Here is a 72,089-nt window from a genome sequence, read left to right as displayed (position 1 = left end):
GTCCTCGAGGCAACTGTCACAAAGCCAGAGCAATCCTTGCCTGGTTGTGTCCATTGCGGCCCTTGGTCGCAGTGGCATCTGGTTGGCCCTCTGCCTTTGCTCTGCTACCTGTGTGGGAAGGCCGTCTCCACTCTGGCCTTAGGCAGCAATCTGCGTCTCTTCCAGATGCAGTCACCGAGCACCTCCTGAGGTCCCAACACAACAACTTCCTGATTCTGTATAACAACAAAAATTTTCCTTATGTCAATCGGTCACATAAACCTTACTTACGACCCTCTGTTTCTTCCAGTCTGTTTGCTTCTAGGGTGACTACTTCACCTTCACTGTCAAACCTCGAAGTGATTTCAGTCACTTTTATCCCTGTGTTCCATGGTGATATATTTATACATTTATGTAGATAAATTGCAGTCTTTTTTTTTTTTTTTTTTTTTTTTTGAGACAGAGCCTCACTTTGTTGCCCGGGCTAGAGTGAGTGCCGTGGCGTCAGCCTAGCTCACAGCAACCTCAGACTCCTGGGCTCAAGCCATCCTTCTGCCTCAGCCCCCTGAGTAGCTGGGACTACAGGCATGTGCCACCATGCCTGGCTAATTTTTTCTATATATATATTTTTAGTTGTCCAGATAATTTCTTTCTATTTTTAGTAGAGACGGGGTCTCGCTCAGGCTGGTCTCAAACTCCTGACCTCGAGCGATCCACCCGCCTCGGTGTTCCAGAGGGCTAGGATTACAGGCGTGAGCCTCCGCACCCAGCCAAATTGCGGTCTTATAAGACATTAAAATATTCCCTGAAAAGACTTAGCTGTGACTATGTGCTGATTCCAGAGGTACTGTTGAGCACTAGCTGTGGCCAGGTAGATGGGTGACACGTCAGTGAAGCATTTTCAGACCCTGACCTCCACTCTGTCTTCTGAGTTCCTGCTGAAGTCACTGGAGGAAGGGTCTGAATCTAGAGCTAGAGACAGTGGCTTGGAACCTGCCAAGTCGAGAGGAAAGGCAACTGCATCCAACTTGCCCACCATACACTTGCTATTATTGTCCAAAGTTAGGTGTGCTAATTTCTAAATTGTATACAGGAGCTGATGAATTTTGATTATCAGAGAATTTCCAGCAGTGTTTCCACCCAAGACATGCAGAAAGAATAGTCCAACATGTTGGGTTTGCCAATACAAGATAGATAGATAGACAGATGGATAGATAGAAAGTTATACTGTGATAGCTTCTGATAAGATCCACTCGTTTTACATACCGGCCACATTTATCCTGAAAATCCGGTGCTTATCACAGTAAAACTTTACAAGAACTGAATTACCAATAACACTTAACAAAGATGAGTCTCAAGGATGCTAATAGATGTTTCAGGTATGAAGAGAGAAGATTGGTACTTTGTCTATGCTGTGAACAGGTTTGAAGCACAGCAGTTTAATCATCTTTGGAAACAAAAGGTTAGAAACTGATCAATAAAAAGCCCTTAACAAACGTTTTTTATGATTTACTTAATATTTTAGATTGAATCCAGCCATGTGGTTTGTCCATAGGGCTGCAGTAAAGTTCCTCATCCTAGGAGAGGCAATTATAAATGCTTCCGAAGTCTTCACCTCTTGACCTTCTAGATAGCTTTTTTTCTAGCTTCATTTTATGAGTTGTGCTTAGAGAGTGGATGTTTTCCCAGTATTTTCTGAAGAGCCCCCATCACATCCTTGTTCCTCAGACTGTAGATGAGGGGGTTGAGCATGGGCGTGAGGACAGTGCAAAATACAGAAACTGCCTGCTCCTGCTCAGCGCTGTGGGACGAGCCAGGCGTCATATACATATAAACACATGGTCCAAGATAAAGGCTCACCACGGTGAGATGAGAGGAGCAGGTGGCCAGGGCTTTGTTTCTGCCTTGGGGAGACTTCATATGAAGGACAGTGAGGAGAATGAGGCTGTAGGAGGACATGATAAGTACAAAGGGGATGAGGATGAATGCAATGCCCATCACAAAGACCACAAGCTCGTAGGTGGACGTGTCTTTGCATGAGATCTTCATGATTGCTGGCATCTCACAGAAGAAATGGTGGATTTTCCTGGAGCCACAGATAGGAAGATTCATGGTATAGAGTGTGTGGGCTGTAGAAGCTAAAATGCCCCCCATCCAGGATGTTATCGCCATTTTCAGACAGACGTCCTGGTTCATGACGACTGCGTATCTCAGGGGGTTGCAGACAGCTACGTAATGGTCATAGGCCATGAGCGTCAAGAGGATGCATTCAGCACCCCCAAGAGTAAAGAAGAAAAATATCTGTGTTCCACAGTCGAGACGTGTAATGTTCCTCTTTCCAGAGAAAAAGTTGATGGCCATCTTGGGAACAGTGCTGCTGGATGAGGGCCAGGTCTACGACCGAAAGCTGGCTGAGCAGGAAGTACATTGGAGTGTGGAGCCTCACGTCCACCCATATCAGCAGGAGCAGGATGACATTCCCCGTGACGGCAGCGACGTAGACCAGGATGATAACACAGACCAGGATGCTGACATGCTTCATACCGGGGAAGAGTCCGAGGAGAATAAAATCTGTTGTTAATGTCTCATTTCCTCCCTCCATGGCTGTGACTCATCTGGTGGAACCAAAAGAAGAAGGCAAACAGAACAAAAGTCGAATGAAATTTTATAAGACCTCTTGACATATGTTTTATTGGTCAGCTACTGCTTCAATGCTGTGATGTAAACTATGACTCTCCAGATTTCAGTATTTATAACAATAAACCTGTATTTTCTTGCTCCTACATCTGTAGGTCAGGAGAGGCATTTTGCTCTACGTGAATGGTCATGTACAGACATACTCCTCCACCTGTCTCACATTTTGGCAACTGCTCTTCTCCTGGAGGATGGTAAAAGCCAAAAAGGGGCAGGCAGAACTGTATGATTTTTCCAAAGGCCTGAGCTTTGGATCGACTCTGTGACTTTCAGTCACATTCCACTGACTACGGAAAGTCACGTGTTGAAGCCAAAGGTCATTGTAGCAGGGAACTAAACTCCATCCACAGGGAATCATAACAGAGATGAGAAGTGAAGAAAAAACTGAAAGCAATTGGGCAATTAATTAATGCTTTTCAAAACTGCTACTGTGGCTCTCCTCAATGTTCTGGTGTAGATTCTGGGTTTTCAGATAGTTTATAAGTCAATTGTTAGTCTTCTGTTTAATGTGGTCTAGTAAACCTAACACTGGAGACCCGTCAGCCAAATGTGGTGGTGTTTGCCTATGGTCTCAGCTACTCAGGAGGCTGAGGAGGTGGGGGGAATCACTTAATACCGGGAGTTGGAGGCTGCAGTGAGCTGTGGTCTTGCCACTGTACCCCAGTCTGGGTGACAGAGCAAGACTTTACCTCTGAATGATGATGATGATGATGATAGGGACCTATTTGTTCCTGTGATCTCAAACATATTTCACTATGGAAAATGACTTGAGATTACATATAGCCATTGAATCTATCCACAGCCAAACATACATTAGGTAAATATATAAATTCTTTTCCTTGTGCTCCTGTACCTGTGGATCTGATTATCTATATCCATGGACGAAGCTCTAGATGGGTGTGAAATACAGTAAAATGATGAATTCCTGCAGCCGAATGGAATGGGGGAGGTCATTTTCTATAAGAGGGCACATCAGCCAAGGAAGGAAATGATGTAGTTAGTATTGTGCTTTCCTTTATCTTTTTTTATTTTTTATTTTTTTGAGACAGAGTCTCACTTTGTTGCCCGGGCTAGAGTGAGTGCCGTGGCATCAGCCTAGCTCACAGCAACCTCAGACTCCTGGGCTTAAGCGATCCTACTGCCTCAGCCTCCCGAGTAGCTGGGACTACAGGCATGAGCCACCATGCCCGGCTAATTTTTTTTTTGTATATATATTTTTTAGTTGTCCAGATAATTTCTTTCTATTTTTAGTAGAGACGGGGTCTCACTCTTGCTCAGGCTGGTCTCGAACTCCTGACCTCGAGCGATCCACCCGCCTCGGCCTCCCAGAGCTAGGATTACAGGCGTGAGCCACCGCGCCCAGCCTGTGCTTTCCTTTAGATTTACTCATAGCACCCTGATATAAACCACACCAGCACAAAATCGGAAATAATTACTAAATCAAATTTCATAAACTGTAAGTGAGAAATTAGATTGTTGCCATGTTGAAGTGGAAAGAAAGCCCTACCCTCAAGACTATGGCAGTAGAAATGAAGAAGATTCTACTGTACACATCCTGGAATAGGTATTTAAAAACTAAGCCTGGAATGTATTTTTTGTGACCATGCAACCAATTATGCAGATGGCACTTATGCAATTGAGAAAACACGTAAAGCCACAACAAGCCCGTAGGGTAAGAAATGCAGTTGAGGGTTGGGGAGAGGGCAGATTCCCAAAGGAAAACTCTAATCAGCACACGAGGATCCAGGAAGACTGTGCACTGCCCCAGCCAGACCTGACTAGTGGAGGTTGCTGGTGGCGACAGTGATGGCTGTACATGCCTACTGAAAATGTGCAAGTGCACTGAGAACGTTCTGTTAATTCTGCTCTGTAGATATTTATTAGGTTCATTCACTTCAGGGACCCAGTCACTGTGTCTTCCTAGAGCTGACTGTTGCATTTTCAGGGAGAGGGGATGAAAACCTCTTGGGGTCAAGGAGGTCGAAGTTGAAGAAAGAGCCAGATCCAGGAGGTAATTTAACTTAGGAAAAATGTTTTTAATGTTAGCCCATATTCTTAAAGTTGCACCCAGTTATTTGAACTAAATATTGACCTCTGACCTCTCAAGTTGCTACAAAGGGCTCTTTATGGGGAAGACTACCCTGCAGAGGGGAAAGCAGCAGATGGGATTCCTGAAAGCCAGGCCAGCCTCTCCCCGACGTTACCTGCGTCTGTGCTACACACGGGTTTACATCACCAGGCCACGCTGCTCCAGGCAGTGATGTTCCCGACTACTTTCTGAAGAGGGCTTGGTGCTGGGAGAGTTGGACGTTCTGATTGCTACATGCAGGCATTATTTTTTGAATTAATATCAACAATTATAAGTACACATGACAATAGCAAGTGACCCAGAGGATTCTTGTGGCAAACAGACGCCCACAGGGGAGGTGAGTCCCTAGGCATCTATTAATTGGCTTGTTTACCTCCATTGCACTGGATTCTGCCCAAACAAGACTCGATGGGGAAAACGACACTGTTTATCCAGGACTTTATTTTCCTGGGTTGCCTAAAGATGTCTCATATTTTGGTCCCTCTTGGGATATCATTTTCTTGTATTGCTTTTCTGATTTCTCAACAAGCTATGACACTCACTGAACTTACAGGAAGATGGGAAAATTCACTTCCAGTAGCAGCCACATGTGGAACAGATTTTTTTCTCTTGCATGATCAAACAGTATTACCCCTAAGAACAAATGTAGGTATTCACCATCATGCAAGATTTATGACTATCTTGTTTCTCCAGCAATGTTTTGATGGTTTTGCACAAGTAAAATATAAACATATTACAGGTAAAAAGTTTTTAAAAATACACAAATACAAGGAGTAATTATTAAGAGTCTTATTGTCCAACCCATCTCCACCCCTTTCTGTGGAAGTAACAATGGTAGCAAATAGGTATATATCTTTCCAATCTTTTGCTATTCAATATACACATGCACGACTTTCTCTATGTTTTATTTTTAGTTTTTAAAAATAAACTGTTTTAAGAAACAAAAACAAAACAAAAAAGAATAAAGCAAAATAAACTTTATTCTGAAATAATTTTTGATGTACAGAAAAGAAACAAGGATAATACTGAGAATTCCCATATAGCAGCTCCCCTTGATGTTAATCATAGCAAATTTTTTAAAACTAAGAAATTACCATTGGTATGTTACTATTAGCTAAACTCCAGACTTTATTTGGAGTTCTCCAATTTTTCCACTAATGCTTTTTTATTGTTGTTCCAGGATCAAACACAGGATACTTTGTTTTATTTAGTCTTTATGTTTTCTTAGTCTCTTCTGGTTTACGACAGGTTCTCAATCTTTCTTACTTTGATTAATGACCTTAACAGTTTTGAAGAGTATCTGTCAGATGTTTTGTACAATGTCCTACAATCTGGGTTTCCCTGAGGTTTTGCAATGACTAGACTGATATGATCTGTTTCAGGAAAGATTACCACATAGATGATATTGTTTCATATGAGGGAGCACATGCTAGCAACATAAGTTATCAGTGGTATTGTTAACCTTTATCACTTAGTTAAGGTACTGTTGGTAAGGACTTTTTTATTTTAAAATTATTGTTATATCCTTTTCATACTCTGTTCTTTGAAAGAGAATTCTAAGTCCAGTCTGCACTCACGGGGTTAAGGATTTAATCTCTACCTTCAAGAGTGTTTGCATATGTTATTAGAAATTCTTCTGTAAGAAAATTTTGTCATTGTTTCCTCCATTTATTTGATAAAACATTTATTTTTGTCAATACGGATTAATTTATATATATTTTAATTTATACATAATATTTGCTTTTTAAAATCTTTTTTGCTATTAGTTTGTTATTTATTTTTATTCCAGAATATTACGGGGGCACAAATGTTTAGGTTACACATACTGCCTTTGCCCCACCTGAGTCAGAGCTACAAGTGTGCCCATCCCCCAGACAGTGCTCACCGCATCCTTTAGGTGTGAATATACCATCCCCTCCCCCCATCTGCCCGACACCTGATGAATGTTACTATCATATATGCACATAAGTGTTGATCAATTAGTACCAATTTGATGGGGAGTACATGTGGTGCTTGTGTTTCCATTCTTGTGATACTTCACTTAGTAGAATGGGCTCCAGCTCCATCCAGGATAATACAAGAGGTGCTAGATCACCATTGTGTTTTGTGCCTGAGTAGAACTCCATGGCCTGTGACATCCTCCTCTCTGAGCAGTGGCGGCCACTCTGCCCAAGGCAGGCTGGGCCGGGTGTGCTCCCCACCCCCCGGGGCAGCTCAGCCACTCGGCCTCCCCGGACCCCAGGCAGGCTCGGTCTGTCTCCCCCACGGGACGAGAGCCCTGTGTCCCGCTGCAGGCCCGAGGCTTCCAGGTGGGGCGAGGGGAAAAGTCCTTTCCCCTTTCCCTGGCCCCTGGAACGCCCCTGATTCGGTCTGTGCCGATCTTGCCCTTCCATCCTCCTCTCCCTCACTGTTCAGCTCCTGCTCGTGGTGTCCTGGACTCCACTGGCCTCAGACCCCGTGGTCCACTCCCGGTGGGCTCCCACCCTCCACTCTCCCGGGGCCAAACCTCAGCTCCTCTACCAGGAAGGTCTGAGCCTTGACCCGAGTCGGGCCTCTTGCCAGGAATGGAGTTGAAGAGTAAAGTTTCTGTTAGGTTTCTCTTGGCTTGTTTGTGTCTGTGAGCAGAAGACAACTGAGCCCAGAAATAAGTCTGTATGTATATGATCAAATGATCTTCCACAAGGTTGCCATGATCATCACCCAACGGGGAAAAGAGAATCCTCTCAACAAATGGTGTTGAAAAACTAGATATCTACATGGAAGAAGCAGAGTTGGACTCTTCCATTGGACTATATATAAAAATATTTTAAATGCATTAAATATATAAGAAATGTGACTAACAAAACTCTTAGAATAAAATTTAGGAAAAAAGATCATGACATTAGTCTTGGAATTATTTTCTTAGATATGATATCAGATGCATAAGTGAGAAAGAATAGAAAAATGGAACTACATCAAATTTCAACATTTCTGCACACAGAAAGAATGAATTAGTGAAGTGAAAACATCACATATTAAGTGGGTAAATATATCTGAAAATCATATTTGATAGGAGCTAATATCCAAAATATATAAACAACTTTTGAAACTCAAAAAGAAAAAAAATGAACTTGACTAAAAAATGAACAAAGGATTGAACTGTCAATTCTCCAGAGAATATGCAAATAGCCAGCAACCATTTAAAAAGATGTTCAAAATTACCAATTTATAGAGAAATGGAAAGCAAGATCACGATAAGATAACACCTTACACTCATTAGAATGGCCACTATATTAAAAAAATCTGTTGAGGATGTGGAGAAATCAGAACCCTTGTGAACTGTTCAAGAGTAAAAAATGATGCAGTCACTATGAAATATAGTATGGAGCTTCATCAAAAAATTAAAAATAGAATTCTATGATCAACAATCCCACTTTAAAGTATATATCCAAAGTATTCAACACAGGAGCTAGAAGTGAGATTTGCATATCCATGCATATTGCAGGATTACTCACAAAACCCAAAAGGTAGATGTCCCTCAGATGAGGAACAATGAAATATAATGTGACATATTCATACAATGAAGTAAATTCAGTCTTAAAAAAGTAAATCTTGTCACATTCCATTATATGATAAGGATGAACCTTGAGGATATTATGTTAACTGAAATAAGCCATGAACAAAGTGACAGACTGTATATGCTTCCACATACATAAGATTTCTTAAGTAGTCAGACTCACAGCAAAAGCAAACACACTGGTGTTTATCAAGGGCTGGAGAGGGGGTAAAACGGGCAGTTGTTCCTTAGTGAGCATTGAGTATTTGGGCAGGACCTGTTTTCCTCAGGGAACCTAAAGAGTTGTGGGTTGGCGGGTTTCCCCAAGGTCTAATGCTCCACACTTTTCTACATCCAATTCCTCATTCTCTTTGGCTTTTAGATGCACACATGTGTACATGGAAGTTTTATGTTGTGTCTACATGTGTGTGTAAGTCTATACATGTGTTTCTATTGTTTGTACATAGTACCAAATTAAAGATAAATGAGTACTCCTAAGTTAAATAAATAAATATCTTTAAAGTTCACGTGATTTGAGTAAATCCTTTGGTAAACATAACTTTTTAGTATTGTTGGTTTAGTATAAACTATGTTAACTGACTTATCAGAAAAATGTGTGTATTTATTAATAACTTTAAGGTGACTGCTTTTATGATACTTGCCTAAAATTCACTAATATAAAAATGGTTAATACAAAATTTAACTTGAGGTAATTGATAGATTAGTCTAATGGCTCCTGAGATTTTCCAAATACAGTTATTAAGAATCAATAAATAAAATAGATGTAAATGGGATTAAAGTTTATACATGAACTTATAATAATATTATGTTTTATAATATGTTTACTTAAAAAGGTTTCTCAGATATTTTGGTAACTATATTCTTAGACTTCTGCTGAACTAAATAATGGATATTCATTAAATACATAGGTTTTTCCAAATAAGATACAATGCTAAAATACTAATTACTAAATATGAGTTTAAGCTTACATACTTTTGGGTTTTTATTTCAGAAGAACAAAAGATGTTTGAATCTGTTAGTAAATATATCCTGTTCCACATTGAAAAGTTGTTCCATTAGTAGCCTACATTCTAAAAGTTATAAAAATGTATGTTCATAAAATATTAGTATGCAACTGATAGTTAAAGTTCCTTACATCTTAGATTTTCACCATAAAGGACTAAGTCTTAAAATTGTGACTAACGTGGTGACTAAAACTAGTGATAAGAAGAGAAAAATATTCTATATACAGTGTATATAAAGTAAATGTGTTTTCTGGTGAAAAGTTATAAAAAAAGAAACAGGATATAATTTTCCTAGTTTAGAGGTTATTTAAAGGTTGCATTACATTAAAGATGGAAAAATTAGATAGAAAAACTGAATGGATATAGAAAGTTGGAAAAAGAAAGATAATGGAAAAAATAGCAAGAGATTATAAAATATTTATAGAAATCTTACCATGTGTGGTCAAAGATGATTGAGATTGGATAGATCTGTTTAAGGCTTTACTAAAATTTTGTTTAGTAATACAATACAAGAGTAAAATTTGGTTTTATCTTTCAAATAAAATTTTCTTGAATTAATAAGAAGTAATAGATGACTTTGGTTCACTTTTTGAATAAACTATAAAAAAAAATTTCTTTGTCAATGGCATCCTTAACCATGACCATTTTAAGTCTTGTTCTAGTCCTTCTTGGGGAGTTCCTTCTGAGCTTCACAGAAACCAAGAAACCCCTTCTGCTGGTCAAATAATTCAATCTGTTTGTAATATATGACTGATTTTTCAGCATTTCTGCTGTGCATACCACCCTCAGTCTTCTGACCGGTGGAAAGCACAAATAGGGTAGTAAATAATCAACTGGCAACATTTACAGAAACTTCTAACTTTCCCAGCCTATGGCTCTTCCCTAGATTAACCTAAATTGTTACTCCAACACAGGCATGCACCAAGGAAAGATTTAAAAAAGTAAAATGAACTTGGGGAAAAAAAAAAAAAAAACAAAAAACCCCACCTGTTTACCAAAACATCACCTCTAGCATTACCAGTATTAGAGCCACTACCTGCCCAATGACACATGTTCACGGCCACGGTCTCCTGCCCATGCAAAGGTAGCATAATCACTTATTCTCTAATTAGAGACTCAAATCAATGGCCACGGGAGGGTTCAAGTGTCTCTCACTTTTAACCAGTGAAATTGACCTCCCTGTGAGGAGGCAGGGATAGAATAATGAGACAAGAAGACCCTATGGAGCTCAAATTTATTAATCCAAATAAATCATGGACTAACCTAACATCCAAGGAATGATACTTAAAACCTCTGGATTAAAAATTTCGGTTGGGGTGACCTCAGAGTACAACACAACCTCCGAATGATTTTAGCCTAGACTTCGCCAGTCAAAGCAAAATATCATTTATTGACCCAAATAATTTTGATCAACGGAACAAGTTACCCTAGGGGTAACAGTGCAGTCCTACTCTAGAACACATACGGACAATAGGGTCTATGATCTTGATGTTGGATTGGGACACCCTAATGGTATAACTGCTATTAACGTTTTCTTTGTTCAACGATTAATGTCCCATGGGATCTGAATTCAGACTGGAGTAAACCAGGTCAATTTCTGTCTATTTAATATTTCTCCCACTACGAAAGGACAAGAGAGATAGAGCCAACTTAATAGAGTGTCCTTAATCTAATAGATAAAATAATCTTAATCTACTATATTACCCAATGCCCTGCCCCCAGACAGGGCTTAAGGTGGCAGAGCCCAGTAATTGCATGCAATTTAAAACTTTATAATCAGAGGTTTGATTCCTCTTCTTAACAACATGTTTATATTAATCTCCTTCTACTAATTATTCCCGTTAGTAGAATAACTGTGTGGCATTCCTCACATTATTCGAACGAGAAATCTTAGGTTACATACACTCCAGAAAGGACCCAGCGTTATGGGTCCCCATGGCCTGCTTCAACCCTTTGCTGATGCAATGGAAGTATTTATTGAAGAACCGCTGTGACCACGAACACCGTCCTCACTCCTTTACACCATTGCACCAACACTCGCTCTGTCCGCTGCACTTGTTATACGAAGTCCTCTGCACCCCCAGCCACTAATCACTATAAATCCAGGACTACTGTTTATCCTAGCTGCATCCAGCCTAGCCACACACTCAGTCCTACGGTCAGGTTGAGCATCCAACTCAAAATATGGCCGAATTGGTGCTCTATGAGCAGTAGCACAATTTCACATGAAGTTACCTTAGCCAGCATCCTCTCATCAGTCCTACTGATAAGTGGGTCATTTACCCCATGCACCCTCATCACAGCGCAAGAATACATGTGACTAATTATTCCGTCATGACCCTTGACCATCATATGATTGATCACAACACTAGCAGAAGCAAGCCAAGCCCCATTTGACTTAACAGAGGGTGAATCAGAACTAGTTTCCGGCTTTAATGTCAAATGCACCACAGGCCCTTTTGCCTTATTCTTCATAGCAGAATGTACTAATATTATTATAATAAATGCTCTACTACTGTTTTTCTAGGAGCACTATATGACACTCACATACCCAAAATATATACAATTAATTTTTTTTTTCCAAAACACTCCTCCTAACTGCACTATTTCTATGCGTGCGAGCACCATACCCATGATTTCAATATGACCAGCTCATGCATCTCCTATGGAAAAATTTCCTGCCACTAACCCTAGCAATATGCATGTGACAGGTTTCACTGCCCATTTTATTAGCCAGCATTCCACCACAAATATAGAAATATGTTCTACAAAAGAGTTACTTCGGTAGAGTAAATAATAGAGGTTTAAGTCCTCTTATTTTGAGAATCATAAGCATTGAACCTACTCCTAAGAATTCAAAATTCTTCATGTCACCTAGTATACCACCTTCTATATTCATACAGTAAGGTCAGCTAAATAAGCTATCAGGTACGCACCCTGAAAATGTTGGCTTATACTCTTCCCCTACTAATGAAACCCACCGTTCTCATTCGTACCCTCTTTCTAGGAACAATAATGATAATAATCAGCTCTCATTGACTTCTAACCTTAATAGGATTAGAAATTAATAAATTAGCTATCTTCTCCATCTTAACTAAAAAAGCAAATCTTCGGTCCACAGAAGCTACTACCAAATATTTCCTTACACAAGCAATAGCATCCATAATAAAAATAATAGCTATTGCCACTAACACAATATACTGTGGACAAGGAACAGTCACGACAGTCTTTAACCAGGCAGCCTCCTTAATGCTTGTCATCGCACCAGCAATAAAACGTGGCTTATCCTCAATCCACTTTTGAGTCCCAGAAGTAACACGAGGAATTTCACTAGCATTGGTCACAATCCTCTTAACATGACAAAAATTAGCCCCAGCCTCTGTTCTATTCCAAATTTATCCATCAATAAACCTCAACATCCTACTAACATTTGCCCTCTTCTCAACCCTAACTGGAGGCTGAGAAGGACTCAATCAAAAACAACTTGGAAAACCCTAGCCTATCCATCCATCGCTCACATGGGCTGAATAATAGCCATCCTTATATATAATCTTTCCACAACAATCTGAAACTATTAATTTACCTAATACTGACAATTGCAATGTTCATAATATTTAACCTGATGACAAATACTACTATGTTATCACTATCAGATTTATGAAATAAAACACCAGTAATAACCTTCACAATCTCATGTCAATGGAACAAAAAAGCCAAACTCTGTAGAATAATTTTAAAGAGATTTACTCTGAGCCAAATTTGAGGACCATGACCCGGAGCCACGCCCAAGAAGCCTTGAGCAGGTGGACTTGCTGTGGCTGGGTTACAGTTTGGTTTTATACATTTCAGGGAGACAGGGGTTACAGGTAAAGTCATAAATCAATACATGGGAGGCATACATTGGTTTGGCCCAAAAGGTGGGACACCTCAAAGCGAGGGCTTAGAGGTTATAGGTGGGTTTAAAGATTCTTTGGCTTGTAATTGGTTAAAGACATGAAGTTTTGTCTAAAGGCTTGCACTGTTTTAACATAGGAGCTGTTTATCAGAGATAAGCTACCAGACATAGATTTGTTGTGTAAATTGAGGACCTGCAGATTTTTCTTGCATACCCTTAGGTCTCGCTCTTGCTCAGGCTGGTCTTGAACTCCTGAGGTCAAACGGTCCACCGGCCTCGGCCTCCCAGAGTGCTGTGATTCCAGGCGTGAGCCACCGTGCCCGGCCTTGCCAAAGAATGCTGAAATACAAAAATATCATAACCCTTGAGAAGCAAAATGCATGAAAATCTATTCACCTCTTTCATTACCCCAACAATTATAGGCCTTCCTATTGTTGTCCTAATTATTATGTTTCCTAACATCCTATTTCCCAAGCCCACCCGTCTTATTAACAATTGATTAACCTCTTTACAACAATGACTAATTCAACTAGAATTAAAACAACTAATGATTATACATAATATTAAAAGCAAACTTGATCTCTAATGTTAATTTCACTAATTCTATTTATTGGCTCAACCAATCTATTGGGCCCATTACCTCATTCATTTACTCCCATTACCCAACCATCACTAAACCTAGGAACAGCTGTCTCCCTATGAGCAGCCACCGTCATCACAGCCTTTTGCCACCAGACAACATCACTAGGCCATTTATTACCAGAAGGAACTCCTGTACCACTTATCTCTATACTGATAATTATTGAAACCATTAGTCTTTTTATTCAGCCTATAGCCCTCGCCATATGCTGGCAAGGATGTGGAGAAAGGGGAACCCTTGCACACTGTTGATGGGAACGTGATTTAGCGCAACCACTATGGAGAACAGTATGGAGCTTCCTCAAAAGACTAAAAACAGAACTACCATATGACCCAGCAATCCCACTGCTGGTATATATCCAAAGGAGGGGAATCCAGTATAGCAAAATGATAGCTGCACTCGCATGTTTACTACAGCACTACTCACAACAGCCAAGATTAGTAATCAACGTAAGGGCCCATCAATGGATGAAGGATGAACATATCATGGAACATATACACAACGGAATATAGCCACAAGAATGTCAACCCTCAGCAAAATAAATGAAATTAGAAAACTATTAATCAATAAATGCTAAACAATTATGTGAAAGAAACAGGCAGACATTTCTGAGATCCACTGATCAATCTTAACATAAATAAAAGTGGAAATCCCAGACGTGCATCCAAATGTGCTTTCTGAATCCCGATGAGCTGGAAGTCTAAAATACAGAGCAAGTTTGAAAGATTGAGTACCAAACTAAAAAAAATACTTCATTAATAATACTATATTGATCACATGTAGAAACAATAATTTGGATATATTAGGTTAAATAATTACAATCAATTGCACGTGTTTCTTTGTGTGTTTCTTTTCTGTTGCTGCTAGAAACCTCAAAGTGACACACGTGGCTCACACTTTGTTCCTAATAGGCACTGCTGCCCGAGGGGATCACCTCGCTTTTTCAAACTCAGGCTGCCTCTTCAAAAGGTTAGAAAATCTGAAATTTAAAAGTAATTGTCATTATATTGTTTTCAATTTGGAATATCATACATATTAGTCATATGTGGCTATAACCTTACACACAACGCCAAATGCTAAGGTCTTCCGGGAAGTGCCAGGTCCCAGAGCAGACAGGAAGCCCGGGTTGCCGCCAGGAACGAGTGGGATCCCGTGACCTGTCACTCAGGACCCGCGGGGCCCTGTCCAATCAGGGCTGTGGGAACGTCCAATCAGCCGCGCAGCGGAAGAGGCGGGTCCTGCACGGGGGCGGGGCCTTTGTCTTTGGCGCCAGCCTTAAAAGCCGGTCGGGGCGGCCGCTCGGCCTCCATTGCCGGGTCGGGAGGTGCGGACGCGCGGCGCGGCCCCCGCCGTCGTGCGGGCCGCGCGTGCCGGGGGTCCGTGTGGAGGATGGAGGGACCCGCCGGGGGCCGGGAACCGGTGAGTGTGGGCCCCGTCCCGAGGGGCGGGGTAGCGGGAAGCCACTGAAACCGGCGGTGGGGACCGGCCTTGCGGTGCGCCGTGGGGTCTGCGGACCGGTCCCGGCAGGAACGGCGCGGGGCAGGGCCGGGCCGGCAACCGGGACCCCGGGCGCCCTGTCCCGTCCTCCCAGGCATATTTGGCGCAGTCGGAGCCCCGTGTGGGCGGCTCCGAGCCCGCAGCCCCGCGTCTTTCCCGCTCAGCGCGGTGACGCCGCGAGGGCCCTCGGGGGAGGATCCTGGGTCGCTGTGCGGGGCTCGTGCGCGGGAGGAGTTCGGTGGCCCGTGGGGTCCCAGTCCTCCCTCCTGTTAACAATTAAACTAAGACACTATTAAAACTTTAAAGAGTTCATTAGAGCAAACCGGAGTTTATGAATCCGGAAGCACCCAGCCATGGTTTGGGGTTTGGGGTTTGGGGTCCACCGGAGGGTCTTGAAGGAAAGGCTTTAAGAGGTGCATGAAGAAGCCATCCGAATTCAGTACTTGATTGGTTATAATTTTGTATTCGCTTTTATTGGATTGTCACGGTGGCTAGTTTCTTGGTTATGTGAGCAGAGGTTAATTGGTGCTTTGTGGTTTGTTAGGCCTAATTTTGCTTCTAAGTTAATAATTTACAGAAAATGTATTTGGGTTATATTCCTGTATTCTTAGGTAGGAACCCAAGGCACTAGAGTCACTTCGGTCTAATTGCCTCCTATTTAGTTATTTTAGGATTTCACCGAGAGTCTGCTTTTCCGCATACGTTTTCCAAGTGTATGGGTGGCATGGAGGCTCTCAAGTCCAACACCGTTCTCCCGCCATAACTCTTCTAGGGCTTGCAGTAAAATCCTGAATTCCTAGTTCTTTCCCGACATTTCCAAATGACAACTTCCCCTCACCAATTCACAAAATTTTCAGCTATTCTTTATTGTATTGTTGAAAGAGACAGAGTATTTTAATTGTTTATTATTCTTTCACAGAACAGTATTTTTCTTTAAAAAAGTTGTTTCCTCTTCCTGAAAAGTGCACGTGAGAGGAAATCAGGATATTCACTTGACACCACACTGTAAAATATCTTTGTGCCTCTCCTCCTTTTATCTTTCCTAGGCACAGATATCTTACCAGAACGTCTTTAGGGTGAGTTTTTTCTTGGGATACTTTACAGGGTGATGTGTCCTCAGCCACCTTCCTGTGGTTTCCTGGTCATGGGTTTCACAGCTATGGAGGATGACCCAGGATGCCCACCCCAGCCATGCCTCCTGGAGTGTCTAGTGAATACTAGCTCTGTGTCATCTCTTTGCAGAGGACAGCTTGAGGTATGGGGCAGGAGTCTCTGGGGAGCAGCTTGCTGGATGCCCCGGGGGCTGAGAGGACTCTTCTGGTGTACCTGTCATCTAAAAAGCTAGCCCCTTGCGACATCAAGATTTTCTTCCCCCAACCCCAGTTTCCATTTCTTGCAGACACGTTGGTGGCCAGCCAATCGGTTGTTGGTTTTGAGGGGAAAAGACAGAAAGGTTTCCATTTCTCTGGATCTTCTCACACTTGTGAAGGGAGAAAAACTATCCCCTAGGACAAGGAAAACACTCCCCAGCGAGGTGGTACAAGAACCTGCAAAGCAATTTGCAGTTCAGGCACACAGTGGGCTGCAGGCACAGCACAGATGCTTCTGGGTGGGTGGTCTTTGAGCACTATAGCAAGCAGAATGGGGGTGGGTGTATGTTCCAAGTAATAGGATGGTCTGACTTGACACTTGATTCAGACATGTCTGTGTTGCTGTCACCACTGCTCCTCCCTGGGTTTGTCACCTTGGAAAGATTTGTTTATTCATTTCAACTTCAGTTTTTTATTAACAGTAAAATGAACTTTAGCAGTAGACCTTAAAAGATAAGAAAATACTTTCAGAGAGGCATGAAAAAGGCATATTTCAGGAAAAAAGCTAGTCATATATTCCGTTTGTTAAAAATTATGATTTTTTTTTTTTTTTTTTTGAGACAGAGTCTCACTTTGTTGCCTGGGCTAGAGTGAGTGCCGTGGCGTCAGCCTAGCTCACAGCAACCTCAAACTCCTGGGCTTAAGCGATCCTACTGCCTCAGCCTCCCGAGTAGCTGGGACTACAGGCATGTGCCACCATGCCTGGCTAATTTTTTCTATATATAGTTTTAGTTGTCCAGATAATTTATTTCTATTTTTTTTAGTAGAGATGGGGTCTCGCTCAGGCTGGTCTCCAACTCCTGACCTGGAGCGATCCACCCGCTTCTGCCTCCCAGAGGGCTAGGATTACAGGCGTGAGCCACCACGCCTGGCCAAAAATTATGATTTAACTGTTTTCTTCCCTAGAGTAAGTATAGTAAGTTTCTCAGGTCTGGTTTTGTTTTGGTTTTTTGAGGCAGAGATTTAATTACACACCCTAGAGACTGCAGTGGCACGATCATAGCTCACTGCAGCCTCCAATGCCTGGGCTCAAGCAATCCTTCTGCCTCAGCCTCCTGAGTGGCTAAAACGACAGGCATGTGCCACCAAGGTGGCTGTTTTTTTGTTTTATTTTATTTTTTGTAGAGACAGGTCTCACTATGTTCCCGAGATGTGTCTCAAATTCTTGACCTCAAGCAATTCTCCCACCTTGGGCTCTCTATGTGCCAGGATTACAGGTATCTCTTATTTGGAGATACCTCTTATTTGGAAGTAATTTTCAAGTTAATTTCCGGACTCAGCTTTGGGAATGGTACCCAGGGAAGGAAATAGAAAGAAAAAAATCTCTTCCATTTTGGTTGCAGAAAAATGAATACATTTCCAGAAGAAAGTGTGGTAGAAAAATCGGTGAATTACAAAGATTTACGAAAACATTAGTTTTTTCTGGTGCAGGGGGAGAATTTGTGACATTGATAACTCTGTTCTGTATCGTGTTATCTGGATATTGGAGTTTAATGGTAAATCCTATGAGATTGGATTTGGCAACTCCAAAAAGTGTTCACATATTGTTTACTGAATATTTTGTTACCATGGAAATAAAAAATGACGTGCTTATTTTCTGGAAGGGCTAGATACTTTTGATTTTCTCACTGAGGTGTAAAATTTAAATGCCTTATAATTTTTGTGATATCATGATAGATATATTTGGTTTTTGTCCATGACTTCTGGCTTTCAGCTCCTGTAAGCCTTGTTATTTGCTAAGTGATTAGAGTAATATCTTTTCTTAAAATAGTTAGTCTTTTTTTTCTTGGTTCCTGAAGTAGCCCCTCAATGGTAAAGGTGAAAGTCTTCTGTTATTTACAATAAGCCTTTCAAACACATCTGAGCTTATGTTAATGAAGTAGATTTTGCAAAGACCCTAGAAACCACCTGAAGGGAGACTGGTTGCCAGGGAAACAAGCCAGGTGTTTACAGAAATGGAATTTTCATTTTCATTCCCAACCTCTTGTGAGGGGACAGAAGCTGAAGGTTAAGTTGATGGAAAATGGCCTATGGTTAATTATGCCTATGAAATAAAGCTTCCATAAAAAAACAGAAGGACAGGGTTTGGGGAGCTCTCAGATGGCTGAACACGTGGTTTCTGGAAGGTGGCGAGCCTGGCAAGGGCTTGAAATCTCTGCACCCCTTCCCCCATACCTTGCCCTATGTATCTCTTCATCTGGCTGTTTATATCTTTAAAGATATTCTTTATAATTACTTAAATATAAGTTTCCCTGAGTTTTGTGAGTTGGTCTAGCAAATTAATCAAATCCACAGAGAGGGTCATGGAACTCTTATCTCAAGCTGGTTGGTCAGAACTTTTGTAGGTCAGGACCACAGGGGGCCAGTCTTGTGGGACTGAGTTCTCAACCTGTGTGATTTGATGCTATCTCCAGGTAGATGGTGTCAGAATTGAACTGTATTTGAAGATATTTAGCTGGTGTCTTCTGCAAAATTGATTGCCGATTCATTGGTAAAGGGAGAGATTTGCACACATTTGATCACAGAAGTCTTCTGTGTTGGTGCTTGTTGTGTGAGAGCAGAGGGAAAAAAACGTGAGGTTTGAGATTTTTCTCTTCAGAACGTCCTTCCCTTCTATAAACATAAAACACTGACTTTAAGTGATTTGCCTGATTCTTGAAACACTGGGTATTTTGTCATTTGCAATTAAATGAGTAACTCTGACTGAGAAGCAGAGTCAGAAGTTCAAGACTAATCTTCAGCTTGCAAAAGGAGGTCATTGATGTCCCAGTCATTTCTTTTTGTCTGGGGAGTCACCCTGAGAGGTGTCCCAGCTGGCTCACACCATCATGGAGGGAACGTTTATACTAAGAGAAGCTACAGATGACTGGAAATCTGGGTCTACATGCAGGTTTAGTTGGGTTTGCAATGGAAAGAGTGCGGGATGCCCCTTATGAGATTGCAATTGTTATTATCTTGGCTGTTTTCAAACATTGACAAATCAAGTAAATTCAGATTTGGGTGAGAAGTGACTTTATTGTAAAGGAGTATTGAAATGGGGAAAGCACTGTCTACTATAAGATCTACAAGCATCTTAAAGGTTAAGCAGAAATAGGCTTTCTTTCACGGGCAGGAGTAAATAAAATTAGAAGACAGGTTGGGGGGAGGGCAGGATGTAGGGTAGCAACTTTAGATGGTAAATCAGAAAATGATTTACCCTGAAGTCAGACTGTTCTTAGGAGGGGCATAGAGAGGGGTTGTGTGCTGGCTAAGAGTGAAGGGGCGTGTAAGTTTAGGGGCCTGGCAGAAGGAGAGTAACTTAGGCCATATTTGGTTAACAAGTATGTTAGAATGGCGAAAACAAAACCGTCTTCCATTAGGAAGTCAACTAAAAATATCAGGAGTAAAATTAAATCTAGGTTCTTCTTTAGAGACTTTTTGTAGCCAAGTGGCTCCTTTTTTCATTTTTCCTAGATGGGTTTTTATTTCATGGAAACTATTTATGTTTGCACAACCAGAGGTATTTTTCACCATACATACATCTCCTTGCTCAGGTGATATATAAGGTAAAGCAATGTAATGGCTAGTACAACCTCAGCCAGTGAACCAATTGCTTTTGTTGATCTGTGATGAAGGTACCAGTTTGATGCAACTGGTAATTGTTCCTGAGGTTATAGGATGATTTCTAATCATATGTTCATTGGAAGTGGCACCCCATTAAGGCAAAAGCATTCTAAAATGCACGTAGCTGTCTTCTTGATGGATAGGCAGGTAATTAGCAGGTTTTCCCCAAACAGAATCTCCATCTAAAATAGATTGGTGGTCATGCCTAGAGAAAAGTTTGAGGTAGGAAGTCCAGCGTTGGGTTTCCTTTGAGCTATCAATAGACAGAGGGGTGACCAAATATTATAAGAGACATTGGCCTTCAATTTAGCATCACCGAGTTGGTTAACTGTAGCTGATATGGTTTCTTCCACCAGTGTTAGAGGGAATCATTTTCTGATGGTATTTTCAATAAACTTATCTTCTAGGCTGGAGGTCATGATCTTTGATGTCTACATATCCTGGGGGCTTGATGTTAAAAGATTCTTTGATTGATTTAATTTTTTCAGTGAAAAGCTTTGTAAGGCCTTTATAAAAAAGACACATATCACTTTTAAGGAGCTCTTGTTTATATGCAACTTAATCCAGGTGCATGGACTTTTCTGTTGTTATTTTAAAAAGATAAATCTGATGTTTCCCAGGTCGGGTAGAATATAGGTTAAACATACCAACAGAGGAGTCTCAGGACAGAGAAGGTTAAAAGTTTCTGTAAACTCTTGTCAGTTGATTTTGTATTACCCCATTTGTATATTCCATTGGTCTGGAGGCCTGAGGGTGGTATGCACAATGGAAATGCTGAAAATTTGGCCATATGTTGCAAATAGACTGAATTGTTTGACAAATGAAAGGAGTTTCCCAGTATCTCAGAAGAAAATCCCCAAGAAGGAATTAGAAGAGATTAAAAGTTGTCATAGCTAAAGACACAGTCAACAAAGTAATTTGGTCATTTTGTTTGTTTTTTAACAGTTTATTGGAAAGGTGAACCAAATTCTTTCATTATCTCCTAATAATACTTTACGAAAATCTTGTTTAAATGAGAAAGCCAAAGTTTACCCCTGAAGTTTTGTATTATTAATATTAAAGCTAATTTTAATAAGATCTTATAAACAAATTTATCCAATCTCAATTGGCTTTGACCACAAAGGTAAGATTTCTTTATACCTTTTATAATCTCTTAGAATTTTTCCATTCTCTTTTTTCGTCTTTGTATGCCCACTTAGGTTATCTATTTTGTTTTCTTCTTCTTTTATTCTTTCAGTTGACTTCAACCTTTAAATGCCCTTTAAACTAGGCAAAGTTAATTTTTTTACCAGAAATGACATCCTTATTTCTATTTTTTATAATCTTTTACACAAAAAAACACATCTTATTTTCTTTATACACTCTGCATGTAGAATGGTTTCTCTACTTTTCTCTAGTTTCGGTTACCATGTGTTAGCAAGGATTTTAAGTCTTAGTAACATTAATTCATTGTGAAAACCTAAGAAGCTGGGAAGTTTTAACTGTGGCTCACATACTAATAATTTATGAATATGTATTTTATGATTTTACAAGCATAGACTTTGTAATGGAATAATTTTTTAATGTGAAAAAGCGTATTTACTAACAGATCTAAATACTTCTTACCTCTGAAATAAAAAGCCTAAAGTATCATATATAAGCTTAAACTCATATTTAGTAATTAATGTGTTAGCATTATATCTTATTTGGAGATGATCTATTTTCAGTGACTATCCCTCATTTACTTTAGCTTAGGAAAACTCTAAGGGTATAGTTACCAAAAAAGAGTTGAAAAACATTTTTATGTAAATATATTATGAAACATAATTATTTTTATAAGTTCATTTATAAACTTTTATTCCATTTATGTCTGTTTTATATATTCATTGTTAAGAATTGTTTGTATAATCTGATGAGACATTAAATCTGGCCATCATCTCCGGTTGAACTTTTTATTAACCATTTTTATATACTGTTAGGAAATTATCATAAAAGCAATCACCTTAAAGTTAAGTACATGCATATTTTGCTGATAAGTGAGAAGACATAGTTGTTTTCATTAAACTAACAATATTTAACTAGTCATATTGACTAAAATATTTACTCAAGTCACATAAACTTGAAAAATATTTGGGCTTGTTTAATTTATGAGCATTCATTTACCTTTAAGTTAATTTGGTACCATGTAGACAATATACAAACACATGTATAAACGTATACATTCACGTAGATATAAACTTAAGTACACATGCATGCATCTAAACGCCAAGGAAAATGAAGAATTAATTGTAGAGGAGAGCAGAACTTTATCCCAGAGAGGAACCTGTCTACCCACAAGTCTAGGGTTCTATGAGGAAAAAAGTGGTTTCTTGCCAGAAAAGGTGGAATCTGTGGTGCCTTTTTTGTGTTTCTCAAGTGGCTCCCTGGCTGCTGCTGATAGGAGTTTCCTTTAGGTCCCTTCGCATGGTGTCAAGGGTGGCAAGGAGAAGGAGAGACAGACGAAGTACATGGATGAATAAGTTCTAATGAGAACTAATTGGAGAAGACCTTGTTTTCCAAAAGGCCAATAAAGTTTTACATTATCTTTGGCCAAAATCACATCAGTAAGAGGAGAAACAGACACTGGGAACACATGTATTTAACAGGTGTTTAAAAGTGAGAAATTAAGTTGACTGAGAAGCTTTTATTGAGAGAATATAGGCCTCAAGTAAATATATTTGTATGTATGTGTGTACATATATATACACATAGCCTAAATATTGTTTATAAATAAATGAACTTTTGACAATGGAGTTTTTAGAAAACTTTTTCATGTAAATAGTAACAACTTCTGTTTGGTGGATTTTCCTTTTGAAATTTGCACCAAGAAGAGGTTTTAGAGGTGGGGCTTATTTGTGTATGAGGATAATCACTATTTAAGCTGTTTGTCTTTGAAATGTTTTAACAAACTGTTTCCTTTCTTTCTGAGTATATAGTTTTATTTAGCTTAGGAGAGAAGGCTAAACCAATAAAACAACAACAAAGACAAGTCCTTATCACACTCTAAATATAAATCAAGTTACACCTGAACAAATAACGCAAAACACACACAAAGAAACATGCATAAGAGCCAAACCAAGAAGTCGTTTGTGGCATTAACCAAATTCTTCCCAGCGGTAGCAAAAAGTTCCAGCCCTTCCAACACCCAGACCCCTGCCAAGGGCAGCTTGAAGAAAGTTTGGCTGGTTTGAAGGAAATGCAACCAATATCTTCAGGGCATATTTTATAAGGCCCAGCTTCTAATCTCACCATCTACCCACAAAGTGCAGAGAGATTAAAAGACAGTCAGTAGAATAAGAAAACTGTAGCTGTCTTTCCACAAGGTTAAAGAGCCAGTTTGAGAATTTAAATTGTTTTCTGAAGGAGTTAAAGGAGAGCCCTCTACAAAAATACTTTTAAATTCCTTATTGTCAGATTTCAGCCAGGAGAAATAGAATATAGGCATCCTCCAAAATTTGGTTTTAAAACCCGATTTTTCCAGTTGTGCATTGAAATGTAATAATGCAATAATTTCGAGAGAACCCAATTGTGGCCATTATGTTTTTGAGTCATCTAGAGTCATGTGAGTCCATTTAACTAGGCATTTGCAGGATGGAGCTCCACCGATAATACACATAAGTTTAGCTGATGTTTCCAGGGGGCCTTGACCCATAAGGAGACAGGACCATCATCCAGCCCTAGCACCCTCACTTCTTGACCAAGTAGCCTGATAAGAAGCAATCAGCAAAAGAATGCAGGAAACATGAAAGATCATAGAGAAAAATGATCCCCAGAGCAATCATTAGATCCTCAGCAACGGACACCAACTTAAGTGACATGATTAAAATGATAGGAAGAATTCCAAATATGGATTGTAAGAAAACTCAATGGAATAGAAATCCAACACAAAGAAGCCATAAGAACAATAGAGGAAATAAATGAAACATCTCTAAAGAAATTCAAGTTTTACGAAAGAACAGAACAGAAATACTAGAAAAGAAAGAGGCATTCAAGGAAGAACAAAACACAGTGGAAAGCCTTAATGATAAAGTGGATCACGCAGAGGAAAGAATCTCAGAGCTTGAAGATAATGTCCAACGTACACAAATCTACGCATGCAATTCACCACATAAATAAAAGCAAGAACAAAAACCATATTCTCTCAATAGATTCAGAAAAAGCACTTGACAAAATCGAGCATACTTTTATGATGAAAGATCTTAACAAAAGAGGCATAGATGGGTCATATGTTAAAATTATTAAAATTATTGCGTATATACAATAAACGCACAACCAATATCATACTAAATGGGGAAAAATTGGAAGCATTCCTGCTTAGAACTGGAACCAGATAAGGTTGCCCACTATCTCCACTTATATTCAACATAGTGCTGGAAGTCTTTGCCAGAGAAATCAGTCAAGAGGGGGGAATTAAGGGTCTCTAAATGGGGGCAGAAGAGGTCAAACTCTCACTCTGTGCTGATGATATGATATTATATCTAGAAAATCCCAAGGGTTCCACCAAGCGACTTTGGGAATTAATAAATGAATTCAGTAAAGTCTCAGGATATAAAATCAATGCACATAATTCAGTGGCATTCATATATGCCAATAACAGTGAAGCCAAAAGTCAAATCAAGGACGCAACACCTTTCATAACAGTATCAAAGAGAATTAAATATTTAGGAATATATTTAACGAAGGTGGTGAGAAACCTATATAGGGAGAACTACAAAATGATGAGGACAGAAATTGTGAAAGATGTACACAGATGGAAAACCCTACCATGCTCATTGATTGGGAGAATCAATATTGTTAAAATGTACTACCCAAAGTGGCCTACAGAGTTAGTGCAATCCCGATCAAAATACCATCATCATTCTTTGCAGATCTAGAAAAAAATTAATTCTCTGCTTCATACGGAACCAGAGAAGACCTGGTATGACCAAAGCAATCTTAAGCAAAAAGAACAAATTGGGACATTAATCTACCAGACTTCAAGCTTTTCTACAAGGTTATGATAATGAAAACAGCATGGAACTGGCACAAGAACAGAGATATAGATCCTTGGAACAAGGCTGAGAACCCAGTAATAAAACTTTCCTCATATCGTCAGCTAATCTTTGACAAAGTAGACAAAAACATACACTGGGAAAAAGAATCTCTATTCAGCAAATGGTGCTCAAAAAACTGGATAACCACATGCAGAAGATTGAAACTGGATCCCCACCTCTCACCTCTGACAAAAATTATCTCATGATGGATAACAGATCTAAACCTAAGGTGTGAAACCTTAAGAATTCTAGAAGAAAATGTTGAGAAAACTCTTATAGACATTGGCCTAGGCAAAGAATTTATGAAGAAGACCCCAAAGCAATCACAGCAGCAGCAAAAATAAATAAATGGGGCCTGATCAAATTAAAAAGTTTCTACGCAGCCAAGGGAACTATCATTAGAGTGAATAGACAACCTCCAGGATGGGAAAAAATATTTGTTTTCTACACATCTGAAAAAGGGCTCATAACAAGAATCTATATACAACTTAAGAAAATAAGCAAGAAAAAAAATCACACATCTCCATCAAAAAGTGGATAAAGGGCATGAACCGAAAAGATGAGGAAGATAGAATAATGGCCAGCAAACATATAAAAAGTGCTCAACCTGTCTAATCATCAGGGAAATGCAAATCAAAACCACAATGAGATATCACCTAACTTCAGTGTGAATGACTTCTCAAAAAGTTTCAAAACAACAAATGCTGGTGTGGATGTGAACAGGTAGGAACACTCTTACATTGCCTGCTTGCGGGACTTCAGATTAGTACAACCCCTGTGGAAAGTAACTTGGAGATATCTCAAAGAGCTAAAAGTAGAACTACCAATTGATCCAGCAATCCCACTACTAGGCATCTACCCAAAGGAAAAAAAGACATTCTATAATAAAGACATCTGGACTTGAATGTTTATGGCAGCACAATTCACAATTGCAAAGATGTGGAAACAACCCAAGTGTCCATCAATACATGAGTGGATTAATAAAATGTCGTATATGTGTACTATGGAGTACTACTCAGCCACAAGAAACAATGGTGATCTAGCACCTCTTGTATTATCCTGGATAGAGCTGGAGCCCATCCTTTGAAGTGAAGTATCACAAGAATGGAAAAACAAGCACCACATGTGCTGGCCATGAAATTGGTACTAACTGATCAACACTAAGGTGCTCACATGTAAGTAATATTCACTGGGTGCTGGTCAGGTGGTGGTGGGGTTTTGGGGGTATGTAAACTCACAACTAATGGGTGCTTAGTGCACTATATGGGGGAAGGGCATGCTTGTGTGAGGCAAACGTAATATATGTAACCAAAATGTTTGTACCCCAATATTCTGAAATTTAAAAAGTAAAAAGAGGCCAGGCACGGTGGCTCACGCCTGTAATCCTAGCACTCTGGGAGGCCAAGGTGGGCGGATTGTTTGAACTCAGAAGTTTGAGACCAGCCTGAGCAAGAGCGAGACCCCGTCTCTACTAAAAATAGAAAGAAATTATACGGACAGCTAAAAATATATAGAGAAAAAATTAGCCGGGCATGGTGGCGCATGCCCGTAGTCCTAGCTACTCAGGAGGCTGAGGCAAGAGGATTGCTTGAGCCCAAAAGTTGGAGGTTACTGTGAGCGAGGCTGATGCCACGGCACTCTAGCCCAGGCAACAGAGTGAGACTCTGTCTCAAAAAAAAAAAAGGTAAAAAGAAAATTAAATATTAAAAAGTTGTGAATTGCTCTTTTACTTCTCTTGGAATCGCTGATCAGCTTGTGGTAGAAGAGTGTGAAGGTGCTTGGTGACCACTCTGTATGTGCAGCTTCCAGCTGAGCTGAAAGTCCCTGGCAGACATCCTTGTAGGGAGGCCCTGAGACTGCTACACATCCGTGAGAAATGTCCCAGCATCTCAGTAAGATCTCTAGTTCCCCACCACATATACGTGGGTCACAGGGAGCAGTTGCTGCTTCTTTTGGGGGTTAGAGGATTAATCCACATGCATTTTTTGGTTTGAATGTAATAAGAATTGGCAACAAATTTTTTAAAAAAGGTCTGAATTATAAATGGTAGAGAGCAGCTGCAATTTTAAAAGGATGTTATATGATTTTATGCCAAAATAAACTGGAACTGCCAGTACTATTAATAGATTGTCAGTACTATTAACCAGACCTTCCTTTCTGAGGAAGAGGCAGGGAAGGAAGGTTTTTTAAAATCTTGAAAGCTGCATATCCTTTCTGTAGTCAGAGACAGAAGTCTCTGCTCTAGAAAGGGAGTCCTGAAAGAAAGAGAGCTTACGTAAGCTCTAGACCTCCTGAAAGAGTAACCGAATTCAAGAGGACTCATGCCTTATATGCAAGAATGTATTTGGAGCCAGAGGAACTCGGGCTTCTGGCTGGCCAGGTACTGAGTCCGGGAGGAGTATTTGATGTTTGCAGGAAAGGAGGTCACTCAGCATCTTGGTTAGAGCCCCAGAAATGTCAACGTAAAGAAAGAAGCTTGAGAAAGAAAGTCTAAATAATTTACTTGAGTGAAGGTGAGGACAGCTCCCTGGAAGACTCGGACTCATGTAACCTTGGATATGACCTTTGTTATGAGAACCCACAACAAGTGACTTAGGCAAAGATCTCAATCAGTTGAGGTTTATTACACCAAAGTTTGAGATGTTCCTGGGAAAAGCACAAACCACAGAAGCATCTGTGGTCTGTTTCACATTAAGGTGATGTGGAAACTCGGTATTTAACAGAAGTGGGCACACAGAAATAAAAAGCAGGGGGGAAGTGAGGTAAGTGGTTACATTCTTGTTAGACTTTTCTCAGTGCCCAGGAAATCTCCATTTTACATAAGGTAAGGTGAATTTTTGAAGAAAAAAAGAGAGTAAAGGAAGAACCAATTATGTAGATGTCCCTGGGTAGTTGGAAGAATGCTTGATCTTGTCCTCTGTCCCCTGTACCTGGGAAGAGAAGCCTGTAATCAACATTTCTGTGGAATCAGACAGACTTCAGATTGAGGAGTAGACTTAGCCTGCAAACCTAAAGTTACAATTTGTATGTCTTTGTTTATGGGAGGCCAGCTAAGAATTTCTTCGTGAATGATCTGTGGGGTCAGTCCTTGTAGATACCTGGATACCTGAGCCCTTTTACTTCTCACGGGGATCTGGCTGATGCATAACGTTAGTAAGAGCTGTTCATTTGGAAGCAGATGTTGCATGACTCGGCCTCCAGACTTCAGCTTCCCTTTTACATAAGCGGCGGGAGGGGGTTCTGAGATTTTTATTTTCTTTACAGGAGAAATTTATATGTAGTGTAATTATTCCTTACATATGTGTTGGTCTGTAAACTGGTTTGTAGAGTTATGTATGCTTGTCTTTTAAACTGTAGACTAAGAATATCCATAGAAGCTCTCATAATAAATAATACTGCTATTTCCATAAAAGTAGGAATACATTATTTAGTAGCTTAGTAGGCTTATTGTGGGATTAGTGTACTGTTATCTGGGAGGTTTCATGAGTATTCTGAAATAGCTGCAGAATTCATCAGACAAAGGAAAGTGATTATCATGAAACCAGTCTTCTCATATTTTCCTGCAGTTGCTGGGATAGCATGACATCTGCATTTATATTATTTAGACTAACGAGGGAAATTCTTTTTAAAATGTAAACCAGACCATGCATTTTTAAGAATTAGTAGAGCTTGAAAAGATCTTGTGAAAATTAAGTAAAATTGGGTTTGAAAAAACTGGATAAGATATGTCTACAGATTTGGTGCTCAAAAAAGCCACAGTGTGGAGAATACCAGTTTCTGTTACAAACAACGATTCCTGTATTTCTTTTCCTGCAAGTCATAAAGGCAAGTTTTGTGTGTGTGTGTGTGTGTGTGTGTGTGTGTGTGTGTGTGTTTTTACTTCTTCACACTTCCCAGTTCACAGAAGGGGCAAGATTTTTAACAAAAGACTATATGCTACTAACAAAGTACCTTGTGTTTAAAATAATAAAAAGGCATAAAAAAACCCAAAAAAACAAAAGACTGTATGCATTGGGGCAGGTTGTGTTAAAAGTGATGAGGTACTACATGCATTGGAGCAGGTTAGTGAGGGATGGTGAGTCTTGGCATCAGGATTCCTGAGCAAGGGCCTTCAATTCCTTTGTCTCTCAGAAATTCTGCCAGTTCTGGGAAAAAACTCAAAAAAGTCAAATAGTTAGTTGAAAGTTAGAGGGTTCTGGTAATGAAGCCCTACTGGCCTGAGAATGTAAAACATCAGAGGGAGAGGATTATAAAACATATATAGATCGCTGAACTTTGTTCATAGGTCCAGGCACAATGGTACAGAGACGTTTATTTTTGAGATCATCTACTTTGTCAGACTTTTTCAATGATACTTTTTATATTTTATATTCAGTTTAAGAAGGACTTTTATTCCCCATACAAATGAACATGATTTCCCTTATTGTAAGGTAATAATCCTAAGTGCAGCTTTTTTTTTTTTTTTTGCCATATTCTCTTCAGTCATCTGAAAGATTTGAGGCAATAATCTCACTTTTCTGATGTGATATGCAAGTCTCTGGACGCTATGTAATAATCTAACTTTCCTCATACATTTCAAACGCATCTTTTATTAGACCACTCCCATTTATTTTAAGTTTATTTCTCATACATCCTCTGGATGGATGGATAATATATAAACATATAGACAGGTATAGATAAAAATGCATATTTGTTTAGAAAATGCTATTTTCACAATAGTGAATAATGTTTAGATTTTTTATGTCTTAAATCAACTCCACATAACATATTTTTCATCTTTATGTTTGTATTTCAATAACACATACATATACAATGTATTAATTTTTAGTGAAATTCTGGGTTGAATGTAATCTTATTTTTTAGGACTTCAGTACCTAATTTGACAGTTGCAATTAACTTCAAGTTGTCTTTGCTGACTTTATTCACTTTTTACTTCAGGTAATACTACATTGTAAAAGCATATTGGAAGCTTCCTGTATTTATATGTTTAGCATCAGTTTCTAAAACCTGGAAATTATGTCATTTTGAATGTCTGGTACAGATAGAACATGTATACCTCAGTAAACATTCCCTATTAGTGTACTGGACTTTAAAGTCAACTAGAGTTTCCTCTGTGTGGTCATATTGATATGATATATAGTTATTTTCATTTACTGAACTTTCAGTGAACGTGTGTCTTCCTGTGTGCATCAAAACAACTGTCCTACTGCAGTTGTTGCTAATTTTATTCACTTGGTTAACGTTCTGTCTGACAGATTTTTCCACCGTAGAGTTAATTACCTCGTGAAGATTTACCAACTGATGTGTGTAAACTGTCACGTTTAATTTGGAAGCTCCTTTTTCTTTTTAGATTCTCTTTGCATATAGCTTACTTTGGAAAATGAAGGCTCTCATCTTCATTTTCTGGTCAGATAAACTGGGATTTGCCACTTACTGGGTGTTTGAAAGGCATTCCTCATGGACCAGGAGCTTTGACATCACTTGTGAGATTGTTAGAAATTCAGGCTTCACCCCAGATCTCCTGAATGAAAATCTGCATTTGAATAAGATCTCCAGTTCATTGTTTCACTCATTAAAGTTTGAGAGGTACCTTTTAACTCAGCGTTACTTTGTATCTGGAATATATATATTATATAGCTAATCCTGTATGATGTAAATGCAGCACTCAAAAATGTACATGGTTGCTGGTGCTTTGAATTTTACAACTGTATCATCTAGAAAACTATAGTATCTACACTGGTTTTGTGGATCTTATGTCATCCTCCTTCCTCAGATTTAGAGAATATTTCTATGTTAAAAATTGTCCTTTTAAACAATAGCAGTCACTCATTTGAGTGAGAACCAGTCCTCTCCCTCTCTCACTTCACCTGGAGTCACGTTAAGAACTCTTCCCACAGCCACATTGTAAATATGTGTTTTTCTTTCAGGAACTGTTGACATTCGGGGATGTGTCCATAAATTTCTCCTTGGAGGAGTGGGAGTGCCTGGACCCTGCCCAGCGGAATTTGTATAGGGATGTGATGTTAGAGAACTACAGAAACCTGTTCTCCCTGGGTGAGGATCAATTCAATACACAATTTCTATTCCACACTAAGGATTTCATAACCCTCCCTTGTGGAATGTTTTCTGGGAGTTTCTGCTTTATATGAATGAGTTTCAGATTATTCTTTCTAAGGAAAACTGGGGGATTTGTTGGTATAGAAAAAAAAATCTTCAACATTCTTTATCTGGACATTAATCTTACTCTTTTTTGAGCTGATCTGTATCTTTCACTCTAGATTAGTGGTAATCCCAGAAATTTAGTGGTATAAAATATTGTTGTCCACACCCTTAAATCCCATTTCCACCATCCGTTTTTAATTCACTAGGACTGGGTAATAGATGTAAGGACCCACAACTTTTAACAGTTCTTAAATATTGTCAAGATTCTATCAGAAAATGATACTTTTTGATTAATTTTCTAAAATCTTCCATAACATTTTCTCTTCTCTACTGAGCAGAGTACTCGGTTGGTAACTGGAGAATACCAGCAAGAGTGATATAAATTTTTCTAATAAAACAGGTCTTGCAGCCTCTAAGCCAGACCTGATCACCTGTCTGGAGCAAAGGAAAGAGCCCTGGAAGGTGAAGAGACATGAGACAGTAGCAGAACACCCAGGTAGGTGGAAGTGAGTGAAGCAGATGACACAGGTGAGAGGTCCACAGGTTAAGGAGGAAGCCAGACCTTAAAGTGTGGTTTGGAAAACTCTGCTCCAATGGAAATGGTTTCTGAACAGCCTGGGCTTCTTTCTCTTGTTCTCACATTTGGGCATCTCTGTCCCTTGTTCTTAAGCTATCGAAGGACTTGACCTTCCCTTCAGTGATCTTCCTTTGAGGTTACAGTGAAAAGCCAAGTCTTGTTGATGGCTTATAAGAGACTGCAGGATCTCACTGCTCTTGCATTGTTTTTCAGGACATGGGAATATCTATGTATGTTTTGAGAAACTCTGTTAAACCAGTTTTTAATTTTCCTTTTTTCATCATATGTGAAATGTGTGAGTGTAGTGGTGATATTGGTATTTGGTTTAGAAATTCCAGAACACTGGCCAGGCGCGGTGGCTCACGCCTATGATCCTAGCAGTCTGGGAGGCCGAGGTGGGTGAATCGCTCCAGCTCAGGAGTTTGAGACCGGCCTGAGCAAGAGCTAGACCCTGTCTCTACTAAAAATAGAAAGAAATTAGCTGGACAACTAAAATATATATATATATATATATGTTAAAATAGAAGCATTAAGAATGGGCATAATACAACTTGCATTGGTGTCTGTGCATTGAAGGAACTAACACCTTTTCCAGCTTATGAGCCAGTTCCAGCAGGTAGAGATGTTCCCTCTTGGTACCCTTCCCTTCTTGGCTGATGGGATCTCCTTTGGGTTTACAGATAAGATGGGTTATAGCTGGGTGTCAGTTCTGCTGCCAGGTATGCAGTGAGGTCTGTCTTTAATGTGGGCTTCTTAGCAGGGGCTTGTGTAGCTGTAAATCCTGTCTTCATGAGCCTTCAGGACACTGATCTGTGGGGGAGGCACGTGCAGTTGGTTCTGCCTGGGGCAGGCCTGGTATCAGGTGTACGGATGAGCGTTGCTCCCGCTGAGGACGTCAGAGGGTTGCCCCAGCTCACTGCCTGGGTACCGTGGTGGGCAGGACTGGCCTAGGACTGTGGCTAAGAGGGATGGAACTGAGTCACAGAGCTGCTTCAGAGGCCACAGTGAGAACTAAGGTCTGTAGGACTGTCTCCATGACCACAAACGGTCATCGCTTCTCAGGTCTCTGGATAGGCAGCACCACTCCCAGACCATGACTGGGAGAAGCTGGAGGTGCCTACGTAGTCACTGCATAACTCTCAGCGGGACCAAGTTGAGTGGGCCATTTCCTGTTCTGTAGCTAAGACGAGGGTTTCCCAAGTTTGCCACATGAATGAGGGCCTGCCTTCTTAAAATAACCCTCCTTGGTATAGGGCTTTATCAGGGTTTTACGCCCTTCTCTCTGGATCCTGAAGCTCTCATAAAAGCACGGTTTTAAGAGTGATCTGACTATATCACCCAGGCTCATCTCCAACTGCTGGACTGAAGTGATCCTCTCACCTCAGCCTCCTAGTAGCCGAGATTACAGGTGTGAGCCACTGTGTTGGGCTGTCATAGAGGCACTTTTGTCATAGGTGGCTGCCAAATGTTCGTTGTTATGGGGAGATAAACAAGCGGGGGGCTTTTTATTCCATCATCTTCCTGATTTCACACTCTGTGTATTTTCACTTTCCATTTTATTCTATATTAAATTTTCTACAATTTTAGTTTCAAAAATTCAGAATAATATGCTAGAATTTCACATTATGCAAGAAATAAATTAGATAATCCATAGGTATCCCATAATAATTAAAAGGTTCACTTGAACGTTTGAGTTTACTGCAGGCAAAAACGAATCATTAGAATTGTCATCTACGGCCATAACACCCCCAATGTGCCTGATCTCGGAAGCTAAGCAGGGTCGGGCCTGGTTAGTACTTGGATGGGAGAATTGTCATCCTCTTTTCTCAACCGATATCTAAATTATAATATAATTTTTGCCAAATGTTTATTTTACATGGCAGTGACTCCCATCATATTTTTCAAAATTTATTTTTACTTTATGCTCAAATATAAGCTTTTCTTTGCTGCCAAGGATGAATTACAGCATTTTCAGTTTTTGTAAGAATAGCATGAATACTGTAATAACATAATAAAAGTTATCTTTAATGTTTTTAAATGCTTAGATATTCTGATTAGATCCTTTTGTTAATGATTGTAATACTTTTTTTTTTTTTTTTTTTTTTTTTTTTTGACAGAGTCTCACTTTGTTGCCCTGGCTAGAGTGAGTGCTGTGGCGTCAGCCTAGCTCACAGCAACCTCAAACTCCTGGGCTCAAGCGATCCTCCTGCCTCAGCCTCCCGAGTAGCTGGGACTACAGGCATGCGCCACCATGCCCGGCTAATTTTTTCTATATAGATTTTTAGTTGGCCAGATAATTTATTTCTATTTTTTTTTTTTTTAGTAGAGACAGGGTCTTGCTCAGGCTGGTCTCGAACTCCTGACCTCGAGCAATCCACCTGCCTCGGCCTCCCAGAGGGCTAGGATTACAGGCGTGAGCCACCGTGCCCGGCCTTTAATACATTTTTTGTGAAATTTTATTGCTGTATAGCATAGCAATGATTTAAAAAACCTGCTGTACATGGGTTTACAGTCATAGTTGAACATTGTAGTTATCCAGAAAAAAATTTTTTTAATGGTAAAGCAATATTTCACACAGGATTTTATGTCTAAACATTTCTTTTATTCTCGTTTTGCGATTCCATATTACTGTGTTTCTTTTTTACACGTCAGTTTTTTTGTGTGTTTGCTTTCCCTGTTGTATTAAAATTTTGGATGAAATCACAACACTTCTAAGGCAATGTGTGTTTAAAATATGAATGTGCCGTGTATATTAAAAATAACGTATGTGAGTTTGTCTCTACAAATATTACCCCAAGTTTGGCTATGACTATTCTGTGTATTTCTTTTTCTGGCTGGTTTTCCATGGTGGTTTCGTCCTGTCTGGGTGAGCAGTCACGGAGCTAGTCTTAAACGCGCCGTGCACTTCGTGAGGAATGCGTGTCGGCTTGGTAGGAGGGAGACGCTCCTGCGCTTCAGTGCGTTTCGGAGGCAACTGTTGCGTCGCATTCCAGACGGGTGGCGCCCGGCGGGGGCGGGTGCGGGTGCGGGTGTGGTGCGGGTGGCGCCTGGCGGGTGCGGGTGTGGGTGTGGGTGCGGTGCGGGTGCGGGTGTGGGTGCGGTGCGGTGCGGGTGCGGGTGTGGGTGCGGTGCGGGTGGCGCCTGGCGGGTGTGGGTGCGGTGCGGGTGGCGCCTGGCGGGTGTGGGTGTGGGTGCGGTGCGGGTGCGGGTGTGGGTGCGGTGCGGTGCGGGTGTGGGTGCGGTGCGGGTGGCGCCCGGCGGGTGCGGGTGCGGGAGTGGGTGCGGTGCGGGGTGGCGCCTGGCGGGTGCGGGTGTGGCTGTGGGTGCGGAGCCGAGGCGGGCTGCCAGGCGGGCAGGTGGGCAAGGGCCTCGTGTGTGTGTCCCGCGTGAGCGCGGCACTGCCCTTCCCCGCGCCCGCGTGGGCTGCGAGCTCGCCGGGCCCTCCGCGGGCCGGGGCCTGGTCGCTCGCGTGCAGACACGCGTGGAAAACCGCAGTTGGACGGGCCCCACGGCTGCGGGACCTGGATCGCACGGCCCACGGGGAGCGCGCAGCCGGCGGCAGTGCGGGCCGAGGGTCGCTCCGCGGCGGCTGCAGACCCCGCAGTTGGGGCTTGCACCTTTTTGCCCACATCCTTAATGGCGCATTTTATGTTGTTCATTGTTAAACTCAATAAATATACCTCTTGTTGTTTAAAAAAAAAAAAAGGTCATTTTAAAAAATGCATAGCTACTTTAGCTATCTTTTTGAATTATTTAAAAATAAGAACATTTACCACCTTAAATGTTTTTAAGTGTACATTTGATTAATAGTAGGTGTATTTTTATTGTTATGCACAAGACCTCTGGACTTTTACGTCTTGCAAAGCTAAAACTAAACACCTATTAAGTAACAACTGCCCATTTTACCCTCTCTCCAGCCCTTGGCAAAACTCATTCTATTTTCAGTTTCTGAATTTGACTGCTTAAAATACATCATATTAAGTGCAATCCGAAACTCTCTGTCACCTTGTTACTGGCTAATTTCAGTTAGCCGGATAATGTCATGGTTTGTCTTTATAGAATTTGGCAATATTTTCTTTCTTTTTCTTTTCTTCTTTTTTTTGAGACAGGAGGCAGGGTCTCAGTCTGTAGCCTGTGGTATAGTGCATTTAAGTGGTCCTCTTGCCTCAGCCTCCAGAGTAGCTGGGACTGCAAGCACACACCACCATGCCCAGCTGATTTTTCTGTTTTTTGACAAGACAACAGTTTCAATATTTTGCTCAGGGTGACCTTAAACTATTGGCCTCAAGCAATCCTCCTGCCTTGGCCTCCCAAGGTGCTAAGATTATAGGCATGAGTCACCACACCTGGCCTAAGATTTTTATTTTTAAGGCTTAATAATATTCCATTGTCTTTATCTGTTCATCATGTGAGTGACATCTGTTATCCATGCCTCTGGCGTGTGTGGGGTGATGCTACAGTGAACGTGGGTGTGCACACATCTCTAGCTTCTGCACTGCATACTTGGGATGGAGACCCAGACTTGGGATTTCTGGATCATATGTTACTTTTCATTTTTAATTTTTTTAGTATTCTTCATATATTTTTCATCATGTCTGCATCATTTATTCCCACCAGTATTTCAAAAAACATTCCTGTATATCTTTGACAAACTTTTTTTTATATTGCCCGTTCTGAGTGTGAGGTGATATTTCACTGACTTTGCATTGCATTTCTCTAAAATTTAGTAATATTGCGTATCCTTTCAAATGCTTGCTGCACGCTTGTGTATCTTTGGGAAAATGTCAGTTCAATTCTTTGTTCATTTTTTAATTGAGTTATTCAGTTTTTGTTTTATTTTAGTTTATGTATTCTGAGTATTAACTCCTATCATATATGTGACTTACAGATATTTTGACCCATTTCTTAGGTGGCATGTTCATTCAACTGAATGTTTTCTTTTATGTACATAAATTCTGAAATATCGTTTAGTCCCACTGTTCTGTTCTGTTCCTTTGCTTATGCATTTGATGTCATATCCAAAAGAACAACGCTAAGACTAATGTCATGATCTTTTTCCTATATATTCTAAGAGTTTTATTAGTTATATTTTTTATGTTTTAAGTATTTAACCCATTTAAAAATATTTTTGTATGTGGTGCAAGGGATTAGTCCAACTTCAGTTTTTTTTTATATAGGTATCCAGTTGTCAACAGCATTTGTTGAAGAGACTCTCTTTTTCCATTGGGTGGTCACGGGCACCCCTGTGAAAACCAGTTTTTTGGGCTCTCTATTCTGTTTTGTGATCTATTTGTCTTTATGCCAGTATCACATTGTTTTTATTTTTGTAGCTTTGTGATACATTTTGAAATCAGGAAGTGTATTGTCTCTTGGTTCTTCTTTTTAAAGGGTATTTGGCTAATCCTAGTTTCTAAATAAATTTTAGAATTTTTAAAATACTTTTGTAAAAAAAGGTGCCATTGGGATTGTGAGAGAGAGGTTACATTGAATTTGTCACTGTGGGTATTACTGACATGTTAATAATGTCAAATAGTCCAATTCTTGAGCAAGAATATGTTTAAGAGTATGGTTAATATCCACATCTTTTTGGATTTGCCAGTTTTTCTTCTGCTTTTCATTTCTGGTTTCATTTCATTTTGGTCAGCATGCACTGTATGATTTCAGTCATCTTAAATTTGATCAGACTTGATGTGTTCTAATATAAGATACCATGTGTAATTGAAAACATTGTATATTTTGCTGCTTTTGACTTGAGAGTTCTGTACATGTCTGTTAGGTTTAATTGGTGTATAATGCTGTTTGAGTTTTCTATTTTATTATTGAGCTCATATCTGATTTTTCTATTCATTTTTGAAAGTGGGGTCTTAGTCACCGTGTTACAGTGTATTTCTTGCTTCACTTCTGCCAATATTTGTTTCATATATTTGAAATATGTAATGTCATATATACATGTGATGTAATATTATACAACACATTATATAATATATGTAACCTATACATGTGCTTTTAGATACACTTACATACATATATATTTTACTGTTATAGATTCCTGTAAATGGACTCATTTTATCATTTTGTAATATCAGTCTTTGTTTCTCATGACAGTTTTGACCAAAAGTGTATTTTTTTTTTTTCCTTTGGAGATAGTCTTGCTCTGTCACCTTGGCTAGATTACAGTGACATCATCATAGCTCACTGCAGCCTCAAACTCCACAGCTCAAGTGATCCTCCTGCCTCAGCTTCCCAAGTACCTGAGGCTACAGACATATGTCACCATGCCCTCCTAATTTTTCTGTTTAGTAGAGATAGGGTCTCACTCTTGCTCAGGCTGGTCCTCAAACTCCGGAGCTCAAACGATCCTCCTGCCTCAGCCTCCCAGAGTGCTAGGATTGCAGGCATGAGCCACCATACCTAGACATAAAGTATATTTTGTCTAATATAATTATGCCCCCTACGCCCACTTGTAGTTACTATTTTCATGGAATATATTTTTTTTATTTTTTTATTTTCAGCCTATTTGACACCTTAGAGCTAAAATGAGTCTCTTGTAGACAGAATATTGTAGAAACTCATTTATTCTTCTTTTTTTCTTTCATTTTTTAAAGTATATTTAAATCTTTTTACTTTTTTTTTAAAGACTAGTCAAGTGCAGTAGTGAGAAGGGAGAAAGTAGTAGAACAGGAGTTTAATCTGTAACTGACTGTGAACAATCAAGTGAGATAACTCACTACCTTCGGACCAGCCAAAACTCATGTATTCTTAATCCATTCACTCATACTATCTTTTTTATATTAAAGAGTTTAGTCCATTTATATTTAAAGTAATTATTGAAAGAAGTGAAATTACTCTTCAGTTCTTGTGTCGTTACCCTCATTTCTTCTCTTAATGCCTTCATTTTATTGCTTTTGTATTACCTTCTTTGATTGTTTTTGTTTTCTTTTGCATAACATATATAGATATATAGGTAGTTTCTTTTTGAACACCTGGACAAATGGAGAGTACAGAAACATTAGCAACTTAACTTCATTTGAAATAAAAAAACCACAGCTGTTTACACCCCCACTTTGTTATTAACGTGAAAAATTATATTATTTTATATTGTGCATGTATTAATAGAGAACTTTCAGATTTCTGAAATAGTGTGCTGAAATTTATGTTTTATAAAATCTGAATTAGATAATTAGCATGCACCTCACATTTATTAAAATGACTGGTTCGTATCTTTCAATTTGTTGCCTGCAAATATTAGCATTTTCATCCAATGTTACCAACCTTTATCTGAATGATAACATAATTTATTCCTAATTGTGCATCTTATATATGAGTTTCACACCATATTTTACAACATCCATATTTTACCTGTATTAAGAAATTTAACACTTTTGTTTTGCTTCTGAAACCTGGAGTCAGCCTTTCTCTTTTGTGTAAGAGCAGCAATATATTAATAACATAAGACAGCAGTTGCTCTAGTGTCATTTGAATGCCTAATCTTTAAAATTTTTTTATCAAAGCTTTTTTATGAAAGATTATAATATGTTTTTGTGAAGTAATACTGCCCTAACCTTATGGTAATGATTTAAAATCTGTGCTCTTCATGGATGCCCAGTCATTCTTGAAAATTATAGTTATCTAGAATTCTTCAGTAATACACTACGCTTATTCAGAATTTCATGGGTTAAAATTTTTTTAAATTTTGTTTTGTAGTTTTATAGTTCTGTTTCATTTTTAAAGTAGGTTACCTCACATCAGTTAGTTATGTTTTTAGTTTTTACCTGTACACTTTAAGACATTGTGTAGCAAAAGTCAAGTATAAATCAGTCATGTTTGCCAATGTGATTTTCTTTGTGTTTGTTTGCCTGTATAAATATTACTCCTAATTTATTTATGAATAGTATTTTTTTCTTGGTTGGTGGTCAGTGGTTATTTTATCCTGTGTCTAGGTGAATAGCCATGAAAATTTTATTAATTTCAACAGGTATTTATTGGTGAATATATATTATCCTTGTGTGAAACATTTGAAGATAATTTTTGAAAAGCTTGAAAACACTGTTTTTGGTATTATTGTTTATTTTTCATTGTAAAAAAACACATGAAATTTACAGTGTTAAATATTTTGATTATATGCTTTAGTCATGTAAAGTATGTTGACATTGTTATGCAACATAAGTCTCTAGAACATTTTTGTCTTGTAAAACTGAAACTCAACATACATGAACCAACTACCTATTTTCCCCACTGTCCTTTACAAACACTATTCTATTTTTTTGTCTCTAAAAATGTAACTACTTTATATTTTTTATATAAGTAGATTTGTGAAGTATCTGTTTTTTAGGGGAGACTGGCTTATTTCACTTAACAATGTCAAGACTTTTCTTTATCATAGATGTTAGAAAATTTCCTGCTTTTTAAAAGCAGAGTAGTATTCCATTATTTTTATATGCCAAATTATATTTATCTATTCGTTTTGTGAGGCAAGTTTGGTTTGTTTTCACATACTGGCTTTTATGAATAATGTTACAAGGAATATGTGTGTCCAAATAACTCTTCATATGACCGTTTATGTGATAGTTTTATATCTGCCCTGTTTTTTTTCCTTGGTCTCGTTGTCTGCCGTTACGCTAGTAGCGCACTGCTTTGATTACTGTGCCTTTGTAACATGTCTTGAAGTCAGAAGGTGTGGTGCGTCCAACATTGTTTCTTTTTTTGGAGATTGTTGGGCTCTTCATGTTCTTTGGCATTCCACATGATTTTTGAACTGCTTTTTCTTTTTCTGCAAAGTATGACATTGAAAATGTTAAAGAGATTGCATGGAATTTGTAGATCATTTTGGGCAGTATGGACATATTTACGATAGTGAGTCCTCCAACCCTTGAGCAAGAGCATTCTCAAGAATGTGTGATTTAGTTTCCATTTATTTGTGGATTTTCTGGCTTGCCTTCTGTTATTGATTTCTACTTTCATTCCATTTTGGTTGGTCACAAACAATAATCTGTAAGCTTTTAATTTGTAAAAGTTTATAAAGAATTGTTTAGTGTCCTAACAGATGTTCAGTCCAAAAGAGTGTCTTATGAACTATTGAAAAGATTGTGTATTGTGCTGTTGTGTGGAGTGTTCTTTAAATACGTATTAGATATACTTGTTTTATAGTGCTTTCAAGTTTTCTGTTCCCTGATTAATATTGTGTCTTGCATTATTATTATTATTATTATTATTTATTTTTTTTTTTTTTTGAGACACAGTCACATTTTGTTGCCCGGCCTAGAGTGAGTGCCGTGGCATCAGCCTAGCTCTCAGCAACCTCAAACTCCTGGGCTTAAGTGATCCTCTTGCCTCAGCCTCCCGAGTAGCTGAGACTACAGGAATGCACCACCATGCCCGACTAATTTTTTTCTATATATATTTTTAGTTGGCCAGATAATTTCTTTCTATTTTTTTAGTAGAGACGGGGTCTCACTCTTGCTCAGGCTGGTCTCGAACTCTTGACCTCGAGTGATCCACCCGCCTCGGCCTCCCAGAGTGCCAGGATTACAGGCGTGAGCCACTGCACCCGGCCACATTATTATTCATTACCAAAAGTAGGGTATGGAAATATCCTAACATTATTATATTGCTATGTATTTCTTGATTCAGTTTTGTGAATGTTTGCTTTACATGTTTGGCAACCCTGATTTTATACAGATAGATATATAACATTATATATATAAATATATAAAAATAAATGATAGGTTCCCAGTGAATGAATACTTTTTTGTTATTTAATATCTTTCTTTGTCTTTTATAACAGTTTTTACTTGAAGTATATTTTATGAAATAGGAGAATTTTTGCCTCAAAATATACTGTATATGCCTAATTGTGACCTCCCCTACTGTCATTGGACTAAAATTTGCTTGGAATGTCTTTTTCTGTCCTCCCAATTTTAGTCCATTTTGTTCATTTGATTGATGATGAGTCTCTTGCACACAATACAGAGTTGCTTTTTTTGATTTTCTTAAATTCCTGTCTTTATTCAATTGTCTTTTGATTGTGAATTTCAGCCCCTGAATATTTATATAAATTTCTGAAAGAGAAGGACTTACTATTGCCATCTTATTATTATGATTATTTTGATTCTTGTAGCTATTTTGCCCCATTTTTCTATCTTTGTGTCTCATTGTGTTTTGTAGTCACATGCTTTGACTCAATTCTTATTATTTTAGTGTGTCGTTATAGATATTGTGGTTAGTGATTATACAATGCTTCTTATAGTTACAAGAATCTATTTAAACTGGTAACACCTTAACTTTAGTTGTATATAAAAATTCTTCGTCATTACTTCTGCCCTCGACTTTTGTTATTGATATCACCAATTATATCTTTTTACATTGTACACCCATTAATGGAGGTTTAGTGGTATTTTTTTGTTTTTGTTTGCAAGTATTAGAGCATGACTAAAAGTGTTTTCTGTACTTTCATTATAATACTACAGAATTTTACTTAAGTGTACTTATGTATTTTTCCAGGAAAGCTATCTATTTTCATGTGAGTTTGTGTTGTTTTCTAGCATCTTTTTATTTTCAATGCAAGGGGCTCTCTTTGGCATTTTTTTGTGGGGCATGTCTAGTGGTGATAAACCTTTTCAGAATCTAATTATCTTGATCAGTCTTTATTTTTCTTTATTTAAATGGGCAGTTTTGCTTAATATGTTGTTTCTGCTTTGAAGTTTTTATTCTTTTTGCAATTGACACATCATTTTTGCTCCGCTGCTTTGAAGATTCTCTTCTTGTGTGTGATTTCCAAAACTTTGCTTATTATCTGCCTTGTTAGGTGTCCCTTGGTGTCTCTCCTAGCTGAAGTATGTTGAGCTTCTTGATTTTTTATGTCTTTATTCTTACATTAGAAAATTTCTCAGTCATTTATTATCATATGCTTCAGCTAAACAATTTAATTTCTTTTTATGATTTTATTTTTCATTGATATTCTCATTTTCCTGATTTCATTTCGTAGTCAGTATTCTCATTTCACTCATTAAGCATCATTCACATGGTTATTTTATTTTATTTTATTTTATTTTTTTATTTTTCTTTAATTTTAGAGACAGAGTCTTGCTCTGTTACCCTGGCTTGAGTGCCAGGGGAATCATCATAGGTCACAGCAACCTCAAATTCCTGGGCTCAAGCAATTCTCCTGCCTTATCATCTCCAGTAGCTTAAACTACCAGTTTGCACCAACACACTAGCTAATTTTTCTATTCCTGGTAGAGACAGGGTCTCACTCTTGTTCAGGCTAATCTCAAACTCCCAACCTCAAGTCATCTTCCCACCTTAGCCTCGCAGAATGCTAGGATTGGAGGAGTGAGCCACTGGGCCCAGCCCAGATGTTTATTTTTAATTTTTTTTTCAGTTACTTTATACATTTCCATTCCTTGGTGGTTTATTTCTGATTATGTTGTTTGTTTGATTGGGCTATGGTACCCTGATATTTTATGTGTGTTGTAATCTTTGGTAGAGATTTGAGGATTAAAAAAAGCCACTTGTCAGAAACTTTATCAAAGTGACTTTCTCTTGGGAAACTCTGGAAACAATGGACTGTACTAGAGATAGAAGAAGCCCCAAATCTGCTCTGAAGATGTTTCTTCTGTGGAATTTTGTGTTTATTTTCCAGTTAAAACAATTTTCTCACATTTCTTCGGAAGAGCCTGTCATCATTTGCTACACCTGTTCCCTGTCTGTGGTATTAAAGTCCCTCTGCTGCTGTAACAATCTTTTACCTTTGGTTTCAGAACACCGAGTCTGCCCTTCAAATCATAGCACTGTTCTTTGAAGCACCCTGTCTTATGGTAGATAGAAACCAGTCTTTGTAAGTGCCCCAAAAAGCCAGAAGGATGGTCACGGCTGTCACTATTTTCTTTCTCTGTTAAGGGAGAAACTGGGGTTTGGGAATTTACTTTTGTATGCACTGTGTTATATTAAGGAGGAAAGGCCATGATGGGTAAATATAACAGACTCTTCTTTCTCTTCTGTGTGGCTCTTGGCATTGTGCTCACCTGGTGTGCTGCAAACTCTGACCTAGCAATTAGAATTCCCACAAAGGCAATTTTGTCAGTATAATTTTGTTCTATTTATTTATTTAAAAGAGAATTAGGGTCTGTATATTGTATTATGCCATCTTGCTAATGTGCTTGGTATAATTTTACATGTTGAATTTGTAATGTATATTAATCTGATTCAGAAAAAAAGACACAAGTGGAATAATTTGTTATTTTTTAAATTTCTTTCAGCTATGTCTTCTCATTTCACCCAACACCGTTTGCCAGAACAGAGCATAAATATTTCATTTCAAAAAGTGATACCGAGAAGATACGGAAGCTGTGGCCTTGAGAATTTAAACTTAATGAGAGATTGTGAAAGTGTGGGTCAGTGTAAGGAACAGATACAGTGTTATAATGGACTTAACCGATGTTCACCGACTACCCACACCAAAATCTTCCAGTGTAATGAACGTTTGAATGTCTTCAAAAAATTCTCAAATATACATAGATACAAGATGCGACATCCTGTAGCGAAACCTCTTAAAAGTAAACAATGTGGGGAGGGCTTTAACCAATGCTCACATATTACTGAACGTGAGAAAATTAATGATGGTGAGAAACCTTACAAATGTACACAATGTGGCAAAGTCTTTAAATCTTGCTCAAGTCTTTCTAATCATAACACAATTCATACTGGAGAGGCAGCCCACAAATGTGAAGAATGCGGCAAAGCCTTTAATCAGTTGGCACATCTTACTAGGCATAAGAGAATTCATACTGGAGAGAAACCCTACACATGTGAAGAGTGTGGAAAAGCGTTTAAGGAGTTCTCCTATCTTACTACGCATAAGAGAATTCATACTGGAGACAAACCCTACAAATGTGAACAATGTGGCAAAGCCTTTAACCAGTTGTCATATCTTACTATGCATAAGAGAATTCATACTGGAGAGAAACCCTACACATGTGAAGAGTGTGGAAAAGCATTTAACTGGTGCTCATACCTTTCTGCACACAAGAGAATTCATACTGGAGAGAAACCCTACAAATGTGAAGAATGTGGCAAAGCCTTTAATCAATTGTCACATGTTACTATTCATAAGAGAATTCATACTGGAGAGAAACCCTACAAATGTCAAGAGTGTGGCAAAGCATTTAACTGGTTTTCATACCTTACTGCGCACAAGAGAATTCATACTGGAGAGAGACCCTACAAATGTGAACAATGTGGCAAAGCCTTTAACCACTTCTCGTATCTTAGTACACATAAGGCAGTCCATACTGGAGAGAAACCCTACAAATGTGTAGAGTGTGGCAAAGCCTTTAACCAGTTGTCATATCTTACTATGCATAAGAGAATTCATACTGGAGAGAAACCCTATAAATGTGAAGAATGTGGCAAAGCCTTTACCAAGTTGTCAAATCTTATTATGCATAAGAGAATTCATACTGTAGAGAAACCCTACAAATGTGAAGAGTGTGGCAAAGCATTTAACTTGTTTTCATACCTTACTGCGCACAAGAGAATTCATACTGGAGAGAAACCCTACAAATGTGAACAATGTGGCAAAGCCTTTACCCAGTTGTCATATCTTACTATGCATAAGAGAATTCATACTGGAGAGAAACCCTACAAATGTGAAGAATGTGGCAAAGCCTTTACCCACTGCTCATATCTTACTATTCATAAGAGAATTCATACTGGACAGAAACCTTACAAATGTGAAGAGTGTGGCAAAGCATTTAACTGGTGTTCATACCTTATTGCACACAAGAGAATTCATACTGGAGAGAAACCCTACAAATGTGAACAATGTGGCAAAGCCTTTACCCACTGCTCATATCTTACTATGCATAAGAGAATTCATAATGGACAGAAATCCTACAAATGTCAAGAATGTGGCAAAGCCTTTAACCAGTTTTCATATCTTACTAAGCATCAGAAAATTCATAATGGAGAGAAACCCTACAAATGTGGAGAATGTGGCAAAGCCTTTATCTACTGCTCATATCTTACTGTTCATAAAAAAATACATACTGGAGAGAAACCCTACAAATGTATAGAATGTGGCAAAAACTTTAAGCAGTTCTCATACCTTACTAAACATGAGAGAATTCATACTAAAGAGAAACCCTACAAATGTGAAGAATGTGGCAAAGCCTTTTTCTACTGCTCATATCTTACTATGCATAAACAAATTCATACTGTAGAGAAACCCTACAAATGTCAAGAATGTGGCAAGGCCTTTAAGCGGTTCTCGTATCTTACTGTGCATAAAAGAATTCATACTGGAGAGAAACCCTACAAATGTGAACAGTGTGGCAAAGCCTTTACCCAGTCCTCATATCTTACTATGCATAAGAAAATTCATACTGGAGAGAAACCTTACAAATGTGAAGAGTGTGGCAAAGCATTTTATTGGTATTCATACCTTACTGCACACAAGAGAATTCATACTGGAGAGAAACCCTACAAATGTAAAGAATGTGGCAAGGATTTTAGCCATACCTCTCAGCTAAAGGTACATAAGGTAGTTCATACCGGAGAGAAGCCCTACAAATGTGAAGAATGTGGCAAAGCCTTTAGCCAGCGCGCATCTCGTACTGTACATAAGAGAATTCATAGACAAGAAACTCTACAAATGTGAAGAATGCAGGAAAGTCTTTAAATATTGCTTAAGGTTTTCTAGTGATGCGATAATTCATACAAGAGAGAAACCCTACAAATATAAAGAATGTTTCAAAGCCTTTACCTGGTGCTCTTATCTTCCTGTACATCAAAAAATTCATACATGGGCAGAATCCTAGAATTGTAAACAAAGTGTGAGAGTCTTTAATAACGTTAACTGGTTACATATTTCTCAACATCAGACGGTCATGCTGGGTAACAATGATATAAATGTACAACTTTCAAAGTGTCTTTTAGAAGGTAGAAGTTTTAGAGTGTCATGAGAATATACTGGGAAGAGTAGTACAACTTTAAAGAGTAGTGGAAGACTTTTACTTGTATCACAGATCTTATTGTGCATAGGATAATCTATACCAGAATAAATCATTAATTGCTCAAATTTTATTTAAGTTGAGACAATTTGGAGTGGAGAGGAACTCTACAAATGTAATAAATGCAGAACATCTGTTCAAAAAACACATCTTAGAAAACACCAGAGTTGATACTAAAAGATATTTTACAGATGCCACAATGTGAAAAGGTATTTAATCAAAAATCCAGTCTAGGTAAACATTAGAGGATTCCTGGTAGAAAGACTTAAGGCACCAGTATACTCAGAAATTACTCTACAGCAGAGTGTTGGCTATAGAGAATGATTCAAAGTTAAAATAGTTAGAAAATTTATGTGTATGTAGGTTTAAAAGAAAGAGATTGATTTATGGTGAGTTACGACTATCCTGAAAATATCCTGTTTTGCATTAAAAAGTTTAGATATTTGAAAACTAAATATTGATGCAAATTACTTGATGCTATGGCTTAGAGTTTTTGTAAAATGAAAGGTTTTTATATTAGGTGAGAATTATTAGCTTACTTTTCTAAGGAATATTAAGGACAGTGAAAGGTAAGATGCGTAGAGAGTCTAACTGTAGAGTCTCTGTGTGATTGACTTGTTAAGAGCCTTGTAAGTGATGTCAGAAGTAGGTGTGATGAGTAATATTCTTCTACATTGTAATTACAAACCATTTGAATTTCAGAAGTAAATTGTTTTGCAAATTGTATTAGGGTAATTCAGGTAATAAAACATAGTAGATCTTGCAATGCCTTTTTAGAAGAGTATTGTGAACTTAATTTGTTGTAATAGAACAAAATTTTGTTTAATTTGTCATCTGTTGTGCAAAAATAAAGTATTATCATGCCACCAACATTAACGTATCCCATCTTATTCAAGGTTGTAGGTGCCAGATGGTAGCAATATACTCCTGGGGAACATAGTAGAATAACATCTGTAGTGATTTTATTCCAGTAGGCTTTAAAGTGCAAATAATTTTAAGAATATTATTTCTATAGGTTATATTTTTATTCTTTATATAGCTTAAGGGTCATTATAATGCTTATGATGAAGTGTTATGGGAGTATAATTAAAATCCACACATTTCAGAATCCTGAATGACTATTTGCAAAATGTCATGCTATGTTTCTCTTTGAACATGTGGCCACTCTGGCCTACAAAACACATACATACTTTTATTTTTTACTTACATGCAATGAAAAAGATTATTATCTCATGCTAAAGGAAAACTTTAGTTGTAAGAGTATTATGGAGAAAGTAGTTATTTTTGTGTGCATATTACTTTTGAGAAAAAAACACTTTAGAGTGAAATAGGTAATTTCAAACGATTTATTAGGAAAGTAGAAACCTCAAAGATTCTGTAAGTATATATATATACATATACACACACATATATATACATATATATATATGTGTGTGTGTTTTTTTTTTTTTTTTTTTTTTTTTTTGAGACAGTCTTGCTCTGTTTTCCGGGCTAGAGTGCCGTGGCGTCAGCCTAGCTCACAGCAACCTCAGACTCTTCGGCTCAAGCAATCCTACTGCCTCAGCCTCTTGAGTAGCTGGGACTACAAGCATGGACCAACATGCCCGGCTCATTTTTTCTATATATATGTTTAGTTGTCCAGTTAATTTATTTCTATATTTTTAGTAGAGACGGGGTCTCGCTCTTGCTCAGTCTGGTCTCGAAGTCCTGACCTCGAGCAATCCTCCCACCTTGGCCTCCCAGATTGCTGGGATTACAGGCGTGAGCCACTGTGCCCAGCCTATATTTTGTTTTACACTGAATTCATTTCTCTAAAATGTTATGGCTCCTGTTTCAAAATTTCAGCGTGAATATTCTTTGGTTTTAATATTCTTTGGTTTTAATTCTCTCTTACTCATGCTACAATTAATACATGATTTTTTTCTAAGCTTAATGAAGTATTTTTGTTTGGCCTGTTCTGACATTATAAGAATTATTTTTATTAAATTGAATGTATTGACAGTACAATTTTGTATACCAAATATTTGTATACAAATAGTCCCAGATACAAAGTCATCATTTTCACCTTTGTGATTTTGAAATTTCTGTAACGTTCAACATTAGACGGTTATTTAAAATATTCATCTCTGGTTCTTTGTCAGAGATGCTTTCATGTATTCACCTGTTTACATTTAGAAATATGTAAAATGCTACTGAGAAGATATGGAAGTGATGGCCTAGAAAATTTAAACTTAATTAAAGACTGTGAAAGTGTCAGTGAGTGTAAGCAGCAGAACGGATGTTATAATGGACTTAACTAATGTTCACCAACTACCCACACCAAAATATTCTAATGTAATAAATGTTTGAAAGTCTTGGAAAAATTGTCAAATCTACATAGACATAAATTGAGGTATACTGTAGAGAAATTTTGTAGAGAAAGTGGGGAAGCCTTTAAACAATGTTCACGTGTTACTGAATTTAAGAAAATTCATACTGGAGAGAAACCTCACAAATGTGAAGAATGTGGTCAAGCTTTTAAGTGGTGGTCACGCCTTACTACACATCAGACAATTCATAATGCGGAGAAACCCTATAAATGTGAAGAATGTGGCAAAGCTTTTAACTGTGGTTTGTGCCTTACCAAACATAAGAGAATTCATAAAGGAGGGAAACCCTACAAATGTGAGGTATGTGGCAAAGCTTTTTACTATTGTTCATACCTTAGTAAACATAAGAGAATTCATATAGGAGAGAAACCCTAGAAATGTGAGGAATGTGGCAAAGCCTTTAACCAATGCACATACCTTTGTATACATAAAAGAATTCATACTGGAGAGAAACCCTACAAATGTGAAGCATGTGGCCAAGGTTTTAACTCTTGTTCATACTTTGCTAAACATAAGAGAATTCTTACAGAAAAGAAACCCTACAAATATGAAGAGTGTGGCAAAGCCTTTAAGTGGTGCTCAGTCCTTACTTCACTTAAGAGAATTCATACTGGAGAGAAACCCCACAAATAGGAAGCATGTGGGAAAGATTTTATCTCATGGTCAGACCTTACTAAACATAAGAGAATTAATACTGGAGAGAAATCCTATGAATATGAACAATGTGGCAGAGTCTTTAACCAGTACTCAAACCTCTATAAACATAAGAGAATTCATATAAGAGAAATCTTACAAATGTGAAGAATTTGGGAAAACCTCTACCTAATGCCCTTACCTCACTACATATGAGAGAATTCATACCTAAGCAAAATTATGCAATCATAAAGGTTGTGGGAAAGCCTTTAGTAACTTGTCACATATTACTCTACATCGGAGAGTCATACTGGGTAACACTGATATAAATATACCAACTATATAACACCTTTCAGAAAACAAAAGTCTCAGAGTTCACCAGAGTATTTATTCTGAGAAAAAAAATTGCAACTGTAAAGAGTGGTGCAATACCGTTACTTCTATCACAGAGCTTACTGTGCCCAAGAGAATTTATAGCGGAATAAAACCTTTCATCACTTGCTCAAACTTAATTTAGAGAACTTGGGTTGGAGAGAATTCCACGAGTCTAATAAATGCAGAAAAACATTTGTTCAAAAACACACATTAGAAACAGCAGAATTTATACTAAAAGATAGTTTAGTGATGCCACGATTAAAAAATATTTAGTCAAAAATCAAATCTAGATACACAGCAGAGGAATAACAATAGAAAGCACTTAAGGCACTAATACTTTCAGATGTTACTCTAAAGTAGAATGTGATTATAGAGGACAACCCAAAATTAAAATAGTTAATTTATGTATATTTATGTCTAAAAGGAGCAGGGGATTAACTTTATAGTGAATTATAATTACATTCAAAGTACACTTTTTGCATTAAGATTTTAGATTATTTAGGAGACTGAATGCTGTACCTTCATTCTGAGTGTTTCTGAGAAAGTGTGTGGTGAATTGTGGCTGAAGTAAAACTATGGAAGGTCCTTCTAAATTAGGGGGCATCATTCATATATTCGGGAGTATGAAGGACACTGAAATGCAAGATGCCTGAAGAAAATCTAACTGGAGAGATTTTTTTTGTTACTGACTTATAGGAGTGTTGTAAGTAATGTCAGATAGGTGTTCTGGGTAATATTCCTGTGTTATAGTTAGGAACAATTTGAATTTTAGAAGTGAAATGTTTTTCCAATTGAATATTAAGGTAGTAAATGTAGACTTTGAAATGCTTTTTTAAAGAGTATGTGTGAACTGAATTGATTTTAATAAAACAAAATCATGTTTGTGTTTTGGGTTGTGCATATAAGGAATCGTCATCCTGCCCCTAATCTTAACCTATCCCACCCTATTCAGAGTTGTATGTGATAGATGGTTAACGATTCCTATAGGCTAACATAATGGAACATCTTTAGTGAATTATTCCAATAGGGAGTTATTCCAATAGGCTTTAAACTTAAAAGAATTTGAAGAATATTATTTCCATATATTATGTTTTTATTCTTTATGTAGATAAAGTGTCATGATGGTGGCTGTAATGAAGATTATGTAGGACTGTATTCAAAATCCATACATTTTTGAATGAATGACTATATGATTTTATCCTACATTTTTATTTGAACATGTGACCCTTCTGGCCTGCAGAATGAATACATATTTTATTTTTATTTACGTGGAATCAAATATAAAAGTATATGACTATAAAGATAAACTTTAGTTGTAAAAGGATTATGGAGAAAGTAGTTGTGTTTATGTGAGTGTGTACCTGTTTTGAGAAGAGAAGAAATACATTGGAACAAAACAGGTAATTTGAAAATTATTGATAATTTATTGCCAAAGCAGAAATCCCAAAGATTCTGTCAGTAATTATATTCTCTATTCTTTGTGTTGAATTCATTTCTCTAAAATCATGGCTCCTGGTTCAAAATATCCTCCTGAAAATCCTGTGTTTTTAATTGTCGCTTACTTATGCTGGACCTAATATGTAATTTTCACGTTCCAAAGTTCATAAAGTATTCTTTATTTGACCTGCTCAGAGATTAGAAGAATTATTTTTATGAAATTTAATAGTGCTTACAAAATAGTTTGAAGATATAAGTAATTCCACAGTGAGTGTATTAAATTAAGTTGTATTCATTTGTACACTCCATTTTTTCTTCTTAATTAGAGAATCTTATTTGAGCTCATTTTCCTTTAGTTGTTATTTCTTTCACTTTTTAAAATTCACGTAACTACGTTGGTTGACTTTATTGGGCCAATTTGTTTGGGTAAAACTGGGGAGGTTATTTTGACATTTATAGTAAGTAGAGAAACACAAGATAGCACTAGGTGTTCAATAGATGTTCCATAAATAGCAGTAAGTGTTCTTGGTGGAGTGAGTTTGTGGTTCCATGTAAGACATAGACAATAGCCACATGTAGAAATTTCACTGAATCTTCATGGGCAATGAAGACATCTCTTCCCAGGCTACACAGTTGATTCTATCTGAATTTAGAAATAGGAATTCTGCTTCTTTCATTCCTAATTATTTCCAGTTTTTTGGTGTCTATTTATGTTCATCTCCAGCTACCCATGCACCTCAACCCTTCTGTTCTTCTCCTGTGTTATGGCTAACAGATTTCTTACAGTTCTCCCCCACCCCATGTCATTTCCCACAGTACATTTTAGATTTGGTGAGAATTTTGGATTATTTTTAATGTGAGAAATTGCTTTCTTTCTGGAGAGTTTGAAATAATTTATAGGGTATAAATGAAACATTATGATTACCTCATTGAGATAGGAAGGATGCAGTGTCCATGGACCAGACAGAAAGTTAAATCAGGCAGTTAGCATTATTTGTCATTGTTTCTTAAAGGAAAATATTATTTGACCCCAATCCAAAGTGTGGTAAGTATTAAGTTAGTTGGAATAGTTACAGCTTCAATATCAGTAGATTATAACATGTTGTAAATGGTATGTGCAGAAACACATCAGAACTTGGAAATTTCCTAAGATTAAACATCTTGGAAATCTTCAGACAATTAATGGTAAGTGATAAATTTTAAATTTAGTTTTTTTTAATGAAATACGTATTGTACAACTTATGGTTCTATGCAAAATCTTCTATTTTTGGGTGTGTATACTTAGAATGGTATCTCTGGATTTAAAAATTTGGTATGATTTTTCTTTTACCGATTGATACTGCAATCTTGGGGAATTTCTCATTTTTTCTTTCTTTATTTTAATTTGAGCAGTTCACAGTCCACTGTTTTCATTCTTAGTCACCTAACTATAGATAAGTCCTTGTTCATTCTCTCTAGAAAAATCTGAAAGGTATTAGCAGGTCTGGGTTTGAAACATTCCTTCAGTGATTTTGGATGCAGTCTTGTTTTTTATATTCACAGACTGGCCAGAGATGGAACTGTTAGCACCACCTGCCACTTTTGTGTTTTCCATACCATCACCATTAGGAAATTCAGGTGACTCACAGTTAAAGTAAAAGTCATAACGTACATTGGCGCCTTCCATGTTGTGTGTAGGGTCCTATACATGCTGGTAAATATCAGAGTTCCTATACTTGTAACTAAAAAGTACAATGACGAAAATATCACAAAATCTACATATTTTTGATGCAGATTAGCTATGCTTATGATAGTCACAGATACAGTATTTGGAATACTGCTGTCCTACCATGATATTTTTAAAATTAATTCATTTCAAATTGACAAATGAAATTGTATTTATCACATAAAACATTATTAAGAATATGTACATTGTCAAATACTTAATGCTAGCTAAATAGTAAATACATTAACTCATAGTTATTTGTGGTGAGAACAATTAACATCAATTGTCTTAGCATTTTTCAAAGATGATATGTCATTAACTTTAGTCACCAGGCTGTACAATAGATCTCATGAACTTATTTGTCTTATCTAACTGTATATTGTATCCTTTGACAGACATCTCCCCAAATGCCCCTCCCTCCTGAGAACCTCAGCCTCTAGTGATATCATTCTACTTTCTAATTCAATGAGATAAGCTGATGTAGATTCCACAGTAGAGTGAGATCATCAGGTGTTTATATTTCTGTATGTGGCTCTTTTCAGTTAATATGATGTCCTGCAGTTTCATCCATGTGATAGAAAATGACAGAATTTTTATTTTTATGGCTAAACAGTATTCAATTCTGTTTATAGACCATATTTCCTTTATCCATTAATTTAATGATGGACACTAGGGTTGATTCCATATCTTGGTTATTGTGAATAGGGCTACAATAAACATGGGAGTGCAGATGTTTCTTCAATATGCTGGTTTCATTTGTCGGACTAATAATAGTGTGACTACTGCATTATATGACAGTTTTAATTTTTTGAATAATCTCCATACCATTTTACATAATGCCTTTACTGCTTTACAGTCACGTCAACAGCATGCAAGTGTTCCCTTTTCTGTCCATCTTTTCCAACACTTACTGTCTTCTGTATTACTAATACTAGTCATTCTAACAGGAGTGAGTTGATAGTGTGCTTTAGATTTGTCTTTCTCTGATGATCATTGATGTGGGGCAATTTTTAAAAATATTTTTTGGCCATTTGTATATCTCCTGTCATTTAAGAAATGTCTATTTAGATCTTTTGCACATTTTCTTAGATAGTTACTGTAGTTTTATTTTATAGTTGTGTTTCTCATATTTTGGATATTAATCCCTTATTAGGTGTATAATTTGCAAATATTTTCTCCTGTGTATATGTTGTCTTATCATTCTGTTGATTTCATCTCACGTTGTGTAGAAATGTTTTAGTTTGAAGTAATCTAATTTGTCTATATTTACTTTTGTTGCCTGGGATTTTGAGATTAAATGCAAAAAATTTTTGTCCAGACCAATGTTATGAACTTATCGTCCTATGTTTTCTTACAGCAGTTTCAGAGTTTCAGGTCTGACATTTAAGTTTTTTTATTTTTTATTATTATTATTATTTTTTGAGACAAAATCTTGCTTTGTTGCCTGGGCTAGAGTGAGTGCCGTGGCGTCAGCCTAGCTCACAGCAACCTCAAACTCCTGGGCTTAAGCGATCCCACTGCCTCAGCCTCCCGGGTAGCTGGGACTACAGGCATGTGCCACCATGCATGGCTAATTTTTTCTATATATATTTTTTAGTTGGCCAGATCATTTCTTTCTATTTTTAGTAGAGATGGGGTCTCTACCTTGCTCAGGCTGGTCTTGAACTCCTGACCTTTAGTGATCCACCCGCCTCGGCCTCCCAGAGTGCTAGGATTACAGGTGTGAGCCACCGCGCCTGGCCTAAGTTTTTAATGCATTTTGAGCTACTTTTTATATATGCTGTGAGATAGGGGTCTTGTGTCATTGTTCTGCATGTGGATATCCAGTTTTTCTGATATCATTTTCAAGAAACTATTCATTCCCCATTGTGTTTTCTTGTCACCTTCGTCTAAAATCCGCTAGTGTTAAATGCTCAGATTTATTTCTGGACTCCCTATTCTCCATTGGCCTATGTGTTTGGTTTTGTTGTTGTTTTGCCAATTCCATACTGCCTGGGTTACTATAGCTTTATAGCATATTTCAAAGTGAAGTAGTGTGATGACTTAAGCTTTGTTGTTTTTGCTATATTTCTTATACTATTCAGATTCTTTTGTAGTAATATAGAAATTTTAAAATTTTTTTGTGTTTTCTGGCCGGGCACGGTGGCTCACGCCTGTAATCCTAGCACTCTGGGAGGCCAAGGCAGGAGGATCGCTCTAGGTCAGTAGTTCGAGACCAGTCTGAGCAAGAACCCATCTCTACTAAAAATAGAAAGAAATGATCTGGACCGCTAAAAAATATATATATACAAAATTAGCCGGGCATGGTGGCACATGCCTGTAGTCCCAGCTACTCTGGAGGCTGAGGCAGTAGGATTGCTTGAGCCCAGGAGTTTGAGGTTGCTGTGAGCTAGGCTGACACCACGGCACTTTAGTCCAGGCAACAGAGCAAGACTCTGTCTCAAAAAAAAAAAAAAAATTGGGGGGGGGGTTCAGTGAAGAATATCGCTTCATATTTGATGGAGATTGCATTGAATCTTTAGATTAGTTTGTGTAGTATAGACATTTTAACAATATTCTGCCAATTGATGATGAAGGGATATCTTTTCACTTATTATTGTTTCTTCAATTTCTTTTTCTTTTTCTTTTCTTTTTTTTTTTTTTTTTTTGAGACAGAGTGTCGCTTTGTTGCCCTGGATAGAGTGAGTGCGGTGGCGTCAGCCTAGCTCACAGCAACCTCAAACTCCTGGGCTTAAGCGATCCTACTGCCTCAGCCTCCCGAGTAGCTGGGACTACAGGCATGCACCACCATGCCCAGCTAATTTTTTTTCTATATATATTTTAGTTGGCCAGATAATTTCTTTCTATTTTTAGTAGAGACGGGGTCTTGCTGTTGCTCAGGCTGGTCTCGAACTCCTGACCTTGAGCAATCCACCCGCCTCGGCCTCCCAGAGTGCTAGGATTACAGGTGTGAGCCACCGTGCCCGGCCTTGTTTCTTCAATTTCTTATCTCAATGTTCTTTAGTTTTGAGCATGCGGATGGATGTTTCACTTTTTTGGTTAAAATTATTTCTAAGTTTTTTTTTAGCTATTGTGATTTCTTTTTCAGATAATTCATTTTTAGCATATAATAATTGTAGTCCCTTTTGCATGTTGATTTTGTCCTCTGCAAATTTACTGAATTTGCTCATTAGTTTAAAAGTGTTTATGTAGAGTTTTTTTTAAAGTTTTCTATACACAGATATAGAGTCTGAAAACAGACAGTGTAACTTGTTTGTTTTCATTATGGATGCTTTTTTATTTCCTTTTGTAATTGCTCTGGGTTGGACACCTGGTACTATGTTGAGTAGAAGTAGCAAGAGTAGTTGTCCTTGGCTTGTTCCAGGTCTCAGTGGAAAAGCTGACAATGATTTCCCATTTACTGTGTTGTTAGCTGTGAGTTTGTCATACATGGTGTTTGTTGAATTGAGGTGCATTTATTCTATGTCATTTTTGATGAGAGTTTTTGTCATGGGGAGGATGTTCAATTTTGTCCAGTCGTTTTTCGGCATGTATGAAATGTTCTTGATGGTCCTGGGTTGTGTCACTCTCGTAAAGATTTGTGTGGGTGCACCCACACCTAGAGGAGACCCTGAGGAAATCACAGCCCACCTTCTGTGGACATGACCTTATGATGTCTACAGTGAGCATCTAACTCCCCAAATATAATTGAGGCCCAGGGATTTTTGTCTTTTGTTTATTAAATTATTCCAAAGATTTACACAAGTGACTACGCAAATTAGGTGCTTAATATATGTGTGTTAAACGAACGGACCCCAACCAGAACCTTCCCAGATATGTACATGGGCCTGGGTCCTCTCTTCCAGCAGCCGGGGACCCCCATTCTGTCTGTGTCAAGTACAAACACCAGCTATAAGGAATCTGAAATGTACTTTACAAAAGCAAAAGTAGGTTTGCTTACTTAAGTGTTTTTTCCAAACATAGAGGGACATGGACCACTGAAGCATGAAGCAGTTTTTTCAGCTAAGGGAGAGAGAAAAATAATACAAGTGAACAATGAGAGCAGGCTCAGCAGCCTTTCTGTAGGAACCCATTTGCCATGTCTCATACCATTTAGTCCCTACAAGACTGCTTTGAGGTTTATCTTCTGACCACCCCATTTTTGGAGGAGCAAACTAAGGTTCAGAGGGTTGCAGTGACAACCCCAAGACACATATAGCATGTGGCAAATTCACCACTGTACTTTGGAGGGGACAGGTGTTTACCTGATGAACAGCTGCTCCAGGGTACGCTAGACAAAGAAAACTGGACTGTTTGCTTCAGGGCTGTGTGCTGAGGACACCCCCCCCCCCCCACACACACACACACACTGCCCCTGCATGACTACCCAGCCTGTTTTGCTTACCACGGCGGCTGTGCCTTCTTTCCTGGAAATCCACCCCAGCAGCAGAAACAAATGGGGCAATCAGGTGGCGGATAGGCAGGGCCTGGTGCCCTTAAAAATCGGGTGGCCACAGTGCCATATCAGATTGGACAAGGACTGTTTCAAATTCAGATGTGGTGAACTGTGCAGGCAGGGGCTAGGTACCTGTGTAGGTAAGCACTTACTAACATAGGCAGAGTATTTGGTATCTTTTTCATTTCTTCCTTCCCAGTGTCTGGTCTGTAATCTGATATTTGGCCTTACGTAATGATTTCTTTCTTTCTTTTTTCAGTCTTTTCTTTGTAGAGACAAGGTCTCACTCTGTCATCCAGGCTGGTGTTCAATGGTGAGATCATAGTTCACTGCAGCCTTGAACTCCTGGGCTAAAGCAATCCTCCTGCCTCGCTTTCCCCTTGCTGACTTTTTCCTAGATTCACTGGGTTCCTTGCTGTTTCTCAACACATAGACAGGCCCTTGCTAGTCTGTTTGCCTGGAACACTTAGACACCCACAGGACTTGGTCCCTTGCTTCCTTCAAAGTCTTTGCTCAAATATGTCCCTCATGAGGCCTTCCCTGACCCCATGCCCTGCTTTTTTCTCCTCTATGACACTCACTCATCATTGAATATGTTACATCATTTAGTTATTTCAAAAGTTGCATTACAATATCAGCTGCATAAAGAAGTGATTTGTGTTTATGTGCTCATTGATGTATTCCCAACTATTCTAGGCCTCAGGTGTAGTGGGTGCTTTATAAATATTTGTTGAATAAGTGAATTAATGCAATTCTTCATACACAAATTCCCTTATTTAGATGGAAAGGTCTTACTTTCTGAGAAGAAAGGATAAATCCTTGGTGGCTTAAAAAAGTTCCCTTTGTTTCCCCCTGACCCATCCAGGTTTATTAAGGTATAATTGACAAATAAAACATTGTATGCATTTATGGTGTACAGCGTGATGGTTTGATACATGTATACAGGTGAAATGATTACCACAATTAAGCTAATTAACATTTCCATCACCACATGTACTTGTTTTTTTCTTGGTGCAAACACTTATGATCTACTCTATTAGCAATTGTTAAGTATGTGATACATTATTGTTAACTATGTAATCACTAAGCTGTCTGATAGATCTCTAGAATGTATTCTTCCTGCCTAACTGAAACTTTGTACCCTGGAAACTTTGTATGCAGTGGTGTTGTTTTTGAAGTTCCCTCCTATGGTAAGGTAAAGCTTTTCTGTATGTTAAATATGTGTGGCATAAGTACTGTCCCTCTTTCTCCCCCTTATGTGCACCTCCATCCTTTTTGACATTAAATACACCCCTTGCCACACAGAAGGAATTCAACTGATACAGCCTGAAGTGAGCCAAATCAAGCTGATAGGCTTCATGTCCTTCCCCAGAACAGAGCAAAGTCACTCATTTTAGTGGGTTGCCCTTGTGTCCTTTCTTGCCTGGCAGTCTTTCCTTGCATTTTATTTTATTTTGTTTTATTTCATTTTATTTTTATCTAAAGACTATGGTTATAGGGATAAAAGGAAATGAAAATTGACATTTTTATTTAATAAAATCCTTCCTGCTGTTCATATTCGTCTTCTGGGTTACTTTCAGATTGAATAATTTGAAGGTGCTTCCCTGGAACATGCAGCAGGAATTTGCTCTGCACTCTCAAGTCCCAAAGGGCAGAGTTTCAAAATTTACAGAAACTAGAGCTCAGTAGCAACCAGCCTTTCTCTGTATTCCTAGAGAGAAATAGCCCAGAAGAATGTTATTACCAGTGGTTCCCAGATCCGGTTTCCTGAGGGGCTTAGGCGGTACAGAAGTCTGGGGTTCAGTCTAGGTCTCGCGTGGCCACGTAGGTGCTGCAATCCGAGGGGCCCTTGCTGCAGAGACCTCCCCTGGGCTTTCCTGGCCTCCCGGAGGGACCAGTGATGGGCAACCCCGAGTGTCTCTCTTCACCCTGTGTGCCCACCGAGCCCAAGAGAGCAGCAGCGAGGGCACCGCCCAAGGGCTGTGAGTGCCAAAGGAGGGACGGGGCATTTTCCCGCCTGGTGAGCACTGTGGGGGAATGATGGCAGTACCCTTCAGATTGCATTAGGCAAAGACCGTGCACAGGGCTCTTAGACGGCCATGACTCTATAAAATATATGAGTGTGTGTGTGTGTGTGTGTGTGTGTGTGTGTGTGTGTGTATACATACACATCTTTTTTTGAGACAAGGTCTCCCTCTGTCACCCAGGCTACAGCACAGTGGTGTCATCATAGCTCACTGCAATCACAAACTCCTGGGATCAAGCGATCCTCCTGCCTCAGCCTCCCCAGTAGCTGGTGTGCACACACCCTATGCCTGGCTAATTTTTCTATTTTGTATAGGAATGGGAGTCTTAATCTTGCTCAGGCTGGTCTTGAACTCCTGGCCTCAAGTGATCCTCCTACCTTGGCCTCCCAAAGTGCTAAGATTACAAGTGTGAGCCACTGTGCCCAGCCTATAAAATATTTTTAATGCAACTTACAATTTTCATATTTTGCCTGATCAAAAAGACATCTAAATTAAAGAAATTTTAGAAAAAAACGCTTTTTAAACATAAAGTAGTTGATCATTTAATAAGTCCTTAAGTTAACAATGGGACTCAGTGTTTATGGGATTAACTTTATGAACAGATAAAAATTATTTCAAATTAGCAGGCACATGTATAAAATGATGTTTCAATAGGGCATGATAGATAATCTACTTCTTAGGTACCTAAAACATTCCCTCTACAAGTCTTTTAATATCTTAATAAAAAATAACTAAGAGGACAAATTTCACCTCAGCCTTTTTAAAACTTCCAAATTACTGTGGGTTCTCTTTCTCTTTTTCTCCTTGCTTCTTAGCTTTTATTATTTATGTACACTTATATTTTTATCCCTTCTCCTATTATTAATACATGCTGCAAGACTTTGGAGCCTGTTTCCTATGTCTCTCCCTATTGGTCAGTGCTTACTCCTCTGTGCTGTATACCTCATACTGAATTAGTGAGCAAGGGTGCAACAGTGTAATTTTATCCTGTGACTGGTACTAAAGGCTTTAAAAAAAAAAAACTTGTTATCCTTAAAATAGCTTCTTTGTTCTGTTGTCTTATGTAGGGCTGACGTTTGATGGACAGGCTACATACAGAGTGTGGTAAAACCTCTGGTTCTGGGGATTGAGTCCGATTCTGTCACTAGCTGGGTAAACAGGGGAAACTCAATCCCTTTAAGCAGCCACCTTCCAATCCATAAAACTGGGGAAATAATGGCACATGTTTAGATTTTGTGTGGATTAAATATGACAATGCATGTAAAATGCTTAGGACATCATGAGCTTAAAAGGTGGGGCTATAAGTTTTTGAAGATTTATGAACTCTCAGAAGATGAGGAGGAAGGGGATCTTTTTGGACCTGGAGGTTGCAGCGAACAATCTTCTCAACTGTGTCAGAGCAAGGTTGTTTGTGTTCCCAGTTGAGAGTCTGTTCTTAGGCATCTTCTGACTTTCTATTGCACATCCCCTTGCCTTCACCATATGCTGTGTTGCATTACAGTTAGTTTATAGCTATCTTTTCTCTTACTAGGACTATAAACTCCTTGATGCTCTAAGCACATCCGTGCTGATCACTGTTGCTCACACATAGTCATACTAAACTCATGAGTTGGATGAATCCATCCAATAATGTGGCCAAGGACTATACCCCTGATCCTCTTAAAATCAAATTCCTTTCATGATTTCAATGTGGAGAAGCAGTATTTACCTTCTAATACATTTGTTTCTGGGATGCATATGACAGAAAAAAAACAGGCCTTCTGGTGCAGTAGATCCTCATTTCTTCTCTATGACTGACTTAGGCAGATTTGGATTTCTACACATTCATACTGACTCTTACACTGTTATTGCAAATCCAGTGATGAATTTTGAGAACTACGGGAATAGATGAAAACACCACCTTCTGCCCAGTGTAGGACTGTGGAAGCATTCACATGCTCAGCTGGGAAGAGCTAGAGCAGAGAAAGGGCTGTGGTTTCTGGAGGGAAAGAAATGCTGGCCAGAGTGATTAGCTGTTGGGAAATGATTACATGGCTAGTTCTTATCTTCAGGGTGGCTGAAAAATTAGGGGAGGTAACAATTTGGCAATAGCTAAGAGGGGTTTCTAAAGAGTTCTTACCATCTGTGAGAACTTGGGCAGCTGGAAATTTTGGCCTGAGGAGTTTCTGTGATGTGTTTGGGGAGGGAAGTTGGAAGAGGATGAGTTGCTGGGAAGGCCTGCGAGGGAGACTCTTCCACGGGAAGGGTTAGCCAGCTGGGAGGGAATGCCGCAGCTCGACGGGTTAGCCTTCCATCAAGGGGAATGGCAGGGCTGCAGCAGCTGGGAATGCCCAGACCAGGCGATTTTAAAGAGGAACAGAAGCCAAGACTGAGGAGGGAAAGGTGGCACCAGCGTTGCTCAGCCTGCCTTGTGCAGCATCTTTTTTCCACATTGGCAATGAGTCCAGCCTTTCCTCTTTAGGCAAATCTACCTGCCATCCCTCCAAGGGCTCTCCCCGATGTGCTCATTTTTCTCCTGGATCTTCTACATGGAAATTGCCATTTATCTCTTTTGTAATAATTCTGCAGAAGCAGTTGAATTAGTTAAAAATATTAAAATACTTATACATTAGCCTTTGTAGAAGGTGATACCCATATTTAACATAAATATTAGAGATGTAAATAATGTACAGCAATACTTTGTGATAGTGTTCCTGGAAAAGCTTTGTATAAATAGAGTTTTGGTCACTTGAATCACATTTAAATTTTACGATAAGAGTGTTATTTAGTTTTAAAAGTGTACAATATGTGATTAGCACTGTGCTAGGCTAAAGCAAATAGTTCTTTGGAATGCAATGACCATGAGTGCTATTTAGTATGATTTATAGGTTTGAATATTTTTAGCCATTATAATTTTGAAGTATAATGCAATTCATAAAAGTGAATAAAACAAATGTATGGTATAATTAATTACTATAAAGTGAACACCTATGAAATCATCACTCAGATCAAGAAAAGAACACTGGCTGGTCAAAGTTTCTCACTCTTGTAATCTCAGAGCTTTGGGAGGCCAAGACAGGAGGATCGCTTAAGGCCAAGAGTTTGAGACCAGCCTGGGCAGCATAATGGGACCCTGTCTCTACAAAAAAATTTTTTTAAGAATAGCCAGAGTGGTGGCACATAGCCTATAGTCCTAGCTACTTGGGAGGCTGAGGCAAGAGGATCACCTGGTCCTAGGAGTTTCAGGTTACAAGCTATGACCATGACATTGTACACCAGCCTGAGCCACAGAGCAAGATCCTGTCTCAAAAAATAAAATAAATACAATGCAATACAATAAAACACAATAAAAGAAATAGAACATCACCTGAACATCAGAAGCTCCCCATGGCCCCTTTCCTTGCAGAATGCAACAATTATTCTCCCTCTGCCATTTAACACTGCTTAATTTTTTCTATTTCTAAACTTTGTTTTTTCCATTTCTAAGCTATCAACGTAGACAGTTTATATTCTGTGTGTGCCTTCTTTCACTCCTCATTTAGTTGGGAGATTCACTCTTGTTGCTCATTTTCTTCATTGAATAATATATATTCCCAAACTAACTAATCCATTTTGCTGTTGTAGACATTTAGATGGTTTTCAGTTTTGGGTTCCTGTAAAATTGCTGTTGCACATGTCTGTACACACACAGAAATGCATGTATTCACTGACAGAAATGCATGGATACACACATAGAGACGCATGTGTTCATGTATAGAAATGTACAGGTGCACACGGAGAAATGCGTGTGTACACCATATGTCCCAGGTGGCACAGTTACAAGATGCAAACAGATGGGATCCTTGAGTCACCACTTGGAAGGGAGCTGCCTTAGAAAGCCACTTGATCTGCTGTGGATTTGCATGACCAACCAATCGGCTCTTATGTTTTAGACATGGAGATTTTATTCATTACTGCAGCACAGCGTAACCTAATCTGACTAGTAAAAGCAATAGAAACATTTCATTTTCAGAAAATTTTTTTACAATCAAAGTTAGTGATTAATTTTCACATCTTAAAATTTCATGATGCCAATGGAAGCTCTTAATGTATTCATCCTAGTTACCAACAAGGTGATGGCAAGTGACAAAGGGACATCTGGAGGCAGGGAAACCAATATGAGCACATCAAACAATGTGCCCTGGGCCCTTACCATGACACTAGCTGATGTTTGTGATTACTGCCAAGGACCCACTGGTAGCCCAGCTGGTGGTTTGGTGACATGATTTTCCCATCTTCTCTAGTGAAAAATGTCAGCTATTTTCCTTGTCTTTTTTTCCCCTAGGATCACACCCTCAGGGGAAAAAAAGGATCAGTTAGGGCTCAGTCAGGAAATCAGAGCAACTCCCAGGCACAGGGATAAGGAAGGAGAGTTTCCATGAGTTCAGGAGTCGCTGGGGAAAGTTCAGAGGGAAGTTCAGAGGGAATCCGTGCCTAATCCCATCCAACTGAAGCCCTTGTGCAGGGTACCAGCTGGAGCTTGGAGAAAAGCCAGTAAGCGACATAGGTGTGGCTGCCAGCCATCCGCCAAAGGGGAGCTTGAGGCACAGGGCGTGGGAGCTGCAGCTTCAGTGGGCCCAGTGACCGAACAAGGGCTGGGGGCTGCTCTGAGCCAGCAGAGCCCGCAGGCAGATGCGGGAGGCAGGTGAGGACATGCTGGCACCTCTGCAGTGTCCATTATAGTGTTTGACAACAGGACCCTCCACTACTTCCCATCTCGTTGGACAACTTTAGCCCAGAACCACACAGAGAAGGGAATTTGCAGAGTAGTGAGGCCATGTTGGCAATGGACACTCCACCTTAGAATCTGCAGTTTAAGAAAAATAATTTTCTAACTGATGACCTCTTATAGTATATTAGAAAACTGGAGCACCGCTGAAGTAAAGAAACAAGAGTAATGTGTCCAAGACAGAGGGTTATAGCTTAAAGAATGAACACACATGGGTATATGAAAGATCCAGAAACCATGCTCTTCTGATTTGATTCTCTGCTGTTACTCAGTTATGGAAGATGGATAAATAGTAAAAAGTTATAAATAGTAGGAAAAACAGCTTTATATTGAATTTGGTGATGGAAATGACACCCTGGTGAGGAATATATCAAGCAATTAATCATGTATTTAACACATTTCTTAAATATGTCAAAAGATACAAAAGTGGCCAGGCGTGGTGGCTCAAGCCTATAATCCTAGCATTCTGGGAGGCCGAGGTGGGAGGACAGCTTAAGGTCAGGAGTTTGAGACCAGACTGAGCAAGAGTGAGACCTGGTCTCTACTAAAAATAGAAATTAGCTGGACAACTAAAAATATACAGAAAAAATTAGCGGGACATGGTGGTGCATGCCTGCAGGCCCACCTGCTTGGGAGGCTAAGGCTGAAGGATTCCTTGAGCCCAGGAGTGAGCCCAGGAGCCCAGGTTACTGTGAGCTGGGTTAATGCCACGGCACTGTAGCCTGGGCAACAGAGCAAGACTCTGTCTCAAAAAAAAAAAAAAAAAAAAAATTAGGTGCAAAAATAAATATTTATTTCAGTGAGAAATGCATCACAAGTTATAAATTTTAAAATTAGGCTAATGACATAAACTTCAACAAAATCCATAAGAAAAATGTTTCAATGAACTGTTTGAAACACCTCTGTAATACTATTTTTGCCTCCATTTTTCTGTTGTATACCCTTTTATCACTTCTTCAGTTTTATAACATATTTTCTGTAGGAAGAGTAGAAAGATATTTCGTACACAGGTGAACTTTCTCTTTGTGATGCTATGACAGGTTTATGTCCTTACAAACAGGAAGAATTCAGATCAATTCTATTTCATGTGAGCCCCTCCAAAAATGTATGGTGCATTTATAATTGCATCTGCTGCACTTAGAGTACAGGCATATTCCTTGCAGGAGAGAATTTCCCTTTTAAACAGATTTAGTTGAGAAAGCCAAGCCTTCTCTAACAATGCTATGTGTTTTATGATGAAAAGAATTGTCACAGACTAGCTTCCGGCTCTGTTCCTCTAAAACTCTGCTAGTCCTTTGCTATTGGAACCGTCCCATGGCTGGGGAGGGTAGGGCAGTTCAGGTAGACGCCAGTGCGGCTCTCAGAGAGGGCAGCAGGTGTGTCACTGGGAGCCATTCCTGTATCTGGATGGCTAGCAATGACACAGCTGCACAGAACTGTAAACCACATAGACGGAGCCCAGCAAGGCCAGGGAGAGGGCGAGGCGAGCCAGGCACCTGCAGCTCAAAACTTAAGGGAGCTCAGATTCACGCAGTGCAACATTCATCCTGAGAGCAAGAGTGCCCTGAAAATTTGCACCCTGGACACTTCCCTTACCTCACCCTCATCCTGGCTCTATATCGTATTAACCCAAACAAAATGTCTCCCCAAATTCATTTTCCTTGGCTTCATCCCCGAAATGGATGTGTTTACTCGAAAGCTCCTCCATGTGAGGGTAGAGTTACCCTCTAAAAAGGCACTGTGCACTTAACTTGTGGTGCTTAAAATATATCTGTTTGCAAAATTTACAGAAATATATTACCATGTACTCACATTGCTGGGTCTCCCAGGGCATTGGAAGATGCTTTCTGTAAGTCAGGGGCCCTGGATTCAAGCTTCTAGCTTCTTGATAAATCCATCTCTGCATTCCAGCTACAGAAGTACTTCCAAGTCTGACTTTACCACAACGGCTCATTTTTGCCTTCAAGATCTTGGTTAGAAGCTCAGGCTGTGGAGCTAGACTCCTTGGGTTTAGATCCTGGCACTCCCACTTACTAGCTTATGGAATCCGAATACATTACTTCATATCTCAGTGCCTCAGGTGTTCTCATCTGTAAAATGGGTATAAGGAATGCTATGATTAAAGGAATTAGTTCATGCAGAGGGCTTACAGCAGTGTCTGGCACATTATAAAAGCTCAATATTTATTACCTATTGTTATTTTTACTGCTACTAGTAATAGTATTGCATCCGTATTAATAGTATGTGGCTTTCCTCACACCACAGTGTAAATCCCCAGCAGTCTTTGTATTCTGTCTAGGCCTAGAAAAGACATCTCATTTTTTGAATGGACTGTTGGCTACCTGTAGGAGGAAGGCAGAGAGAGAAAGGAGTCAAAGATAAACGGAATATTTTTTTCAGGTAATATTAATGTCTCCATATTACATTTAAGTAAATGAAGGAATGGGGGCCATAAGGAAATCTGCTGGGCCATCCACACATAGAGGTGTATGGTATCCCAAAAGGAAAAGTCCAATGAGCATTAACAATGGGGCTGGCACGCTTTTGCTTTAATATGAAAAAAAAAAAAAAAAAAAATCACACGACCAGCAGTAGACTTAAAAAAAAAAAAAAGTTGTTAATTCAGTCTCATTTACAGGACGTGCCGCCAGGACACTTCACTGTCCCCCTTGGGTGGAGCGCCGTGGCGGGCGGGCGGCCGCACCGAGGGGAAAGGAAGCAGCTCGGGTTTCCCGGCTCCATGGGCGCCAGAGAGCGCAACCGCGCGGCCAGTCGAGCTGTGGTCGCCGTCTCCGGAGCTGGGGAGGAAGCCGGCCAGAACGTGCGTTCCAGGTCCCCTGGAGCCCTTGTCCGCAGCCCCGCCTGCCCGGCCGCGCCGCCTCGGGAGCGGGTGCAAGGCCGAGGCGCGCTCACCGGTGGCGCTTGGCCTCGCTGCGGGCCGATCCGCCCGGCCGGACCCGCCTCTTTCCCCTCCCCGCCCGCCCGCCCCCCCACACGTTGTGTCGCTGGGAAGCCGGGCGGAGACAGAGCGCTCGCGCCGCGGTCCTCCCGTCGCGCGGGGCAGAGCCGGCTGGCGCCGCTGCAACGCGGAGGCGCGACCCTCCCCGGCCACCTTTGTCTGCAAGGCGTGCGGCCTGGAACGGCGGCCTACGGGGGCGGGGGACGCGCCCGCGGCGATCGGTGACAGCTCCTCCCCCCCGCAGCCCTCGGTGGCGGAGGGGCGGTCGGGCAGGGCCCCGCTCACTCGCTCCTGCACGTGGGCGCGCGCGGACCGATGCCCCCGCAGCAGGGGAACCCCGCGTTCCCAGGCCGCTGCGAGGCGCCTCCCGTGCCGCCGCGCCAGGAGCGCGGGGGACGCGGGGGGGGGGCGGGACCGGGGACCCGGGGGGCAGGGGGGCGCGCGGGCGGCGCCGAGGGGCGCGGCGTCAAGTGTGTGCTGGTCGGCGACGGCGCTGTGGGCAAGACGAGCCTGGTGGTGAGCTACACCACCAACGGCTACCCCACCGAATACATCCCCACGGCCTTCGACAACTTCTCGGGTGAGCGGGGCTCGCGCGCCGGGGGCAGGGCTGGGGGCGCGTGGCTGCTGCCCGCCGGGGGCTCCTAAGGCCCAGCTCCAGCCGGAACCGGGCCAGCGCGGACTGCAGGACGTTTTCTGGCCTCAGGGACGGCGCAGGCACCGAGCCACTGGAAGAGACTGAGGCGGAACGTAGTGACAGACTAGCGGGAGTCAAGCGCGTGGAATTCAAGCCACCCGGTCACTTGGCTGCATGGAGAAGTTTCACCAGGGCGACGTTGCTGGCGCCACTGCCGAGTTTCAATCGGAAGGCGATGCGCAGGTGCTTTCACCTGTGGCCTTGAGTGTCGATCCCTCTCTTTCAGGCGACTGAGCTCGCAAGGGGCGTCTCCACTTTAAAGAGCCGCAGAGACACCGGGAAATACTTGCTTTAGTGAAACAGCCTGAGCGGCCCTGGTGAAGCCACAGGTCTGCATGAAACCTGGAGAGAAAACAGCATTTCTTTCCCTTCTGCGTCCTACCCCGCCCCTGTTCCCACTCGCCCGCCTTGGCTCTGTCTCTGACTGCCGCTGTCTTTTCAGTATCTCTTTAAGCTGCTTAAAGCTCTCCTGTGTGGGGTGCTATTTTATTTGGTTTGGTGGATACAAAGACAGAGGAGGCCTTTATCTTGATTTTTCAGATCTTTTTGAAATTTAAGAAAAAGTAAAAATTCCAGACGCTAGTGTGAGGCATTTACTGTGTTGCTCAAAAAAAAAAAAAAAAAAAAAAAAAATGCTTCTCTGATCTTTCTTTCAACTCAAAGTTGCCCTACATAAAAAAGTGCTATTCTAGTGGGTTCCCACCACAGGATATTGTTTCTTTTCTTCCCCCCACTCCCAGCTGATTAGTATAAACATTTATAAACAATCAGAAAGTTGTGTAGAAAGAGATGAAACTGAGTGCTTAGTTAAAATAGACACTTCTCGTGACTCACTGTGCTGCAGACCTCTCCCCCTCCCCAAGGACTCAAATCCTAGAGGAAGGTGGCCAAGCTTTCTTTCCTTTTTTTTTTTTTTCTTTAGACAGAGTCTCAGTGTGTTGCCCAGACTAGAGTGCCATGGCATCAGCCTAGCTCACGGCAACCTCAAACTTTTGGGCTCGAGAAATCCTTCTGCCTCAGCCTCCTGAGTACCTGGGACTACAGGCATGCACCACCATGCCCAGCTAATTTTTTTCTATATATTTTCAGTCGTCTGGTTAATTTCTTTCTATTTTTAGTAGAGAAGGCATCTCACTCTTGGTCAGGCTGGTCTCTAAATCCTGAGCTCAAACAAGAGCCCCAACCTCCCAGAGTGCTAGGATTACAGGCATGAGCCACCATGCCAGGCCCTCTTTCGATTTTTTATTTTCTTTTGAAATCCTCTCTTTGAACTGACAGAGAGATAAGGAGTGACCTCTTTGTCAAACAGGACAACGTGAGCACCTGTGTTTTCACAAGTTCTTAAAACAAACTAGCATGGTATGATAAACCCTGAAGTCGGGGAGCATTTCCCCAGGGAAGACAGAATTATTTGTGAGGTTTTCCATTGATTTCAAACTGGAGAATTGGTTCCCACCTACCCCCTCCCCCAGTGTTGTTTTTAGGTCCGTTGAAACAAGTGTGACAGGAAACTAAATTTCGGGGACGATGAAAGGGCTCAGGGACTTGCTGCCTCTTTGGAGGCAGAGGAGTGAATTGCCGGCCCTGGAAGTTTCGTGTACAAAAATGCCTCCAAGCGGCTTCCCTGATTTAGGCAAGTCTTTAATTCACCAGAGGACTTAGAATAGGAGCTGAGGGGTTTGGAGTGAGAATCACAGGGCAAGCTGAAACTAGCAGTCTTCTGAAAGGGGTTAAAAGCCACCTCCTGATTGTCATTTGGGTCTTGTTTTTAAGCTGTGGTGTCTGTGGATGGGCGGCCTGTGAGACTCCAGCTCTGTGACACCGCGGGGCAGGTCAGTATCACGTTACAGCCCAGCGCTGGGAAAGGAAACAGGCTTTTAGAGGTTTCCAAACAACCTTTGAGAGTTTCCAAATGATTCCCGAAGTAACTGGGTCATTCTAAAGTGGCATGAAGTAGACCCACCCCTGCTGTTGGCCCCCGGGGCAGGGGAGGGCCAGTGAGGACACAGAGGAAGATAACTCCGAACTAGTAACACAGGGTTTGGCCCAGCTCTGTATGGCCAGGAAAGGAGGAAGCAGGGTCAGCAACAGCTCTTACCTTGTAGGACTTTCTGATATTACTTTCTGGTTTTTATAGGAAGTTTCAATCATGCTTTGTAATCATTTCTCAAAGTAAGTTAGTGATAACTTATAATTATTAAAGGTCAACGAGCCAGATATTTAAGAAATTTGCTCAAGAAAAAGATGGTGCTCATGTCCATAAGTGTTAAACCTTCCCTTCCTGAGCTGTCGGTGGGCTCACTAGCACCAGCCCCATCCCTTGCAGCGGAGGTACATTCGTCGGAGCAGTCCTAAGCTGCAGGAATGAATGAACTGGGCTTATTGTTTCCAGATCATGAGCATTTACTCTTGGCTCACTGGCCGGCCAGGGCCTTGGAGGAAACAGCCAGGCAGTGATAAAGAGGGTACAAATGTGGGAATCCCCCTTGGTGCTCCCCAGAAGAACTTGTCATCAACTAACCTCCCTTGGTGGGCGCTCAGGTCACTGAAGTCACGCTGTGCCTTGTGAGCACACAGGGTGCTTGAGTTTGCCAAAGCCAACAGTTAATGGACTTCTTGTCTCTCCAGAACTTTCTGGAGCTCAGTAAAGTGCTGGGGGTACTTTGTTGGTAGGTAGGAGAGCCCACTTCACTTTTGGAGGTGCCATCCCATCACCATCTGCATTTATGAAGTAGGCTTTCGATGTGAAAAGGGTGAATTTTATGGTCTTTGGATTCCATGTCAAGAGGCAGGGAGATATTCTCATCCCTACGTGGGAGCTGAATGTTAAAAACAATCAATCTCACTGAGACAGAAAGTAGAATGGCCCTTACCTGCAGCCAGGAAGGGCAGCACAGGGTGGGGGTGAGGGTCAGTGGGTAAAGTGAGGATGGCTCACAGGTCTGAAACTATAATCAGATAGAGAAAATGAATAATATCAATGAGCACGACAAAGTGACTCAAAGGAACTATCAGTTCGGTAGGGTATAATCTGAAACATCTCCAAAGAGTGCAATCGGAATGTTCCCAATACAAAGAAATGTTAAATGCCAGAGGTGATGAGTACCCCAATTACCCTGATTTGATGAATTCACATTATATGTGTAAGGTTGGTGGGGGGCCATTTAGCCCCCTCCCCTGCTACAAACCCCTCTGCCCTAAGCAGTGAGTCAGCTCCACTTTTCTGCTTGAACAAGCACCTGGCCCAGCCACATCCTGTGACTGGCAGCACACCCAGCCCCCACGCTGTCTACACAACCCTGGAGACATCCTGTTGCAGCCCAAGAGATATCCTGATTACTGAGAACTTGATAATCCACTTAAAACAAGTACCCTCATCTAAAAGCAAGCCCCCTCCATTTATGCCCTTCACCAAATATAAAAATCCTTGCCTCAGTCCCAGATGACTGCGACTTCCCGAGCCTCTTTGCTTTCTCCTGGGGCCCTGGAACCTCACCAGGGTGCCTCCCTTGGGACTTGTTACCTTCACTCAGGAGCTCCCCAAATAAAACCTCTTTGCTTAACCCTTTCGACTCTGCTT

General features: G+C 39.7%; 1 pseudogene; it reads left to right on the top strand.

Moving 5' to 3' along the window:
• The first annotated feature begins 27,716 nt into the window (after positions 1-27,716).
• On the top strand, positions 27,717-46,933 carry LOC123629031 (annotated as a pseudogene).
• The last annotated feature ends 25,156 nt before the right edge of the window (positions 46,934-72,089 follow it).

The sequence above is a fragment of the Lemur catta genome, chromosome Y, assembly GCF_020740605.2.
Source record: "Lemur catta isolate mLemCat1 chromosome Y, mLemCat1.pri, whole genome shotgun sequence".
Classification (NCBI taxonomy): Eukaryota; Metazoa; Chordata; class Mammalia; order Primates; family Lemuridae; genus Lemur; species Lemur catta.
This window is presented reverse-complemented; position numbering and strand designations above follow the sequence as displayed.